Source organism: Labrus mixtus, chromosome 1 (assembly GCF_963584025.1).
Source record: "Labrus mixtus chromosome 1, fLabMix1.1, whole genome shotgun sequence".
Classification (NCBI taxonomy): domain Eukaryota; kingdom Metazoa; phylum Chordata; class Actinopteri; order Labriformes; family Labridae; genus Labrus; species Labrus mixtus.
This window is the reverse complement of record NC_083612.1, coordinates 19186808-19258896: the sequence shown is the minus strand read 5'-3', so window position 1 is coordinate 19258896 and position 72089 is coordinate 19186808. Positions and strand designations below refer to the sequence as shown.

Sequence of the window (72089 nt, the reverse complement as noted above, 5' to 3'; positions counted from 1 at the left end):
TTAAAAGCACATGCTGCAAAATACAAGATGAATTGCTAAAAGTTTTAGCTTTCAAGATCCAATCCAACCAATAAAAAGCAGACTTAATCTCGTCAAGTGAGGGTAAGAAATGAGATATTCACAAACTCAGCTTATCTGTACACTAACGTTGGAATACTCGATCGTTACAAGTTTTCTCTAAGCAGAAATACTTTTCTGCAAATTATGTATTACAGGAAAGGAATCAATTTAACCAAAGATTCTTTAAACAGAGAGATGTTACAGTTTGTTAAATTCTGACTTTGGATACATAGGCCGTCCAAAACAAGTCAACCAAAACAAAACTCATTCTCAAATTCAATTAAATGGTCTGATCTTGTGACCAGAGATATTTTTCTTTGTTAACACAATGACAATAGGATTTTTGCAGTTAACTAAACTTAATTAGGTGATTTTGTATAATAATGATGTACTTAATCTGGTTAACTTTTGCTTATTGATTAGCCTGTATAGAATAATTTTATTGACTCTATTTTCATTTTATCTAATAATTTTTCTGGTGACTACCTCGAATCATTGAACAGCCACATTATTTGTCTTCTTCTCTTTTGAGACTCTTGAATGTTTGCCCTGATGACCACTAAGTCAACACATCTGACCTGAGGCCAGATCGGGTCTCCATCTGAGCAGCGATACTGTAAGAATGACACATTGCAGCGTGTGAGCCATCCTCAGCTCACCTCCATCCATCCCTGTGTTTCCATCCTCCCAGTTTACGCTAGGAGGTGGATTTATTCTCCCAGCATAGCAACTGCTTGAGTCACTTGGGTCCCTAGTGTGTGGCCACGCCCTGGGGTCTAATTAATACAACACACTGTTCATCCATATGGCTCTGTGTGATTAAACAGATAGAGAGAGGAGGGGGGATATGGGGGAGGGGGGGGGGATAGGAGAGGATGTGGTTGGGGTGCAGGCAGGCAGGGATGCCTCCTGTATGTTTACTACATCGATGGATCAGAATATATTGCTGCATTAGCTGTTTCCCCTTGCCTGCAACAACTGTACTCTGTTAAGGGCAATGAAACAGGAGGATGACCTCGCCACAAAGAACATGATTAGATCCTCAAAATCAATATGTGACTTGTTTGAGTCACTCAAAGAGACAATTCATACCATCCTCTTTTCATGTTATTCCCTTTGAAAAAACATAATTTCCTCGAGCCCAGGAACAAGTGTTGGAACAAAGCCCTGAACCTCTTGTTAGAACTAAACAATGTTTGCAAAACCACAATCCCCAGGTGGGTTTGTGCTTCAGAACAGATTAGAGACAGATGAGGACAGCATTAATGGACAAGAACGGACCTGGGGCAACAGACAAACAGACTATGTTTACATGTAGTTAGAAAAAGTCGATTTATTGTGTTAGTCCAACCAAAACTAGACTTTTTTTTAAATGCATGTAAGTAGCAACTTTCGGTGTTGAAAAATTAAGCCAATGCGGAAGTGCAAAAATCTGCAGTTTGTAGAGTGTCTGCCGGAGGCTGGCTGCAGAAGCCCCAGAAGTTACATACACACCACACATACACATACAGCCTGGTTCAGAAAACAAAATTGTCATGATTAGTTTATGTCTCGATCAGCACACTTTGAACTGGGGGTGTATTTTTTTTATAACTCATCTGTTTTTAATTTTATGACGCATAAGACTTATTCATAACAAGGGTCGCAGCTGACCTGACTGATGTCCACTATTATTTAGTCCAACTGAAATGGTACCAAATTCGACTTTCTCAAAGACACACCTAGATTATGCTGTTGGAGATGGATTAACTCTTGCATACACACCTCAATTGGAGCCAAACTGGAGGCATTCTGCCAATGATCCACCATCCCTGCATCTGGTTTTGCCCCAGAGTTCGAACAGCACATAGCATAGCAAAAGTATCGTTGTTGTCTGCCTTTGGATATCACCATAAGCTAGAGGGATAGCATGCATTGTTTTTGAACCAAAAGTAAAGAGTAGAGCTGTATAGTTGTCAATGTTTTCCCCAGTTCGACATAAAACCATCCCTTTCCTGTTTTCTAACGGTCAACCAGAAGAAGATAGTAACTAGCTGAAAGGGGTCATTTTGCAGAATTGGACATATTTCAATCAAATGTGGAACAAAGAGTATGTTTGTGCGGAACAATGTGGGACATGTTAACCAAATGTGAAGAGGAAGCTTTGATATAAATATTATTTCCAAATAATCCTAAAAACGCAACACGTGTGTTAGTACCACATTATATCAGCATTTTAACTTCCCTTCTGGATCAGGACTTCAGAGGCAAATGCAACCATGTGAATATGAGCAATGGATAGCAGTTGTTTTAAGGTTTCTGCCACCCTCTCAGAAGGATGGAGGCAAATTGAATTTAGTTCGGGTCACTAACTGTAATAGCAGATAACATCTCTCTGACACTGTACAATAGGCACAGCTGTGCTTTGAACTAAATGCTAACATTAGACTGCTAGCAGACTCACAATGCATTTGCAAGCATGTTAAGCAGGTATATTGTTTCCCTGTTCAATATCTAAGTTTGGCATGTGAGCATGCTAACATTTGCTAATTAAATCAATTGTTTTATTCATTGAAGGCGCTGCAGGAAAAGTTATGGGATCACCAAAGCAATTACAGTCTTTCCTCTGGGGAACATTAATCTCTGAATCAGAGTTTTTATCAATCCCAAAACATTTCATTCTTAACCGCTAAAAGGAAATTGTTTGGCACATGATTAAAAGTCAGATGAGTCCCCGAATCAGTAGGATGTTCTCTGGGAAACCTGAATGTCTAGACCAAATTTCATGGCAGCCCATCCCATACTTGTCAAGACATTTCAATTAACAGACTCTAGTTGTCATCCTTTAAGTATTCTAGCAATGCAAAAAAAAAAAAATGTGTCTCTCTAGATAGACTTCAGTAGCTTTAAGACTCTCTTTAGGATTTTCTTGAGCCATTCTGCAACTCATCTTAAGTCTCAAATTGAGCACATTCTTAGGGGAATACCCATTTACATATCCAAAATATATATCAAGCAAAAAAGCATTCCAAATCTCAGCCATATATCTCATATCATGTGTGAACCATGCTTGGCTTGATAGGTTAAAAAAGTTGTCTTTTTGAAATGGGATCTTCGAAACAGCGTAAACCATCTTCCCTCCCTCTTTGCTCTGACATCCTCACACCTATTGCCATTTGTTGTCACCTATAGCATTTAGCTTCCCCCCCCCCCCCACATCTCTATCCCCTGCTCCCTTTGTCCCACCCTCCATCCTTCCTTTGTCCTGCTCCACACATCACTGCTGCCGTGCGCTCGCTTAGGGGATGTGATATCTCTGCTGCTTCCCCTCCCCCACGCGTGTCCCTCCTTCACCCCCCCCCCCCCCCCCCCCCACCCCCCTCCCCCAACCCCCCAATTTCTTTCTTGAGGGGGCTTGGGTGCGTCGTACGTGTTCAGCGTAGAGTTGTCCCTCAAACACAGAGTGTGTGCATGCATTTGAGTGATAAATGAAGAGAAACTTGAAGAACTGCTGGGGCTGTGCCATAGATAATGACTGCATATCTCTGCATATGAGCCCCTCACTCGCTGCCGTTGCAAAGGCCACCCGATTTATCTCTCAAATACATATAAATGCGTTATAAGGGCAGCTACACAGCCTGCATGCTCGGCTCCTGCAGAATGATTCCCTCGGCACACATTGCAATCACATCAGCCCTCCTTTTCTCAGAAACAGTCACTCCATTAATGCTTTCAGTGCCACGTCTCCTGTGGCCTCAGCATGTTAATGCCCACATTCTCCATCAGTCACCCTCCACCACATGACACTCCATCTTACACTGGAACCACAGGCTACAGTGTAGAAGAGGGAGAAGAGGGAGAAATTCTATTTCACCTGCACTGGTATTCTCCAAGAACACACTCAAGAGCACACTCAGAGTACGAGCATCTTATACAGCAGGAAACAGTTCTGCTCAGTTACAAGTCACTTAAAGGTCTGACATGCAAACACCTTGTACATTTTTGACATATATTTACATGACTTATTCATTTGCTTCCCATGTACACTGATGCTAGAGCGCTGCCATGCAGGTACTGGTCAAACCTTGACAAATTTTGGGGTCAAAGTTTTTTGCCCAGGGACACAGCACATGGACAACAGGAGCACTTGAATCCACATACTCTGTGATCAGTGAGGGACACACTCTACCCTTTTGTAGTTCTACATGAAGATGCTTTTTTAAACAAAACTTTAAACAGTACATGGTGTAACTGCTGATGTCCGCATTCACGTGTTATCTTCACACATGTATCATGGACCACTGGGAAACTAGAACATAAACATGACAATTTCAAGCTTTAAGCTCCAATATAACACAAATTGAAACACTTTAGCTCGCATCTAGCTATGTAATTAAGTGAAGCAGTACTTTACTTAAGTTACTCAATCAATAACTTCTGTGTTGGCAGAGCTTGGCATACATCCACTTATCTGTTAAACGTTAATTATTGGCGTTCCTTTTTTTAAATCAATTTTTACCACGGATGTTAATTTGAAAATGTTTCAAAACATTTTTCTTATTCCTGTTATCTCTTTTTTCAACTATCACATCTGTATCAGGCGGCCATGGAGGGGAGAGAAGAATCTCCTGTATATACTCAGGCTCTCATTGGCTATAGCAGCTGAGAACAGTGACTGGAAGGTCATGATTGGTCAGATGTGTTGTCGATCAAAAGGTCAGAGTGTATGAATTAGAACGGAGAAAACTGTTGATCCAGTTTAAGATTTTATTATTTGTTTTTAAATCCCTAAATGCGCTGGCGCCAGAATATGTATCCGAGTTGTTGCACCGCCATGCTCCAGTCAGAGCGATGCGGTCAACACACCAGATGCGCTTGGACGTTCCAAGGTGCAGGCTAAAAACCCGAGGTGACAGAGCTTTTGCTGTGGCTTCTCCCAATCTGTGGAACAGTCTACCTGTTAATATAAGAACTGCTCAGTCCATCGAAAACTTCAAATCTTTGCTTAAAACTCACCTCTTTGCTCTGGCTTTTAATACAATTTGAGCTTGACATTTTGAAATTTGCTTTGATGCTTTGATTGTAGCTGCTGAGATGGTTGGATCTTGGAATGGTTTACATGCTTGGAAAAACAAGAATCGTAGCTTTCATGTGATGTAGCATGAGTGATATACACAGAACAGCGGTTATTAAAATGATGGTGATTCTGAGAAAACACACTAAAAAAAGTTTCTGTTATTTGTATAAACGTATATATAACTGATATTGAATTTAACGTCTTTGTTAACAAATGAATGGTTTAACAGAGTTACAATTTTGATAAGCTGTGCCCACCTCTGTGTGTGGGCCTGATATAGTAACAGAAAAATGCAAAATCATGAAAATCTGTAGTTTTAGCCCTATTTTTTGGGTAGAGTTGCACCTAGCCCTCACTAGATGACCCTAAGGTCACATGACTTACAATAAAACTTGATGAGCTTAACAAATACAATATGAAAATGACTTTGACAAAATAAATGAAATCGAAGTAAACCAGATGTTGATGATTGCATTCAAAGGAACACAAATATCAATCAACAGAAGGAAATATCAGGTTGATAAACTTCTTGCAATACATCCAGTCTTCAACAGCGCCATCTACATAAGAGTAAAGCTTTACAATATCATAATATTATAATAGACCATTCTTCACACGTAGTACTTACTTAAAAGGCAACATTATCCAGCTATTGGTCCTGTGCTGTATTGGCTTATTTGATGCTAATGAAGTGGACTATAGGTGACAGGAATAACTGTTATTACCTAGCATTTTAAAAACACTTACCTTTTCTGGCTTCAGAAAAACAGGACGTTGTCGACCAATATGCCAATCTCAAACCTTCACAGTGACAGTAAGTACTACAATAAAGGTTGTATCAATGTGGCTTCTCCAGTGTCTAACAGACAGCGTAAATACTACATGTATCAATCTATGGAGGCAGGATACCCACCTCTAGTGACTTCTCTACCAGAGACAGTGCCTCATTTTCACTGCAGGGTGCAGCTCAGCTCAAAGTGTTATTGATAGAACTTATTGGTAACAGTATACCACTTTCAATTTTTTGAAAACAGCAACAGATTTTTGATGCAAAATCAAAACTTTCAGAGTGGCTGTTATAGCCTGCTTACACAGAACTGCTAAAAACTGCAGACTATGTAAACTTAATTTAAAATGTTTTTGATGGAATAAAGGAATAACACATTTAAGTGCACTTTCTTATTTGAATTTGTTTGGGAAAATCTGATGCATGAGTACTTTTACATGATGGTCTCACTGAGGAAAGAGTTCACACACCTCTAGCTGTGATCATCTAAAACTCACACATGCACAAACACACACATGGAAGAGGGTCTTTAAAAAAGAAACAGGAGCTGACATGACGGTTTTGATTATTTGCAACGTGAGGGGAGGGATGTCACCTGGGAAGAGTGTTACGGCTAGGAAATCTGGAAACAGTAAAAAAGAAGAGGGAAACAGGAGGGAAAAAACAAGGAACATCAGAGGTAGGCGGGTTTGAAGGTTGGCTGCTGTGACCTCTGGCCTCCCTCTCTCTTGGCTGCTCCCTTTGAGCCGTTAAAAGGCGTACGGTGTGAGAAGGCAGGAGACAGCTGCATCCCCCACTACCCCCCTACCACCCCCCCCCCCCCCCCCCCCCCCCACCCCCCGTCCTCTGGGTTCTCTCTGAGAAACTGAGGTCCCCTTTCTCAACTCGTTTTAAATGCTGTGGGGTCAGGAGGAGCCGGGGCCCAGTTGAGGTGGTCCAGCCGGGGATAAAGTTTCACTGCTTTACACGGCCAGTCTGGACTGTTAAGTGTGTGTGAATGTGTGTGAGATCGTGTGTGTGAGTGAAAAAGGGAAGCAGCTTGTGGAAAACTACTCTTCTGTTGTCTCTCTAATAAAAAATAAGGAAAAAAAAACTCGCCCCTAATGATCACAAACAACCTTCCTCTGCCTCTACAGCGCTCCACTCACAGCTCATCGTACATAAATACACATGTTTATACATCACAGCGTGATACACACACATGCTCCCAGGGGAGAAAACTTTAACATGCAGCACTGAAGTCTGCTGTGGATAACATAATGAGCCTGGGGAAACAGTATGATGCTTTTAATCTGATGTTATTAATATTAAAGAATAATAATAAGAATAATATATAAAGTTTTACATGCAAACAGAAACAGAGTTCTTAACAGATATTAAAGGACATGAATTAGTTACATATAGCCAGATTATGTAGACCCCTTATATAATCTCATTTAATACTTTAATACTGCATTCACTCAGGACTAAGGGGTAAACATTTTTAACTTTCAAGCCAACAATAAAAGAAAGTGTTCAGGCAACTGGAAAAATCAAAATCAACCTGTGGTATACTGTGTGAATGTATTCAAACTTTAGAATTTTTTTGTGCAACAGATTGCATTTAAACTAGATTATTTTAAAAGCAAGGAAGAATTCAGAAGTGAGGCTGATGGCACTTCCTGCTGCTAAACACTGCTAATTCATAGTTTGATGAAATGTCTGCTCGTTACAGTCAGTTGTTTTCTTTCATTATAAATGGTTTGATGCTGTTGCTTTGACTAGTCTTTCCTTGTGAAAGAGATTTAGTATCTCATGGGAATATTCCTTGTAAAACAAATAGGTGTAGGGTTTGAAATTGTGTTTTAAAGTAATTTATTATCAAGCTCATTTTCCTCTTTCTCATATTTGGTGTGCTCCAACCTGTTTGATCACCTGACTGCTGTCTTTTGCCCTATTGAACTTCTTATATCGAAGCTGCTGCAATTCGGCAGTAAGATGGCTAAAATGTTATTCCAGCCAAAACTACAAAAAAAACTGGAAATCTCTTTTATACCTTACCCTCACCCTAAACAGAAAGAGAGAAGACCAGACACAGGGAGACAGGTGAAAGAGGAGGTTGATCCATATCGGTCTTTCTCTTTGTCTTGAAGTTCAATCAAGCATTGGGATTCACAATGATTAGAAGTCCGGCACCAGCCCTCATCGACCAGGAGCTGTGGGCCCCGTGCTCAATACTCTTTGTCTGTCCAGTGGGCCATGAGTTAATGTGCTGAACAGGAGAACAGGACAGGGAAGTCAGGAGGAAGAGGAGATGCCTTCATCCAATTGATCAGCTAAATCTCAGTGGAGCAGAGGAAGCAGACGAGCAAACACTCGTATGAGCTGTAAATTAGGATTCTCCATCCCAAAGCTCAGTCACACACACACACACACACACACACACACACACACACACACACACACACACACACACACACACACACACACACACACACACACACACACACGCACACAAAATAAAGACAGTCTGGATTTATTGTTACTAGAGCTAGTTTATTATCACTGTTATTGTTTTGCACAACAAACCCTAAAACAATACAAACCACTAAAATGGTCTATTTTGCCTTTTTACACACATACACACACACACACATACAGTACACACTGTATATGTGGATGTGTATACAGATTTATAATGGGGACACCTTGGTCTGGAGAGTGTAGAAACACAGATTTGTGGAAACATACAGAAGTGATCCCTGACAATGCTCTGAGAACGCTTTATTAAATCACCTCATATTGACCTGAATTCAAATGTGGGAGAAGACACACGGACAATAGATAGACAGATGACTTTAGATGACTTTCCAGATGTGAGCTCCCTTTAATCCATCCAAATACTGGGTGGATGTATTAACCAAACGCAGGTAACACTACACACTGTATGATACTTGATCTGTGACAATTAAACAACTAGTTTACACGTCTGGTAATGCATTCCATTTTTGGTTTCAGGTTGGCACCAAGTTTGAACCCTGCAGGATTTAGAAAAAAATAAATAGAACTGCATAGATTTAATATAATCTGTTACTCATTTTGAACAAACGGTTCCAGTAAAAGCAACTCTACTGAAGTGACAGCTTAATGGTTGACATCATTGCCCCTCTCTTACACTTTGTTGTAACTCAAGATGTGAGTTCATAAATGTAGTGCCCTGTGCCCAGCTTATGGTAGCATTTCATATTAATGCTGTTAATATATCAATCTGCATGTATATACTGTATGAATAACTTTTATGTTTGAGAGAAATACTGAAACTTTGAAACAAAAGTGTCATACACTTAAAAGCAGTTTTGCAGTTGTAGATAATAACAACTGAGTTTTACACAACCCTGTAACTAATACATCATCACCTACAAACACCTGTTCATTGCAGAGATAAGGATACGGTGTGGCAAGTTAAAATTACCATGATAGCAAGCTTGATTAAACTGAGCTCTCATTTTAAGGATATAATTAAGATAACACTAAAAACCAACAACAGCAGGCAGGAAAGGATCAAATATTCTTCCCCTGGTTTGATATGACAACACCTTGTTGGCATCAGTTTCACTTTAAGACTTCATACTGTTTGTCTGCAGGACTGAAGCTTAGACTGAGAATCATAAACTTAAATGCTGATCTGCTACTTGGTGCTCTTTACAGGAGGATTTACACAAAGATGTTTATTACTAAGAAGCTGTTATTGACTCCCATGTTTGACGCTAACGACACAGGACAAGTGTGTGTCTGTGTGTGTGTGGGGGGAGGTCAATCACCTGCATAGGGAACGGCTTCAGCAAGTGTTGACAACATCGACACAGAACAGACATTCTCCTCAAGCAGAGATGGTATGTGAGAGGGAATGGAGACAGGTTTAAAGGTAGCAGGACTGACAGGACCTCACCCTGAGCCGCGGATGGAAACATGATGAAGATGAGGTGATCATCATCAGGCATCAGCAAGGACGGGACAGAGTCAGATTGGTCAATGGGGAATAAAAGGTCACTCAACCTATATTCATCAATACACGCCATCAAAACAGGTTGACCGACAGTGTGAGACAGGACCATCAAAAGCACCAAATTGAGATCACAACATTATTCTGCCATTAGTCGGCTAAATATCACAGTGTTACCATCACAAGTCCAATAAGGAGTAACTGACACTTCTTTTTTTTTTGTTTCTCATGCAGATCTACGCTCCTCTGCCTACTGCCTTTAAACACACTGGATTCAGTCTGCTTCATTGACAGAGATATCTATAAAATATAATACTGATCTCAAACATCAAAGTACAGACACATTTCATCACCATTTGACTAAACTCAGCGTTATTTGACATTTACAGTCATCGGGCTCTCAGAGCAGAACACCACAGAGATAAATGCATCGGAAATGTAATCAATTCACAATCATATCACATGGTCATTTGGTGCGACATTGATCAATATCACATTGATTTAAAGGAAACTTATAGAACAGGCTTGTTATATCAGGCGTTGGACTTTTTGGAGAAGCCAGCAGAGTCCGAGTTCCAGTGTTTTACTCACAGACATTACGCGGTGGTACAATGCCAGTCAGCTTATCGTGTCCTGAATTGATCAGGTTACCTGTGTTCAGTTAGTGCATAAAAAGGGAGACAACTGCTCTGACACAAGTTTAGTCTCCACAGTTAAAGAGTTAAACTGGCACCGTCAAATGTACTACAAATTCTGCACATGCTCAGTCGAGGATGCCCTCTTTGTGAGAACCTGAGGAAAACAAGAAGAAGTATTCAAGTTTGTATTCTTCTTGATCTGCAGCAGCAACCATGGATTATTTTCATTCTAGATAAATCAGCCAATTTCCTTCTGGGTGAATCGACTAATCGCTCGGTTTTAAGTTTTAATCAAAAGATCAGAGAATTGGGAAAACTGTAACACTTTAAAGCTGATCATGTCTAAAGCTCAGTAACTTCTTTAAACTGCTTGTTTTGTTTGGTCTTAAACCCTCCAAATATAAGTATCATAAATAGTAAAGAAAAGCAGCACATTTTTATAATTTAGTATACTGGTTCCTAACCTAAATTCTGTTGGGATTGCATCAATTAAAGCAATTCAAATGTATTGCATTCTTTTATAGCTATGTATGACTTATTTTGTGTGAGAGTCCTAGCAGGGCTCAGCTAATTTAGTTACAACTTAGAAACAAGTCGGGGAGGGGTTAAAGGTACCACTGGTTTAGTGGCTCAAACTTCCAGATTTTTGGCATTCTTGCTAGAAAGAAAAAATATTTAATTTTCTGATGACTATACATTTTTTGGATTCAATATTTCCCTCGTAACAGTAAGATTTCCACTGTAAATGTTATTCCCATTAAGTGAATGCAGATGATCTTTCCTTTTTATTTTTTTTCTGATGTGTCATATTGACATCAATGTTTTTTTTTTACCTCCCTCGGGAACACTGAGGAGGTAGCTGAACTATCTCCTTGGAAAATCTTCCAATTGTGTTCCAAGCAGAGTGGATTTCATTTTGAGGCCAGAACTTTCCCTTATTTACTTTAATGACTAACAAAGAAGGCATCCCTGAGAGCAAACAGCAGAATTGAAAAATGATATAGAGAAGGCGAGGTGTGGCCTGTTAACAGACAGACAACAAGAGGATCAGAGAGTCCCTGAGCACATACTCTCCCTGTCCCAAGGCCAGGGATCTTGAACAAAAAAAACGGAGGCTGGCTTACTGAGAGCAGCTAAGTTTGGTGATATAGCACTTCCCAAGTCTGCAAAATATACAAGACAAAGGAAGGATCTGCTGATGGAGTTAGAGCAGCACTCAGTGAGAACAGCTTTGAGGGCTCCGTTAAATCAAACAAGCTCTTATATTATATTACATATTGATACGACAACCTGACCTATCAACGTTTAATCAAGTAAACATGATCATTACTCCACCATGTTCCCAGGGCAACAGGTTAAACAGCATGGCACTAAAACCTGACACATCCATGGATGACATGTGGGCAATATCCTGCAGGAGGAGACTGACCCAAAACTAGAGGAGGAAACAAGGACACAAGGAGGGTACAAAGGAAGACAGAGCACACCACTCTGTCTCCGTAGTGAAATTACTGAGCGAAACAGAAGTATAAAACACTGATTACTGGAGAGATGACATCACATTGGTCATTAATAAATATGCAAACAGGAGAAATTAAGATCGAGTACAAAGTACCATTATCGTTTTTCCAACACTTGAAGCATTGTATTAACACCAGAATATACAATTTAATACAAGAAATGGATGCAAGGAGGGAAATAAAATTGAACAAAGAATACAGAAGGCATAAAATTACAGCACTTAAGATGATCATTCAAATGGAAACAGAGTTTATCACATGGCTGTGGGGGCACGCGCAACTCTAATGTGTCATGTTGTAGATGGTTAACAGATCATCCTGTAGTACAGAGCCAAAACATTGATAAGTATTTCATTTTAAAACATGTTTTTAAATGTTCTATATTTTCATTATACCTGAAACTTAAGCTGCATTCAGGTTGTGTCAGAAAATGGCCAAAAAAATGGAAAACCTCCGGTGATTGAGACCAGGCATCGTGTTTGTGTTAGTGTTAGCCTCAATGCTAACCTTTCAGGTACACACAGCCAAATTAGTCAGGCTTTTTGTGTGGAGCTCTGAGTTCATCGGACACATTGTGAGCCTGTTAAGCCTGTGTGTCAATAAAGTAGACATTACTGTTAATAAGAGAAAGTTAATAACTAATAAAAAAAAATAAAAAACCTGACTTATGTTAGGAAGCATTTTGGAAACTTTACCATAAAGAAATAAAAACAAACAAAAGTGTTTTGCTATGTAGGTGTTTTGTCAGCTTGTTACTCAGTTGAGGAAGGTCAGCTCTGGATTTATAAACCAACACGTACTAGTTCAAATGATTTTGTATTTTTGGATGTTGTTGCTTTAACAAATTGTTAATATCAGTGATGTGGAGTTATAAGGAGGAGGCTTTTTCTCATAAAGCTGCTCATCAAACCAATCTGAATGATGTCACATGAATGCAGTGTGTTCAGGGCAATGAGTCTGGTTTAGGAGCCAGAAAACGCAAAATCAATAAACTAATCATGTTTATTATGTGTGTGTATCAGAGTCGTACGTGCCACCCACTTCATGTTTTTGAACACTTCTTCACAGATAACATTTTCAAAGAAGATATAAAGTCAAACACCATGGCAAATAATGCAATGAAAAGCTTGTGATATGGGGAAAAAACGTGTTGATAACCACAGATACAAAGTCACATCCACATAATGAACCGTTTTAATAGTTAGTGCACGAAATAAAGGTCCTAAAAAGTTCTCCCTCCATGTGTGTGTTTGTGTCCTGTCTCCAGCATGTGTCGTAAATTGCAGTATATACATTTCTCTCTCTCTCTCTCTATATATATATATATATAAATGTGTGTGTATATTCCTGTACTCCATATTTCATAATCTGTCTGTTTCCTTCATTAAGACCTGAGATGAAGGCCAAAAATAGGGTTGAGGTAGGTAACCATAACAATGCATCACAGCAAGTGGTGTACAGTATGTGACGGCAAAGCGCAGAGAGCCGCAGAGAGAAGCCCTGTGATCGAAGAGTCGCCCCAACGACTTTCTGTCTCCCTCAGCCAGCTCTCTGCGAGTGTGCCCGTCATCACCTAGCATTATCATAAACACGGTGTTCCTGAAGCACCTTTAACTAGTCAGTGTTGACAGGAGGGAGAAGGCTGAGCAGCAATTGTGGTTTTGGGAAGAGAGTAACAATAGTCAAGCATTATCAGCAACTGTCATGTCTCCTGGGCACAGATGTCAGAAGGCTAAAACTTTAAAAAGGAGGCAAGTAATGTGACGAGAAAAAACAAAACAAATAAACAAAACAAGACCACTTCAGTAACAAATATTCAGAATAAGTCTGAAATACACTGCTGCCACTTTAAATACAAAGAATAGCCGATCATTATGGAAATATGCTTATTTTATTTTCTCTCTAGTTGAAAGTTTGAGAAGATCGATATTATAAGAGAATATAAGTAACCAGGCAACCACCAGAGAATCAAGCTGACTGTAAGCTGTGTGTAAGTTTAACCCCTGTACAACAGTGAGTTTTCTATTTTGATACTCAGAAGTATAAAGTATATAAATCAATAATTTGTTTCATTTTTGTTACTGTTACCATTTCCTCCTTTTCCAGTCTTCAGGCAAAGCTAAGCTATCTGTTTGCATATTTATATTTTTTAACATACAAACATGTGAGCGGTACTAATCAATTAGCTTAGCTTAGCATTAGGCTTCATGAAAAGGATGCAGCTAGTCTGGCTCTATCTTTTGCTTAAAAATCAGCGTAGCAGCTCCTCTTATAGCGCTCATGATCAACAGGTTATATCTGCACTCAAACCGTGATGCTTATATAATTATGTCATATGGTTAATGCAAAGTAGAGGATAAACACCTACCGGCTTTAAGTGAACAAGAAAACCATTAAGAATATTTCCAAAAAGGTCAGACTGTTCCTTTAAATCATCACACCAACAATAGGAGAATATGGTGATGAGATTTGTGCTTCATTTTCATCTTGTTTTACAAACATCATATATATGAAACAGTCATTCAATCCATTAAACATATCTCACACAAACACACACAGACCTCATTCATAGCACTCATTTTAAACACACACATGATGTCTGTACGTTATATTATTTGTCCAATTAGACATTCTGCGTGATGTCTCATTTAGCAGTAAATAGTCCTGAAAATATCATTAGCAATGCAGTGTATTTCAAATGATCGTTACTCAACTGAAGCAACTACATCTAACGCCCCCCTCCTCCCCTGAAAATGTTCATTTGAGTGATATATAATGTAAAAAAAAAAAACCCATAATGGAACAGCATAATTCAAACACATTTGCAAGATACTGTAACTCATACAACAGTGTTATTAGTCTGCCAACCGGCATGAGGTACTGACGGATCTACAAACAAGGTTTCCATCAACAGAAGGAAGTTTCCCAGAAGGAGAAAAGAGGGGTATTCATTATGCAATAAACAGACAAACAACAACAACAATAACAGCGACAACATTAACTTTGTTATCTTGAGGTAGAACATTAACTTCAGCATTTGGAAGTGCTTTATGTTGGATCATCTTTTTTTGTTTGATTTTTTTGTTTTTTTTGTTTTGCTTTGACAAGCAAGAGAAAGAGGGACGATTTTTGACATCTGAGGTAGTGCGGCACCTGATCTTGTAATTCTTCAGTCCCTCCGCGTGTAAAGTAAATTTGTGAGAACCGGGAAGGTTATGTCCCTAAAAGCTTCCCGCAACACATTCATTCCGGCTGAGGTAGGTTTTTGTTGAGTCGTAAGGTTCACACAGCCAAGGCTAGTGTCTGTATGAAGGCCGAGAAATCATACAAAACGTTGATATCACTGAAACAATGTCCTGAGACTGAGAATCTATCCAATCCCTGGACGAAGGCTGAGGTCTTCCGCGAGCGAGAAGGTGGAATCATTGGTAGGTGTAAGCAGGCAGCAGGAGTCTTTGACATCCACAGAAACGTAGAGATAAGACCAATAACTTAAATCCACTTTGACATATAGGTAATAAAGATATATATATATATATATATGTGTATATATATATTTATAAACTGAAAATAAAAGCATCATTGTATAACAAGGACATTCTGGGGCTTCTATTCTGTGTGCTGCCTAACACCAGAAAATTAAACCAAATCGTACAAATAAAAAAAATAAAATATGGCCTGCTTGGCTCGAAACAGCCGTCCAATCAGAGGAGAGCTCTTTGAAACCTCAGGCCAAAAAAAAACAACAACACTCTGACATACAGTCCTAGATCCTCTAGATATTCTTAACTTACCAATAAAAAAACATCTTTTGCACAAAAGGAAAAACTACTTTGAAAGGAAAAATTGTCAACCTGAGTGAGAGTAGAGTCTATGTAGACACTGTGGACAGCGTCTTGTGAAATGGCCTTCATACGTGATTAGCCTTGGTCCTTCCGACTCGCTCCTGCTGCAGGAGGCTCCTGGAACTGCGTCTCTCGCTCCACTGCGAACTCGTCCAGTGGTATCATGGACAGCTGGGTGTCGTTCAGCGCGTAGGAGTCAGACTGAGAACACATGCGAACAATAGTCATTAAATAGAGTGCCATAGAGACTCTCTATTAGAGGCATCTTCTGCCTACACAACCACAGCTTTAATAGCGTTGTATTGTTTCTGCTGTAGCTGTTGTCTCACGAGTACTACATTTTTTGAATTGCCTAATTGTTTGAGAAATAATGAATTCATAATAAGTTAAAGTAATTTCAGTGTTGCTTTTATGTACGCTCTGGTAGGGGAAGAACACATAATTCTTCCTTAGTTCTGTGTTTTTTTTTTTAAAGTCATAAGATATTTTTAAAAGTGCAAAAACATGTAGGTCATATTTAAACATGTATTTTTGTATACTGTAAAAGACGTTCTTAGTTCCTTATTTACACTACAAATCTTTTGGTGTTTATTGTTTTTTACAGCTCCATGCATCACTTTTATCCGTCATGGTTAACATTGCACTCACCATAATAACTTCTGAGATAACAGAAGTGAGGTGGCTGCTAAAGAGAGACAGTCGGGATTGTAATTTTGCTCCCCGTAGAGAGAACAGATGCTCTCAAAACTAAACTCCCAAGTTGAAAAGAAAAAATCACTACATTGTTTTGTATAAACATTTGTGTGAAATGAATCTCTGATAACACTTGCATTTCTCTTATCTTATCTCTTATCTTCTTATATGTCACTACAAGGCCTTACCATGCATGTGTCTTGTGTGTTTGGTCGAGTGAAAAGTCTCTCCAGTTCGTTGCTGTCGACCACTTTCTTTCCCACTGAGCTGCCGTTGACCTCCATCTCTCTCCTGGCAGCTCCATTCAGCCCAGAGGCCCCCTGGGAAGAGGAAGAGGATTCCAGCACGGCGCTGTGCCCCGCCTGAGGCGTGGCCTGAACCGTCTTACACATCATTAACCTGGAGATTGCATGAACACACGTGCATAGGACACTTGTCAGCTGCATACACATTACAGTACTGACTGAAATGAACAACAATGTTGTTAGCAAGTTGTTTCAACGGCTTTAACTGACCTGCCGCGATAGCTGAAGGCAAGGAAGAGCACACAGAAGATGATGCAGGTGACTCCGATGTGAATACCGATTATGATGCCTGTTGTGGAAGTTTTGCTCTGTTCATCTTTCCCACAGTCACATGGGACATCCAACACTGAGGAGACAAAGAACACAAAGAAACAAACCCGTGTCAGGGAGATGTGTACTTGTGAGTTCCTATGACAAAGTATGTGAGAGACGTAAACTGTCAGCTCGACTTCTTCTGACACAGGATGACACACATCCTGTGTCACATCTGTGAGACACAGACATTTAATGCACTGCAGTGATGTGGGACACTGTGTAGCTTTATGTGGCTGTGTTTAGGTGTGTCAAATAGTTACCAGATTTCTCCAATGCCTCCCGAAGTGAAACAAATCGCACAGTGGCATTGCCATCTCCATGTTGGTTGTACGCAATCAGCTTTATTTCATAGACCAGGGAAGGATCTGGACAAAAGGACAGAGAGAGATATTAAGACAGTGAAACAGAAGTGATGCATGTCGGTCTGTTTTTAGAAAACTTATTCTACTGATATTCAGAAGAGTTTCACTTTTCTTTCTGAAATGAATAGAAGAAAGCTTCCTGAATGTCTTCTAAGTGCTTCTCTAAGGTGTTTAAGTCCTGGTTTATTTTTGCGCAGTTCAATGAATGAAGAGATCTGAGATGCTTGTTTACAGATTACAATATTAAACATGAGAATCAGAACCAGGTCAGTTGTATAAAAACAATTTTTTTTCTGTCACATGTTGTTGTAGTCCTCTTGTCTCACCCAGCTGAGTGATGTTGTACTGGGTGACGTTGCGGGGAAAGTCGATGGGACCAGTAAACATAGGTGTGTGGGCCCGTCTGTAAAACAGTCTGAAGCCTTGATGTTGGCCCATCTTGGAGGAAGGTTCCCATGTCGCTTGTACAACACTGCCGTTCACAACCTTGGTGTAGAGGGAAGGAGGTGCTGGAACTGCAACACAACATAGACTTATGAAGCCATAGCGGAACAACGACATAGTGTCAGAGGCACCAAACATTACAAAACCATTAATGCACAAAAAAGGTTAAGAGGACAACAAAACAAAATGATCTATCATCATTTAAATTGTACAAAATCGGACAAAATACATCTTAATGAGTGTACCACAGATTAATATTAGATGTTTTTATATTAGTTTAAAAACCATCCTGAACTGAGAAGGAATATAAAGAACCAAATGTGGTTTTATTAAAACATCATCATAATCTTTGAATACCTATAAAAGCAATAAAGATAAGTTAACTATTCCCAGGTTATCTACTGTTTATGCACAATTCTTTCACAATTTTTTATTCTTTATGCTCAAAATCTATAGTTTTTCACTCACTTAGATATGCCTCTCTATTGCACATTTCTATGCATGTTTATCATTGGTAAAATTAATCCTCTTGGGTGACAGTGTGTGTGTTTGTGCCTCCAGCTCACCTTCCCCATGAGTGCTCTCGGTTGCACTGTCCGATGGTTTGCTGGCCCCGTGGGAAGTGTAGGCCTTGACGTAGAAGGTGTAGCTGGTGGAGGGCTCCAGGTCCCTGATGATCTGCTGCAGCGTCACCTTGCTGACAGCCTCCTCATACTCCATCTCCACAGGGTCTGAAAGAGGAATGATGGAGCAACATACAAGAAGTTGGTGATAGAAAACCAGGGGGAGGGTGGGCAGAGGAAACATAAATGGGAGAAAAAACAGGAGAGAAATGAAGAGAAAGGCATTAAAAGGATGGAAAATACCATCAAGAAAGGAGACAATAAATACAAACAGTTTCTGTCATGATTTTATGGTTATTGCCAATTTTCCTGCTTTATCAGAGCAGCAATGTTAGGTAATAGCTAATCTAGTTTGGCCCTGGGAGCCTGAAAGCCTGAATTGCAGGGGTGGAGTGTAGAGATGGAAGAGGTAGAAGTGGGAGTTATAAAGGACGTGTTAAAGCATTTTATTGCTCTTAATCCAGAGACAACCAACCATAACCACGATCTACCTCCAGCCTCCCAACCCATCGGTCCATGCTTTCCTGGAACGGTAATTACAGCACACCCTATTGGTTGGCCCCCGGGGCCCTTAATTATCCATCCAATAGAACTACTGAGGAGAGCCGGCAGCTGGCTCCATGAGAATCTTACCACACAAAGAAATACACACATACATACACCTGCCAAAAGCCGTAAAAAGCACACTGCATGCACATAAACAAGCAGGCACATGAGCATGTATGATCACACAGGGAGCACCACATCCACAGATATGAACCCCAAGGCAAGAAAATCTGAAATTAAGAAGGTTTTTTTAATTATCCTTATCACTGTTGGAGTGTGGAGACACTACTGTAGCACTGATCACACTCACAGTTGTTTGATAGGAAGGTTGGTTTTAAAAATATTTGTTGACATCTGATGTCAAGTGATGCTTTTAAAATTATTTTCATACGTTGCAATTTAGACACTTGATGAGTCATATTTTTCTGGGGCCAGTTCAAAATACTAACCAACATTCAGTTTGTGACCTGAACTTGAAATGCTTTAATTGCAGTCATTTAAATAAGTACTGGCACTTATTTCATGTTAGAATATTACTGATTTATTTCTATGCAGATGTATCTCTTCTCACCTGAGGTTCTGCGGATATGAAGCACGTAGCCGATGATGTCCTGAGTGTTTTGATCGGGCTCCCTCCAGGACACCTGGATGGTTGTGGGTGAGAGGGCCTCCGCCTGCACATTACTGGGCACACCGGGCAGTCCATCAGCCCACAGTACTGTGAGGCGGGCGCTGGCCTGTGTGGAGCCGGCGCTGTTCTCAGCAATACACTGGTAGATCGCCTCATCGTCCTGGCTGATACCGTATATCGTCAGTGTGCTGTGAGAGGACGAGGAGAGGAAAGGAGGAAGAGGAGGGGCAGAGAGAGGGAAAGTAAGATGGGAAAGTAGATGTTTGACTTTCAAGACAGCGACAGGATTTGAGCCTGTAGAAATATATTTGTTATTCAAAATGTCACAAATGTAAAAATATTTACGGTTAAATGTGCCAAAGTAGGATTCTAAAGCGCTACTTTCTTCAGAGTGTGACCTTACAGTTGAAGAGTTGAACAAGAAGAAGTCGTTCACTCTTTGTGCTCCCTCTGTTAAGGCAGAGATGTATTTTAAACCGGCTGGTCAGACTTGTGTCCACTGAGGTACGACCATGTTAATTGATCTCATTGCTATAGCCCTACAGGTGGCAGATTTAACACATTATCATTAGAATCATTTGCTCACAAAATCTTGACAACCAGTTATATGAGGAAAATGTGTTTTCATTCTCATTGAAATGTGTTACACACCTACTGTGTTGCACGTTAATTAAAATGTCAAAGACGACAGTTGAAGAGATATAAATAAAACTGTGGAGTCTGTCTGACAATCAGTAAAATAGATGTATCTTAACTTGAGAAACAGCATTCAAAAGAATCTTAAATATATAATAACTCGTTTTGTTTTATATTCTGCTGAACCAAAAAAGAAAATCACTGTATACTCATAATACATTCACTACGACCAGTCTAGTATCCATCGAAAAAGGAAGATAAATGTCATTTTCTTCATCAGTAAAGTCTTTCATCGGTCCATGTGTGTACAGCACGAACTCACACACAGACACACACACACACCCTCCAACATAAAGACAATCATTTCTCTCAGTAACTTCACTCCATCATCTCTCTCTTTTACCATCTCTCGTTTTCATCGCACCTCCATCACTCTTCTCTCTGTCATCTCTCTACTGGAATCTTCCCCCTAACCTGGTCTGTCTGCTGTTATAGAAGAAACACAAGACATGCACTGTGTGTGTGTAGTCCTTTTGTATGCATGTTGAGTAGGCGTTATTAGACCAGAATACTGAATCCCCTCCTCTCGATGTGTTTGTCTTAAGGCAAAAGGAAAAATAAAACGTTTAACCATACTATGGAAATGAAGCCTTGTGGCGCGAAACATGTTTTCATGCTACTTTCACACCAAGGCCATTTCTGCTGTGTTTAGGGTATAATATGTGTAGGAGAAAAGTGGTAGCAAACACAAATAATGACTGCCTTGGGAATATGGAAAGGCTTCAGATGGAGCTTTGTCCATTTTCTCTATGTTTGAGATGGCGTAGCCTTAAGTCATGACATTTTAAGAGATCAGAAGCATTTTTTCAAGTAAAGGGTAGAAAACCATTATGGCCTCTAGTTCTGATGCCGTGCCTTTAGTTGAAACGGTCAAATTGAATGCCACAGGAGGTAAAAATATCCTGAAGGATCCTGGTAGTCTGTCAGTCTCGGTTTGTAAAAACTTGTCAAACAGATTGCCATCCTTTTTTGACTGACAGGTTGGATCCTCTGTGTATTAAATCAGAATTAATTAGAAATGCCGGGACGATCCCACGAGGAGGAACATGCAATTCATTGAAAGAACAACACATGAGCCCTTTGCGTTGTACCTGGTCTGTCACAGTCACCTTCTGGACCGGGAAAATGGAACATGAGAACAGTGGCATTTCAGCTCTCGACAGACAGCGCTGACCTCGTTGCAGTTTGTACGGATGGATTTGTTAGGACAGCGAAGATCTCCTCTGGGTCAGCGGGCAGGATGGGAAGTGAATCATTCCATTTCCTTTTCAAAATTGATGCGCCAGGATACAATTACTGTACGTTTTTCTAATCTAGGTCAGAATAGGCTGCCAGGTGGAGGAGTTATTATTCTCCCCGGTCTGTCAGGTGGATTCAATCTGGATAATTATCAGGTCAAAGAGGCCCTCTGTATTTCACCCTCTCTGAGCCAATCTCACCTCTGACCCCAGAGGTGGCAGCAGTCGGCAGCTCTCAGCTCACTACTCAACCATCACGTTTCTGACAGCCTTTCATATCAGCGATGGATGGAGTGTTTGCAGACAGACAGCCGCACCAGACGCAGCAAAGAGGCCCACAGGGACGCACTCCCCAATGCTCCCGGGGGCCTGGACGGGCCCCCTGAGTGTGTGAGAGGGAAAGGCAAGGACATTTCACAAGGCGTTGCTTGTTTCCGCAGGTACAGTAGCTTTCAAACAACATGTATGCCCAGTCACACACACACATGATCACACACACACACACACACACACACAGATATACATGCCAAGCCAGATACACGCCAACAGATCCTGCTGACATGTAGGTTACGAAATTCAACACCTGCAGTCAAACTTTCTAACTTACAGGATAAAAGTTCAAGTTGTTTCAACAGTTCAGAGTATCAGAATATTTCAAGAGAAAGAGAAGCAAATTAATATAAATTAATGAACACTGTTGATATCCATTTAAAACCTAATAATATTTGCAATATAAAAACATTTTTACTTCAACTTTTAGATGATAGTGTTTGAATCTTTTTGGATCTAACTTAATTGTTTCTCAGTTTAATTTTGGTATTTTCTTCTTGTAGTAAGCAGATACTTTCTAAATATTATTTGGCTCTGTTCTGTTGCAGCAGCTGGATATACACAGTAGACCAGATTCTTTCCTGTGCCAGGATATTTCCTAAGAGAGAGCTGGAGGATGTTTAGAGAAACTGGATTCAGGTTGAATCATATCATTAAGGTATGTATAAAGAATTTATTAAGACCAACTGGTACAAGATCTACACAAATTCAAGTAAAAAAATAAAAAATATCAGTCAGATTGCAAATGACTCCCAATAGATTTTTAAAAGACTTTTTCCATCAGTTTGTGTGGTCTCAAGTTTTATAATAAATCCATCTTCATCAATATGCAGCAACAGAGCAGGACCACCACAGATCCATTCAATGAGTGAGGAAAAGGGAGGACAGAAAGTTTGAGTAAAGAGAGAAGAAGAGGTCTGGGAGGACCATGGCCTGAATTCAGGCTGTTTGCTCGTCTCACATGAGCACCAAAGCCAAGCTATCCTGTCTTGACAGGTTGACACCATCATTTACTCATCAATTCGAGGTCATTTCACAGATTGATAGATAAGGCCGAGGGCCAGGGGAGTGGCTGCCAGCCGAGCCTTTGGGCCTGTTGTTTGGCTGCAGAGGCTGTGTTTACTCTCTGTTGTCTCTGAGCAGCGCCCCGTCAACAGACAGCAGGGCCGTTCATGATCCCACAAGAGAGAAAGGGGAAGAAAAAAAAAAACGGGGACAAAGAGAGAACAGGAGGAAGAGGTGGGGAAGGGGAGGGGAGGAGCAATAAGCTGTCTGTGTCCTGAGAGGAGGGAAGGGCCCAGGGATATGACTGATTACAGGCAGGGTCAGAGTTCAAGGCCAATGCCCAGGCCCCAGCTCGCCGTAATGGAGGCAGGAAAGGGGGGACGTGGGGCGCAGAGAGGGGCCGCAAACAAGAAAGGCAGGACTTGGTGGAGAAATGGGGAAAAAAGAGAGGAGAAGAAAAAAAAAACCCTTTGAAAGGATTTGCAACGAAATGTCCAGATTTGTGTGGTAGCCTGTTCCCTCAGATGTTGGCCATTAATTACAAGACACACCAAGGCGCTTACACACACTTCAAACATGTTGATTTCTTTACTACAACTCTAAAGGTCTACACGCACCAGGGCAAAAGGGTTTTAAGTTTTCCAAATGATTTAAAGAAATGGAGTAAATAAAAAAAAACTCATCGGATCTAGTTCTTATACCTCCATTCATCTGTAGGGTGAATGTCAATTTTAGTTATCATAGACTACAGAAACACATTTATTGCAGAACAGTTCCGTTTTAACCTTTTACAGTGTGTGGTGTTAGATCACAGGTCGTACTTGTCGGATGATTACATGTGTCAGCTTTAAAGCCTTAAGAGAGAGCCGAGTCCTTCTGCATAATTAGCAGCAGCCCTCACAGAGGCTTCAAATAGCCATGAAAGCATGTTTCACATGAGCCTGGTCAGCAGTGGCCAATAATGAACAAGGTACCAATACTGTGTGTGCGAGAGTGTGTCTGAGTCTGTGTGTGTGTGTGTGTGTGTGTGTGTGTGTGTGTGTGAGTGTGTCCGAGTGTGTGTCTGTGTGTATCAAGATCAGTTGAGATGTGTGAGAGAGAGAGAGAGCAAACAAACAGCTTCAACCACAGCACTAACGTTTGTTCATGGAAGCAGCCAATCAGCTCCTCTCTGACAGCATCTCACCCTATACAGAATTTCACTTTCACTCCTCCATGTGTGTTTTGTGTGTGTGCGTGTGTGCGTGAGAAAGAATGGGCAACACGTTTGCACGTTTTCATGTTTGATTATGCGGGTGCACAAAAAACTAATGGTGGCACGCACTACGGGGCTGTTTGTGCGCATACAGGCTCACTTGCTTTTTGATTAATGTGTGTGCATGCGTGTGTGTGTGTGTGTGAATGAAATGTACAATCGATTCCCCTTCCTTCCCTTGTCCGATTGGCTTTTGAAGGTCAACATCATGAGAGATGGCTCTGCATGTGCATGTGTGTATTTTTACACAAACAAACAAACAAACACACACACACACACACACACACACACACACACACACACACACACACACACACACACACACACAGTCATACCCACTACACACATTAATTAAAATGCCTTTTCCTCTGTATTTTGCACTCACTGTATATCCGAGCTTCCCCATCAGATAGTCTATTGTATATGTAAGAACAGCATCACTGTGCAGCCCCGAGCTGCTGAATATCATTTGCATATCATTACAGTTCTTTTGGCATGGTTTGGGGGGTAAAATGTGGCCCATGCTTTACTGTTTTCCAGTTTTCCTATTCCTTCCTTTCAATTCTACAAAATAGCTTTTTGGGCCTCAGGTAAAACTCAACTGAGTGTGACTCTCCCTTTAAAAAAAAGCAAATACAACTAAGATTTCCAAGGGTGCTATAGCTCGATGGTTGAGCATGCTTGCCTCTAAACCTAGAGGATGGTTGTTCTACATCAACCCTCTCAAATGTTCGTTAATGACATCCAAGTTTAGAAGACAATGAGTTTGGCTATAAATTGGTCCCTGCATCCCGGGTTATTAGTTGACTAAAAGCCATCAAAGATCCTAGTCTCTGTTGTGCCGTCTGTCCACCAAACCCCTCGCCTTCCTAGATTTGAAATTGTTGCATGACGTGTAGAAACAGTTTGTCAGTAATCAATTAGTGGATCCATAAGAGAAAGAACTGCAATAAATTCTCAATTGAAACTAAAACAAGAATTTTAGTTGTGCAGACTTTTTGGTCAGACAATAAACACTCATGTGGATCTTGATAAACTGTGATGTATGTTTCACACTATGTTCTGATGTGTAGACTTAAAAACGAACTGATTCATCGAAGAAATAAATAAAAAAAATCCTTAATTAAATATAGGAATAATTCCTGGTTGGATGGAACAAACCCAATTACTCCCATCAATTGTGGTGATGCTAACGAAAAAATAGAAACACTTTGTATTTGGGTAAGATAGATACTTAGGTAATTTACATTTATTTCCTATTGGAGAAGGTGATAATGAATCAGACTGTAATGTGTTTCTTTCTGCTTTCCTCACAGTGTACGTTCTTAATGTGTACATACAGCTGCTCTGTTCTTTAAATGGCTGACTGCATTTCCTGGTCAAGTAGCTGAGTTTATGGGCTAATTAGCTAATGGTAGATCTCAAGCTGAGGCCTGCCTCCTTAACCAATCACAGCGCGGGCTTTGTGATGCATGAGATCCATATTACAGCATGTCTATAGCCATCACTAATGGTGGCAAGTTGAAACGCTGTGATGCTCCCTGCTCTCTCTCTCTCTACTCATTCGTTCTTCCTGCCGACTCATCATTTTCTCTTTTGACCACCAGTTCATTTTTCTTCTCTTTTTTATTTTTTTTACATTTATGTCTGGCCTTTTTATTTATTTCTTCCCTCTCTTCTTTCCTCCTTTGTTAGTTTCCTCGCTCCATCTCCCTGACTGATATAGACTTGTGGAGGCAAGTGGGAGTGGACCAAAGTGTGTGTGAGCGATGGAGGTGTCTGCCCCCTTCACTCACTGCTACGGAGTGCAAGTATTGATTTTTTCGGTGCATATCTAATGTATTCACTTCATATTTCTCTCACTGAATAATAACAACATGCACGGGTGGTTGGCTGCCAGGGTCAACTGGAAAAATAGAACTTGCTGTGTGCAGCTAAGCTGAACAGAATTTTACTCAAGAACACATTTGCAGGATGGATGGAGTGCATTAGTTTACAAGCACCCACCAAGCAGAATTAGCAAAAGGTACTTGTGTTTTCCCTCTCTGAGTAATGCCTTTAAATACTGGGCAGGAAAACAGTAGAAAGTTATACGTGATTTGTTATGAGCTATTAATCCCAAGCCTAATTTAACAAAACAAAAATATGAAACAAACAAACGAGTTCATGGACCTAAAATTATCATTAAAAAAAACAGAGCGAAAAGAAGTTCTGAAGCAGCTCTATAAAATAGCATCCAATCCTACATAACTGTAACTCAGTACAACAGGAGGCCTTTCCAGCCTGATCTAAGTGCTGAGAATGGTAACTAACAGGGCTCATTGCGGGGTCCTCCTCCTCATGACATTCCTGGGGACTGGCATGGGAAAGCATCCAACATCTAGTCAATACACTGCTCACATACAAAGGCACAAATAAATTGAGGCTCATGTCTTGGCAGGCGTGAATTCAAGCAGCTGCCGTGTAAGCAGCAACAGAGAGGCAGAGAAATTGAGCATTTGATGAAGCCAATGATCAGATCAAGGCAGCAGTGATTATTACTGACATCCATGTTATTTCTGTGAGTCGCGTCCAACTTTGTGATGATGATGTGTAGAGAAATAGGGGCTGCAAATGTTAATAATCTTTCAAGTAATGTATTTCGATCCAGACTTTTTGCAGGGTTTTTTTTTTTTCAGAAGGAAAAAGCTCCGTCAGGGAGTCCTAAAAAATGTAAGAGCTGAACAAACAGGTGTCTTACTGCATAGAGGAAACACAGCTATTAGAATGTACAAACCTGACAGCCAAAAGTTACTTCATCATCTATTTATAAATGATCTGTACAGTGATGTCATTGCACACTGTCCTCTGATAAATAAAATAAAATGAAATGAGAAATAATGAAGTCTTGGAACAACACTTGAAGCAAATCTCCATCCTGGTTGATGTAAACCTGTAGAATATAAATTATTATAGACTTTTTAAAAAAAAACTATTTCCCCTAAAACTATTTAAAAAGTAAACCAGGTACATGATGTTTCCTGAATGAATTGTGATTCCTGATTTTGTGTGATTTGTGATTTAACCGCTTTTTTTTGATCAGTGTATAAAACAACAGGTGTATCATGAGCTGATTTCTTTGCTTAGCAACACTTTAAAGGGCATTTTTTATTAGCAATACTTCTGAAAGTGTCACGAAAAGCTGACTAAATACGAGGCAGGACTTATTATGTTTTTCTCACTCTTATTAAATTATATATATATTCTTCTTCTATGAAGACATTTTCATTAGAGTACAGGAAAAGTGTTTATTCTTTTCACCTGTTGTTGTTCCTGAGTTTGACGTGTCCCCCCGGCTCCAGAATCTGCCCGTTCTTCAGCCAGGTGAGCTGGGGCTCAGGCTCGCCCTGGGCCTGGCAGGTGAAGATGGCGGTGGTGCCGACGGGCCGAGCGAGGGACTGCGGAGCTTGAATGAACTCTGCAGGAGCTGGGGGGGGGGGGAGATACAGAACATTAGATGAGTTAGTAAACCAAAAAAATATGATTTCAGCAGGATCAGGGTGATGACAGAGTCACAGAAAGCGAAGAAGAGAAGAAAACAGAGAAAGAATAAATGGGCAGAGTGAGATTGATTATGAGACAGAGTGAGACGGAGAGACGACAAATATAACAGCCTGCAGGTAAATCCGGTTGCTGCCACTTATTAATAAGAAGTGATGTACTGTATTATATGTGGATGGTGTAATTACTGCTGCAAATCTATAGTCCAGGTTCAATTAGCAGGATTATAAGAGACACCAGATCAATGCAGATACAGAGAAACTAAAAAAAGAGAGAGAAGAGATCCATATCTGAAACTAATGTGCTTTAAAACAGCAACACATACACATGAAAATAAAGTGATGCAGTTTATAGCTTCCTTATATCCCGTCCTATCCCATGCTTCAGGCCTCCAGCTATGGTCAATTAGTGGTAATAACTTATTCATACGAAGAGCAGGTACTTCAAATTGAGGAGTAATTAAAGTAACATCCGCAGGAGTTTCATTCCTGTGTTGTTGTTTTTTATTTGAGCTGACACACAGAGAGGTGTGGTATCATCTCCACTGCACTCATTATTGTCCCAGTGGTTATCAGTGATTTGATAACCTGAATTATTTATGGCGTTATTAACTCCAGGAAAAACGTTATGGTAATTAAAATATCTCAGAGTCATCACTAGAGGGTAGGAAGCTGGAACACGAAGCGTATCATATTGCCTGTTGTAAAAAAAAAAAGCTCCTATCTTCAGTCAGTCCCAATCATTTAGCTCTCTCACTCAGTCATTACCCAGTAGGATTGAGAAACTGGATTAAAAATCAGCGCTCTAACGTGGATATTAGTTAGAGCGAGGGAGAAACCTGGGTCATAACGAGCCTAAAATAGTGGTTAAAAGTTTCGAAATTGAACAATATCTAAAATATAAAGCTGCTCATATTCTATATTTTCTTATTGGCATGAAATCCATTGAGACACTGACATGAGTCAGAGGGATGCAGCACTTTAATGTAAAAAGATAAAGTGTTGATCAATATGTCATCAAAACAGTAACCATATTATAACTACTTCTATAAAACAAAAACAAAATGCAGTGGGGCGCCGATAGCCTAGTGGTTATGACGAGCGACCCATGTACAGAGGCATTAATCCTCAGCGCAGCGGCTGTGGGTTTCAATCCAACCTCGGCCCTTTGCTGCATGTCTTCCCTACTCTCTTCTCCATTTCCTGTCTCTCTTCAGCTGAGAAAAAGCAGGAGAACATTTTGAAGCCATTCCTGACTAGGTTGAAATGAGGTAAACGTGGGATCTGTTTAAGTTCACGCTGTAGAGTAGGTACCTCATGTACAGAAGCTACAGTCCTCCTGAACGCATCACAGCAGCTTTGTCCCTTTGATCCATGTCCATCCCTTTCCCTTTTCTCTCTCCTCCCCACATTCACCGTTTGCTCCCTTAAGTTGTCCTATCGATACAGCAAAAAGGCCCACCCCCCCCCTTTTTTTTTTTTTTTACGGAATCATGAAACTTAAATATTGCAGAGTGAGTATAAGTTAAGTATTTTATGATATGCTTGTGTATTCAGCACTGACTCCTGGTGTATTCTGATCGAGTATTAGCAACAGTCACCTTGTGTTAGTCATTTTAAACACTACCAAAATGCTTAAAGCGCGGCCTGCAAAAACAGATTTGACTGACAGCCTGAGATTTTGACTTACGGTATATTTCTTATGAACTTCATCTCTTGTCAACCCCCCCTGTGTAAAAGTGTCATCAGTCTGCCACTCAATACTTCTGATTTCCCTCTTTTTGTCGGGAACCTTGAGGCACACAACTTCAAGCACGTTCTTCCTCCAGCATCATGAAACCCTAAAAACATGCAGGTCTCATGTATACAGTTTGACTGAACTATAAGGCTCAAAAAGTCCGACAAACGGCCATCAACACAGATGCTTTAGCTCAAAGTAAAGCCACAGGACTAAATATTGCTTTGATTGAAGAATTATTTTCAGCTGTGGATGAAGACTCCTCCGGTTTTACGGTAAATTACTGACAAATTACAGCCCCAATATCAGCCTCAATGTTCATCTTAATGAAGAAACATGTTTATAACCATTGTTTGCAACAACGAGTGAGCTGTACGACACAGTAAACTTCATATCTACATTAATGGTACTGAATAGCAGGATACATTTGTTGTTGGTTTGGGATCTTTGGGTTTAATTTTTCAGTTAAAAACAGCAACATTTTTAGTCATAAAATGTTCTTTGTTTATCAGATTCTTTGTTTTCTGTCCAGTGTAATAACATCCTTCTGTTTTCACTCTTGTTTTTTTTCCTTCCTCCTCCTGTCCCCATCCTAATGGACAAAATGTTGCCTGACACTTTTTCAAGGTAAGCGTTCAATTCTCCCTTTGGAGAAGCAAAGGGACCCTTAGGCACATGAATGGAGCCTGCTGACAGCTTGTGATGGTCCCTTCATTTATCTCTCTCTCTTTCTCTCTCTCTCTCATTTTCTCTGTTCTGTGGGGGCTGTCTGTAAGGTGAAGGTCAGATGGAGCTGGGGAAGATATTGATTTGCACCTGTATGGGTGTGGGTTAGATTATCAGCTACATCCATCCATCTTGCTCTTGTTTTTCCCCTTTGGCTTTTCACACTTTGACTCCTCCTCTGCTCTTTGTTCCTCTTGTCTCTCTTTTTGTTCCCCAAAGGAGCCAAAATGAAGCGAACTGATTTACTGTACAAGTTCAGTATAGTGATGTGAGATGGGTTCACAAGTACTCTTGTCTGCATTTGTTTGGAGTTGAAGTTCCTGACCGCTTTACTCCTCTTCTGAATTGAAAGCCATTGACATCCTCTCGTATTCTCGGAGGTGCCAAGTGGCTTATTAACATCACACTAATAGACCAACCATTCATATATGTGCAGCAAAGCTTTGTTTTTTCATTCATAAAAGAAAACAGGCCTAACATGCTTGTATTTGGAGTTAAGAGTACACCTTGGTTTAAAGAAATCGAAAGACATTGACACATCATTAACATCCCTGGCTTGTCTTCTTTGTTCCTGTCAGTGTGGGAGGCCTTGTCTCACACTTGTCAGTCAGATAAAATGAAATATTGATCAGGATGAATACCGTTATAGGCTGAAGCTAAGTGTGGTCCATCTGATCAATATGTGAGCGAGGCAGATGTTGGATGTTTCCTGCTTGGTGACAATTAATGCACCGAGCCGCCCGCACACCTGGCCTCAGCCCGTTGGTCAGCACTTCACATCGCTCTAACCTTCCATCGGGCAATTTCATGGTACATGCAACAATAATCATGGGGCAACTTTTTTATTGCCACTAGATTTCATGAAATAGCAAAAAACTTTTAGAGAGATCTTAGAGACGTACAGGACTTAGAGAACGTTTTCATACAAAAGCAATCCACAAAGTTGGCCTTACTGCAGGGTAAGAATCGAAGTGACAGTGCTTATTGTTTGTTTACTTTTAAATGATCCCACATCTGCTAAACTGTAGAGTTAACTAGGTGTGCTACCGGACTAACTAATAAAGTGTGCAATTATGGCTTTTACTTTTGCGCAAAATTATGCACATATACTGTATCTGATGAAGAATGACTGCTGAAGGAAAATTACGCTAACAGGCTCGATAAGCTCCTTAGGAAAGCTGGCTCCTGAGTCTCTTAGTGGAAGTGTCTGAGAGCAGTATGCTGACAAAACAACACCTCTCACCCCCCTGAATGCCACTCTGCTTTGTGTTTTACGAGAGACGGGAAAGGATGCATAACCCTCACACAAAGAAAGCAGATGAGAATAATCTCCTCCTCATTGAATGTGCTAAGCTGTAGAAGTGTTCGATTTATAGCAGTGGGCATGAAGGATGGAGCTCTGAGGTGAATATACCCTGAGCCTCGGATTTTTGAGCTTGTTACAAAAAATGATCTACAATCAGTTCCAGAGCTTATAAAATTACTAGTTCCACAATATATTACAAGAAAATCAGCAATTATTGACGTGTATAACCCCTCGGACGACTTTGAAGGATACATTTACAGAACATTATGTCATAATATATGTACATACTTGAATGGTATCAGATTTGTTTATAAATTAAGTGAATCTATTTTTTTATGTTTCCCTTGCTCCACAGTTTAGAATTTAAATCATGACACTACGATTGGTTGGTTGGACTCATGAGCTGTTTGTCTGCACTTGTTGTTGGATCACTGAATATCTTGTTCCAAAGCTTGTGGTACTCACGGCTGATCACGGCTTTATGCCTTACACATTTATTTTGTATCTGATGAACTTTTATTATTAGGCTGGTGAACCATGGACATTTAAACTGGCAATTACAAAAGAGGTTTAAGATGTTGTGGTACATTTTGGTTGGCAGAGGTCCCAAACATTAAGCCTGCCAGATTTGCACCACCCACTAGTTCAGAATTAGGGATTGAAATTGAAGTCCACCCACATGAAACAGACAAGAGACGCAGGAGCAAAACACTTGCCTGAAAGCATCTTCTAAAAGTCTATAAAGTTATCACACAGGTCCCCCCACAGAAACCACAACCTTTACCTTATCACCTGACCATAGCCGTTTGTGAGTTAATCCCCCCCCCAACACAAACATAAAACTCCTACTTAACCTTTAGATAAATAAGGGATTCTTTTTATCATCACTCACCTTGCACCACCAGACGTCCCTGAGCCGTCCTGCGAACGCGGGTGCCTGGTTTGTTAGCGGCACACACGTAGACCCCTGAGTGCTGCACACCAACATCTGAGATCATAAGGTTCCCTGTGCCGAGCACCTGGATTCCCTCCACACCGATTGGTCGGCCATCTTCACAGGGAGGGAAAAAAACACAGACAGAGTGGAAATGAGTTTACTGTATATAGTGCAACAAAAAAGACCTTGTACAGTGTGTGTGAAAATAAGACAGGGCTTGAACTGCCAGCCAGAAAGAATAATAAAACCTGGTCCCAGTTTACAGCCACAAGACGACAGAGGCTATTTCTGTCCCTCCCATAGGTCAAAGCTGCAGCTTTCACAGTGAAGTGTGTGATTCCCAGAATTGTAATGTCTGGTGAAGCAGCTGCCAGTTCAACCAAAACAAGGTGAAGAAAGATGAAGATCACTGAGGTTGTGTTTTTTTTGTGTGAGTGGGGTTTAAGCTGTAATTAGTTGTCTTCACCAGTAGCACAGTCAAATCCTACAGACTTTAATTCTCTTCATTATTAACCATCAGGTTTTTCTAATGTTTCAAATGAATTAATGTTTTAATTGTACAGGTAGCTTCTCTAATGGATGTTCTGTTAATTAAAGCTTTCACAGCTGAGCAGGGACGTTCTTCTTTATGCCTTTGTCTGGCAAAGCCGTGGAGTACATTTTTCGTTTTAATAAGAAATGTTGCAGCCGCCACTGAGGGACCAGAAACTCTAACTGCAACTTTCTAATCTCCTATCTGCACACAATCCATAGCTGCCTCCTCTCTGTACTTACATGATAAGCTTGCTCTTTCCTGTGCTCCCTATCTGCTGTCTCAACCCTCACAATGACTTCAGTTTGTCTGTGATATTAGCTACGGGGCCAAGGGGGCATTTTAATCTCATCTATGACTTCCATCTGCAGGTTGTGTAAGACCTGTACGGTCCAGATTTGATGTGTTTAAAAAGGCGGTCTGGGAGGCAGGGACATGAGCACAATGCTGGACACATGCAGAGGCAGGAGTTACAAACCACACGGCCACTAGTCAGCAGTGTATAATAAGTCTTAACCCCAAACAAAAGGAAGCAAACAAATGAAATCAATATGGGGTAAAAGGGATTCCAAACCAGACTGAAAATGAAAGCCTTCAAATAAATGACAAGGTCAATATATCCATGCACTACAATTTAAATGTAGCTAATTTGAACAGATATATTCTGAGATGCACCATTGATTAGATTTTTTTTCTTGTCTTCAAAAACAACAAAACAACTTAACTGGCAGCCAGTGCAGCCAGCGTGATATGAGCCGTACAGCGTATGTAACTAGTCTTGCGAGTCGTGTAATCTTGTGGTGATGGATTATGAAGTCGACAATATGACAAATTATTGAGATGAAATAAATCACTCCGACTACACAAGCCAAGTGGTTTCGCCGTGCGTCTGTGGTTATTATGTGTTTTATTGCTCTTTCTGCATCTTTCCATTATAACCCAACTCTCTCAATGACCAGCAACAGTCCACTGAGCTTTTGTCACGACAAAAGCAGCCTTGTTCTTTACTTGTCTTGTATTACCTCGCTTCTCTTTCTCTCTCTCTCTCTCTCTCTCCCTCTCTTGCCCCCACCATCAGTTTCTCTCTGTCAGCCGCTAATTAACTTAGTGTCAGAAAAGAAAGAGCACAAGCTAGCTGGCTGTGCTGCTGTTCGATGAATAGCAGCAAACAAACTCTGGCATTAAGGAGTGACTGATGTGAAACTATCAGATTCATTATGCAGCTTATCCAAGCCTCCCTGCTGTAATCTAATATATACAAATCCCATCGTGTTAGCATTTCATTCGAGCAATATTGTGTAAGGCAATACCCCCAATCTGATTATGCCCAACTGCTTGGGAGGGGCAGCAATTTACATTTGGGACAGCAAATCAGATTGGATAATAGGTAAAGAAAACAGATAGCAGATTGAAAAATTGGTCACGATAGACTTTGAGTGATAGTCAAGTAAGAATAAATGCACATAGAAGGAAGGGAAAACTAATCGTATCTGTCTCTGCACCTCAAAGCAATTACTCAGAGGCTCTCCGGTTCTATGGAGGAGGCTCAACTTCAGGAGGAGATAAAACATGCATTCATCAACAAACAGTAATGTTTAGCCCTTAGGCGTTGTGTTAAATCCCTTTGCTTCATGTATACACAGCAGATGCTCCACTACTGTATCAAGTGTATTCTGTGCATACAAGTATGTTACACAAAGCCGGACAGATCTAAGCTAAAACATACAAACACTGGAGGACTCAAAGAAACATTCAACCCTCACAAAACACTACCATTTACCACATGCATGAGTGCACAGTGTGAATGTACTTCAGCTCAGTGACATATCGTTCCTCAAACACACAGCAAAACACATGCACAAATAATTACACACATATATTTATATAGTTTAAATGTTTTTAACAAAGGTATTAAATCGTGGCTGAAGGAGAAACAACATTGTTCTCACATGAGCTCGTATATTTTTCTCTCTGTAACAGTATTTTATCCCTGTTGCATTCATAACTGCGATGTATTATAACTGAACTGTTTTCTTTTTCTTACCCTTTTTATCTTTATCTCTGTTGTTTCTAAAAGCCTCCCGTGGACAGGTGTTGCAAATTAGCATTTTGCTATAAACACTAAGAGCAGTGCATCTGGAACTTGCGCATGGTTAAACGTTACAGCACCAATGTTACTGTATGTCCATGTTAAATAAACAAACAAATAAATAAATATCTATGCCCCTTCTGGCCTCCTTCTCTGATATTATCTGACTCACCTAATCGGCTCCAAGAAACGATGGGCCGAGGGTATCCGGTAGCAACACACTCCAAGATGGCCGTTTGGTGAACAGTGAGGGTGAGGTTTTCTGGACCGACCAGGATCATGGGCTCTTTGTAAACAGATGACTGGTAGTCTGGGGGGGGGAAAAAAAGGAAAGAGGAGAGCATAAGATGAGAATGAGCATGATGGATGGCCTCCTTTAATTGGATTTCTCCAGAGTGCATTAGCTCGATATGCTGTATCTCCTGGATCGGAAGGAGGAACAATAGAAAATCTTGGGAATATGCTTGGAAGATAAACGGAGGAGAAAGCAGTGGTTGTTTCAAATCGATGATGAAGAGACCAAAAGGCCAGCATACAACACAAGTTAATCTACAGAGAGAAGGCTGTAGCTTCGATGTGACAGGAAAAAAAAACTGAGGCCCTTTTCACACTTGCACTCATCTTTCTGAGTTGTCTCTGTCACACATGACCATGACCCTCACAGCGGGAGATATTCCCAACGAGGTTGGGTTGGGGGTTTGGGGGATCTGGAGGTAAGACATGATGTAAAAAGGGATGCCTCAGTAGTCAAAGTGTAGTGTTTACAACATATCGTGAATAGTGTAGAAAGCAGCAGAGTCCAAAACTATGATGTCAGTTTTCGCCTTTATATCAAACGTGTAATTGGACATATTCACAATTTAAAAGAAAGAGCGGAAAAGAACATGCTGAAATAGAATGAATCAGCGCAAAGATCTTGGCACCTTGCCACGCATTTTTTTTCTGAAAATTAGCTGCTGCTTCATACATTGGCTGGGGGGTGAAAATTTGGCCATTAGCGGTAATGCATGCAGCTCGCCATGAAAATTTCATGGACATTTTCAAGAGTCTCATGCATGTGTGAAAAGGGCTTAAATCTGCTCTTAATAAGTAGACGTGAGACTCATTAAATAAACCAACCTGAAACTGTGAGGAGTGCCTCAGTGCTATGTTTCACTCCTGCACTGTTATGGGCCACACAGCAGAACTTTCCACTGTCCTCGTCACGCACGCCTGTAATCTGCAGAACACCTGTAGGCAGAAGAGTGTACCTACGACAGAAAAGAAGATATAAATATACAATAAAACCTGAAAGAGCTATAAAGTGCGGCTGTCAGTAGTACGTTTCAGACTCTGATGTGGTTTGGGCGTACCTCTCGTCCTTGGTATCCACCGGTTGACTGTCTTTTTCCCAACTGATGACGGGCTCTGGCAGACCGTGGATCTGGCACTGGAATCTGGCCACACCAGACTCCTCAGCATGCACTGACTCTGGTTGGACATGGAAGTCTGCCATGGCTGTAGAGGGAGGGAGAAAGAGGGGGGATATCAGGTCAGAACATTAAAACACAGCTACAGAGCAACAAGCCTGGCTGCTGGCTCGCATGCATATATATACCGTACATATTTAGAGAGAGAGCAAAGCATGGGGATACTCTCCTGACATGCTTATCTTATCCTTCATAATTTCTGCAAAAAGTAAAATAAAATAGCTTTCAAACTTCAACCCTTCATGTGCATGCATACATAAACATGTATTCTGCAGAGAGATGCGGGAGGAGGATTTAAAGGGCAGGCAGCTGACTGTCCCGGTTTTTTAAAAAATTGCTAAACTCACTGCAGGACTATTTTATAGGGCACAAGCATCGACTTATATCAATAAGGTGCATGCTGCTATTGTTACTGATCATAAAACTGAAAAATAAAAAAAAAGGTAATACAGTTCAGTTCAGACCTTTATTGTCCCTCGAAGGGAAATTTGATTTACAGCAGCAAATCAAACTGTTGAAGAGGAGAGGGAATAATACGGCCAGCTCAAATTTATTTTTCAACATTGTTTCTCTTCTCTACTTTGGCAGAAAAATATCTTTTCAAATCAACAATAAACACCTTGTGACTCGGACAGATACGCAGATAGTGGGTCTACTTGTTTGTGAGTGTCCACAAGCATATGGAGACTGAAACTTTACTGTCACAAACATCCAGTAACGCCTTGAACAAACTGTATACATTGACATAACTGAAGATTAGGTTGGCACCACGAATAAATAAAAAGTTTAATTATTACTGCAATGGTGTGGAATTCATCAACAATAGTTTACTTTTGAAAACTGCAATAACATTTTCTTTCCACCCACTTTTCTCCACAAGTGTTTTTTGAGAGTGTTGGGTTTTTGGTGAAAAACGATATTCCCTTGTAAGGCAGCTGGTGGTTGATTTCCACTCCAATGTAGTCAAATACATTTTTAGAGAAACTCCTTTCCTACAAATGTCTTCATAACAAACTGAAACAATTTCTTCTCCAAAGAAAGCAACATGTATCAGAACCCAAAGTCATCAGCTGGTGAAGGTTCTCTCTAAAAGCACATGTACAATACGAGGCAGACGTTTGGTATTCTTGCATTAACGTATCAATTAGTATCTGGTTCACGCAAGTTTAAAAAATGCATGCTAACAACAACAACAACAACACCACAGACATGGACATATAGAAAAACAAGCACCAGTATCCCCACAGAGAGCCTCATTCGGCTGCACTTCACATATCTACAGAACAAAGGCAGCATCAAAGTCGGAGCCTCAGACAAACTCAATTTAGAGAGAGGCCCTCTTCTCCCGCAGCTCTCCCACCTTTTTCTACACAAGTGTTCTCATTTAAATGTCAGCCCTAATTAACTCGGACGCACGAGGACTCATCTGAACACTGTTAGCATAACAAGAGGGACGGACCTCTTATTATTTCATAACCTCCTGCTCTTCCCAACCTGTCGCCTGCATTCATTCATTACTTTCAAGGCGAGTAAGTCGTATAAGCTGCCTGTATTCAGAGGGTTTATATATTCCGGAGACATGCCTGGCTGTTGTCTTTCATTCCTCCCTGTTGTTTCCCTTGTTTTTGTGGATAGTGAGTTTGATTTGTTTACTGACTCGTCTTCTGTTATACTTTTTTTTAAAACAACTGTATTTCATTGAAACGGCAACGACACTGCTAATGCACAAGAGATAAAGAGAGAGACAGTGAGAGAGATACTTAAAATAGAGTGGCAGTACATTACACCACCGCGGCTGCATCAGTGGTCTTACGCTGTGATTATTCCATTTCAGAGCTTAATGAGAAGTGTGGCATTCTCCAACACGACTTGACCTTAGATCTCTGAATGGATGTATGAAGCGCTGATGAAAATTTAAACATGCCAATTTAGTATTCTTCCAGTTTACTCCCTGAGTTCTCTGTGTGTAGAGATAACGCGTTCACTTTCCATTATTTTGTCTCAAGATAAAACCTTGACAGTTAGTCAGCCTGACAGGTTTCCGACTTTCTCCTCTTTACTGTAAGGCCACACTTAAACAGCTGTGCATTTTCATGGGGTTATTCAGCCAAAGTGATTATCACAAAGGCCCAACTGTAAGGTTATCACTTCTTTTTGAGACTCAGTGTTGACAAAAGCAATCAACAACATTTCCTGTTTGGGCTGTAATATGGAGCCCGGGGCACAGACTGGCAGAGGTTAGCGCTGAATTAAAGCCCTGAAGACACTGTCACTGGTGATGCAGAAAGGTTAGGTGCAGTGAGACAGCTAGAAATCCATCAGGACACAATACACAGAAAACAACGAGCTCGGAGTGACTAATGAGATCAAAGAAGCTGTCTTGGATAACACTCTCAAATTAAGACGTGCACAAACACACACACACATACACACTTCTGTGTACTAGGAACACTGGGGACATGGAGAAAGAAACAAAATTGCTCTTGAATGTGAAGAACAAAAGAGGACCAGTGCCCATAGGAGCTTTATGTGCATCTTTGCCAAGTAGTCATGGTGTCCGCAGAGCTGGCTGTTGTGTGTGTCTGCTGACATGTTCCCCCTGACGGGCCCCACCCTTGGCCCTCCTCATGCATAAAACATGAGCTCTCTAAGAGGCCCACACCCCTGCAAGTATCGACAAATTCATATAATCAGACACGATTGGAAAAAAAATCACAACAAAGGGAAAATAAACACAAGCGGAGAAACTTGTTAACCAGCCGTGTTTTGTGTAAAAGAAAACAGATCACCTGTACTAGGCGTTTACCTTTTATTGTATGAGAGCCTGCAGAGTCAAACTAAAAAGATAAAGCTACAGCTCATATAAATAAATGCAAAGACCTGCTTCAACAGAAACCCACAACTATATTGATCGTTCTCAAGGCTGTAGGAAAAAGACAGACAAACACGGCGCTCTCGCTTATCCCAACAGTCAGCCCCGACAGACAGGTTCCTCTATTGTTTTTCACTCTTCCTTTGCAAAGTGTTGACAGACACTTACACATAATTAAAGAATGTCCACTACAAGCATGACGCTGCTAGCCTAAATGGAGCAGGTCTAATTACTGTAACAAGGGGGAGAATGGCTAGGGTGCATGCTAAAAAGAAATCCATACACAAGTGCACATGGGGAAGATTGCTCCTTGCACATATGTTAACGGTTCCTTGGTGTCAATGACAAAAGACGAATGAGCGAGGGAGTAATATGACTGAAGGTCAATGACAGGAAATGTGAAGCGTGGTGATTTAGGTGGGAAGCTGAGCTGTAAATCAGATCCTGTCAAAACTCTGGTTATCTAATAATATACAAGAGAGTGGAATTGCCCTCCACACTGTGAGTTATAAAAAATGATAGAGCAGATAGCAACAAAAGGGGCCTAAACAAAGCAGACATTTGGATGTAGATCTATCTAAAAGTGGAATTGTAACGTTATATCTTGTATTTTCACAAAAAAAGATAATGGATGGCATATGAGGCCAAGTGTAGATGTACTTTAATGGATAATTGGTTTTTAGGGTCAATGACAAGCTCAAAGGGCAGTCCATAGGAACACATTTCCACATCATTCAACTGCACTCTTGTCACCAGACGAGTCTGGTATATTTTTCAGGCTCTTCCAAACGAGCAGCTCAGATCAATCTAATGAAGAAATGTAGATTAAATGGTGATTATTTGAATGACCCCTGGCTGATGTATTTTTTTGCCAAATGGCTCCAAAGTAATGATCCAATTTTTTTTGCTTGGTTAAACATTGTTAACACACACACACACACACACATACACACACACACACACACACACACACACACACACACACACACACACACACAAATGCACATTAGAGAATAATTAACAAGCTAATTAAGGCCAAAACGGCTGTTTTCTGTGACACTCCTATTGCAATGACCAAACCGGCCAATCTAAAGAGTCGCCATGTTTTCTACAGACTTGTGCTCACATGTTGATGAGTTTTTTCAAGCGTGGGGATGATTCATTTATGTGACAAAGGTAATGATGCCAGCAGAGGGATAGCCATCCTCAAACCTGCAGCCATTGAGAAAGGCTTCAGTGTACCCCGATGTTATAATATCATCCCCCCCCCCCCCCCCCCCCCCCATGCATCCCCGCCCTCCTTCCACTGTTCAATTTGAACCGTTTGCTTGGCTCTTCATCACACACCCCTTGGCCCACACCCACTAGTCCCCTCAAGCCTGTGACATCATTAAGCACACGTTGTTCAAGCAGTGGCGGTGATGACTGCCGTAGCCGCCCCTCCCCCCACCTCGGTAAACCAGTAAAATAGAGATGAGGCCCATAAATAATGGAGATGGTGTACGGTGCTATTCCAGCGTGGAGAGCCCACACTTCAACAGCCTTTAAATAGGCATCCCTGAAATAGCAGGCCCCTGTGCTGGGACCCTAGAGATGGCATTTTAATGCAGATGTGATATTTTATTGGCTCCCTGCCCCAGTAGCACACCCACCCTGCACCAAAAGCCTAGGCACTCCTGTGATCAATCTGCTGGTTGGTGGTGCGTGATGCTTATCACCTGCTAAAGGAAGGGCTCCATGTGCGTGGGCTGCACCCCATCTTCCTCTGACACACACTCATTCCCTGTATTTAACACTTTGGCACATCAACACCTCCCTGAATCAGTACCTGCAGACGCTTCACAGCCTCCATTCAGGCTCAGCTGGCAGACGATCAGATGCAGAGGAGCGAAGTAATGCTCAGAAAACAGACTTATTGATCATCTGTATTAAAAGATCTCTTGCCGGTACTCGTGTAATATGACTTATATAGCAGGACCTTACTCACATGATTTCCTGCTTTTTGGTCAAGCTGAACTGCTTTCCGTCTTTATTCTTACTCTGCTTTGGGATGATTTTCTTATGTTTTTGTGTACCTAGCATCAGATCGATATCAAATCTTCAGCAACAGGTATACGTGGTGTTTCAGTGCAAACATTGCCTTTAAATGTTATACGCTCAGATTCACTATTTCAGTTAAGCAAGGATGAGTCATTAACCTCTGTGTTGTCCAGCTTCTATAAAAGCAACGTACATAATATAACACAGGTAAGAGTCTACCACAGAACACATGGCTCGGTTAGGCAGAAAGTACAGCTCAGATTGATGGAAATATAATTAGTTAAGCAGGTATTTAATAAGAAATCTAGGAATGTATAAAATGAGATGACGTGTCAATTAAGCATCCAAATCACATCCTGATGGAGAGATTGATGAGTGCACCAAACTACATAGCAAAGCACCCATTAGCTGAGACATTTCCACTAATAACACAATTGTTATAACTGACAGGAAAAGTCAAAGATCACCAAAATCATTAGGATTCCTTATCTGGGACTTTTAATGTCTGTGATAAATCTAATCTTACATCCTTTCACTAGCTGATACATTTTTTAGTCCAGGACAGAAAGTTGGCCGACAGCCCGGCATTGCCTCCAGAAACAAAACACCTGCATAGTCACTAATGTGGTTTAAAAAGAATAAATATAACATCATGGTGTTCCAGATGTAGAGATGTTGACTCTGACAGTACAACATGAGTTATAGTCCTGCAATGTAATCAAATAGCAAAGCATGACCTTGTTCTCTTGCAACAAATGTCAAACAAGCGCACACAGATCAGCTAAATGTCACCTAAAGAACACATCTTTTCAGTCCACATAACAGACTCTTTCTATTCTTGACTTAACGCCTTTCCTGTACTTGGCTTTCGTGAATCTCCCCTTTTGATTTTCCTACACACAGCTATGCATGAAAGATTTCACTCCAGTGAATTTCTGGCATTATAAATGGTTTTGAGTGGACTTTAATTGCCTTTTCTGCTCGTGTGGCAGGCTTGTTTGCGTTAGGCTTCCTGCTAGTGTGATTGTCCTTAGTCTGTTGTGTTGATCGATATTGTGCAGCTTGTGTGCACTAAGTTAAATGTAATAAGATTGATGGCTGCTATTAAGGCTCCCTGCAGGAGCTGGAAGGGGCAGCAAAGCTACAACACTTATCACTTTAAAAAATGCTTTATATTTCTTCTTTGTTTAACCAAGGAAGGCAAGAAAGAGTAACCACAAAAACAAAACAAAAACACATAAACATCAAGTTTGGTAACAGAAATACTGCAACAAATGAAAGGTCCTATTTGTGCTTCAAAAGACGAGTTTGAACATATTAAAACATTTAAGCAACCTCAATCTGCTGATGCAGTAAATCTCCAGAGCTTTTTTTATTTGCTAAATGACAATAGTTCCAGATATACAATTCTGACTCTTTTTTTTTTAGCCTTTTAATATTTTTAATGTAATGTCTTCAGACTTTAGACAAAACAAGCAGACTGATTGTGTTAGCTAGCTTTTGTTAAATCTAGATAGGATTTTTAATGTTTTTTGATACTTTATGGAAACAATCAAATCATGTAAATGATCAACTAGACAAATCCATAATCAAGAGCTGCAGCCGTGGGGCGCAGGTGGCCAAGTGGTTCGGGGCGCATGTCCCATGTACGGAGGCTGTGGTCTCCGAAAGCAGGCAGCCCGGGTCCAAATCCAAACTGTGGCTGTGGCTCTTTTCCTGCATGTCATTCCCCACTCTCCCTGATTCCTGACTCTATCCATTGTCCTATCTCTACAATAAAGGCACAAAAATAAATCTTGAAAAAGAAAAAAAGAACTGAAGCCTTAATCTGGATTTTGAAATATCAAGAAAGTTCACAATATATTTAAATGTTCAAACAGAACATTTTTGAGTGACAAAATACATACACATTGTTGCCACTGGTTGCAGATAAAGAAGACAGGCTTGGTTGACTATATTGGTTACAGTCAAAGGAAACTTTCATGTACTGCCTGCCTGCCAAGTCTACAAATGCTGAGCAAACACTGAAACCAAATGTTTAGACTGTCATTTATATCGGTGTAAATGCAAGATTAGCTATCGTTGATTTGCATCAGATAATAGCAGAGTGATTAAGGAGAAGATCAAAGGTTTTTGGTTGCACAAAGAGAGTGAGATGGGAAAGGCACATTGCTTACTATTATTTTATCCTGCCCTGCTCCTCCTAACCGCTCCCCCCCCCCCACCCCCCCAGGGACAAAGCCAAGGCATTCCCTGGTGCCCTGCTCTGTGCCTCTGCCTCCGTCACACCCCTTACTCCTGCACCACCTAAAGCCCCCTCTACCACACACACCACACCCTTACCCAACGGTCCCTTTGGCCTCTGCTCCTCTCAGCCCTGCAACCCCCCAGCCCCCTGCACCACCCTGCCCTGCCCCTGTAGCCCCAAATCTGCACACTAAGCCCCCTACACTCACTTCAGCATGCAGACCCTTATTAAAGAGGGACCCATTAAAGCACAACAGATGCTGGAAATTAAGGGATTATTTAAATAATTCCCAGTTGCAGCTTTGGTTAGATTATAGACAAAAGCAGGAAGGTGGAGTGAGAGTGGGGAGGGGGGGGCATAAGAGAGGGGAGGGTTAAAATAACAGACAAACCAGGGCATTAAAGGTAGCATTTGATTTAAATGAACCAGCAGTGTTTCTCTTTGCTGGTGCCGAACTTGTTGATATTGTCCTTTTTTCCTAATTATAAAAAGTGTTTCACAAGTGTTGCATGGAGAGGCCCTAAAGCAACAAAGACAGGATTGGATGCGTGAGAATAAAAAGAGGGGGGCCTTTTGTAATACTTAAAGACTAACTCGGCATTAAACTGCATTCTCATTAAACAACTTCAATTATCTCTTAAGACGAGGAGACCCGATGGCCTGTGGAAGACGAGGAGAGTGGACAGATGTGAACGTTTTCAGAGACATTTTTTTTTAACTCCATATGCCGCCTAGCTATTGTCTGAATTTAACTTGTTCGGTTTAAGAAAATGATTCGTCTTTAAAAATAAAAAATAAAAAATAAAGCATATGCAACCTTAAAGTTTTTTTTTCACACACCAGGGATGCAACTATTGATTTGCCTGGGATTAGAATAAAAACCGTGAGATAAAGTGGATTTGAGACAGCTCAGTGAATAAGAATATACTCCCATTAATGCAGCCAGGAATCATCTACGAGGGAATTTTATTTCCTCATAATTTGCCCCCTCCTTAGTTTGTCCCTCTAAATCACCACTTTATGAAGGACGCTGCCTGTGGAATAACAACAAAAAACTAAAGTCTGATCAACATGTCTCCACTAGCCTTATAAAGACAATGTTTTCATTTTCTTTCAGAGAGTTACAACCTTAAAGCTTACTAATGCTACTGGGCGTCTGTTTGATTAAAGTTACTGGATAACTTACCTCTTTAAAGTTCTGCTTGTGCACATGTATCCTGTAGAATCAGTGGTTAAAGTTGTGGTTGAATGCTTACTAAATAATCATTCTTATATCTCGATTAAAGTACCAAGATATTTTAGCTTTCCTCGAAGAACTTTCCTTTTTACTTTGAAGTGAAGTGTACGAAGAAGAATTTATACTTTATTGATCCCGCGAGGGGAAATTCGTTTTTTTCAAGACTTAGTACTTAGTTAGACTTAGACTTAGTTTTTCAAGTACTTAGTGTATTTGAAGTGTCGTCATCCTTTAAAGTCAGTGTTTGGACTAAAAGATATCTTCTCAGAAAGTGAACTAAATGACAGTCTAAGCTCACCTGTAAGTGGGTCAGAATGTGCGATCTCTCTTGACTGCTGATTTCCTACACCTTTCTCTCCTCTTTAACAGCAGAGAGTAAATCTTTAAAGTTAATGGAATTCTTTTCTCTTGAGCATTTCAGTGAGCTTTCCTTAAGGCTCTGTGCTCAGAATCACATAACAGCTGAAGAGCAAATTCACCTCCTTTATTCACACGCACACTTTGTAGTACAACTGTGTCACCAAGACATGGCAGGACCTGACAGAGACATTTGTAATATATTTTTTTTTTTTTTTTTTTGTTCAATTCAGGAATCATGCTTGAATAAAAAAAACACCACTCTGCAAGCAGATATTGCTGAGATGAATGCACCTTAAAACAGATGCTGTCACTCTTCTTTTTCACACCTGATTGTTGCTGAGAAGAAGCTGTGCCTTCACAGTGCCATTCTCTACTTGCCCAGAGGCAACGTATCTAATTAATATCGCCAATACCTCAGCATGCAACTGCCTGCTTTAGAATTCAAATGAGATGCCTCTCCCCATCACCCGACCAGTATATATGAGCTCATATCCACATGAATTATGGGCTGTCCTTTATTCAGCCTGTTCACTGTACGCTCTCTGCACAAAAGCCGGCCGCTGCTTTATCCCCTGTCCTCGCTTGTCGTTTCTCAGTGTTGGCTAGTTTGAAATATTTCAAAACGTTTAGAGACATCTGGGGTAAAAAATAACGTTTATATTCAAATGGAAATGCCATTAAATTCTTCTTTGGCTCGTCTCCGCCTCTTGTTTTGTGCGAGCAGAAATAAGCGATGCCCGCAGACACAGCAGTGGCTCTGAATAACAACCTGGAAGGACATTTGGCATCACAATTCTCCTCAGTGTAACACTCATTACTTCCCCCTCATTAGAGGACAACTGTTGAGTAGTGAGGCCACTCTGAGGAGGCTGCAATGATTGCACTAAAAGTTGTTTTTTTCTTTGTGCTCCTGTTTCTTGATCATACTTTGCTGGTGCAAAAAAAAAAAAACAGAAGCCGGGAGAAGTTTTTCTGAGATGAATAAACCTAAATATGTGTGTTTGTTTCTTGCTGAGAGAGCAGCGTGCAGTTTTAACCCTGCATCTGACAGTGATTTGGAAGGGGGCTGGCCTGAATCAGGGGTAGATGGATGACCCCACATCTGGCACTCCCACGGGACATCTGAAAGACGCAGGGCGGGACCGGCCCATGCGCTCCACTGCGTCTCAGAGAGCAGGGCTCCCCAAATGGCTGAAGCACGGCTTTGTAAATCTCAGCCCTTCTTCTCACACACACACAAACACGCACACACGCGCACACACACACACACACACACACACACACACACACGCACACACACACTAGAGGTGCCTCTTGTAGCTGTGAGAGGGAGGTCTGCTGTGCCTCAGCTGCGTCTTTCCCAGTGGGCATTTATCGGCCTCTCAGTGTCGCTTTTAGTTTTCAAATCATCACATCACTGTTTCAAAAAATGGATCCAGTCCAAACTTCACACAAACAAACTCATGATAAGTCATCTGAAACATTACTTACAAAAACGTCCCCTAAACTAAATCTAATGTTTGTTTAATGATTTATTGGAGACCCAGAGTTCAGGTTTGATCCACAAAGATATTTCCAACATGGAGCTGATACACGATGTGATGAAAACTGAGGCAGTACATCATAAACATCATTTATCATGTTGCTGCTACATCAATCATGCTAGAAGAAAACGCTGAAGAAAAAGTTTCATCTAAAAAATGAATTTGCTTTAAACTGGCACACGTAGTGAGAACATTTTAATAACCTAAGGTCTGTAGAGTGCCAGAAAACTAAAAGTTAAGTGAGATTCATTTTCTGTGTTGTTTCAGCCATTAGCAACAAGTTTATGTGGCTAATGTCAGCAACAACAGCTTTACAAGATTAATCAGCATCCCTCTCATTCATCCTAAACTCGTACATTTCATTTTTGACCTCTGGACTTCAGGCAGGCACGTTCTGTTGAGGTGTTAAAGAGTGAGGCTAAAGACCCGCATGTTTGCTGGTGAATATGAGTCCTGTCCTGAATCTGTTTTTTTTCTTTTTCTTTTTTGAAATGATTTTAACATTTACATTTTTGCTGAGCTTTGTACAGCACTGTGATCGAAGGTGCTATATAAATACATTTTTCATCATTATTATTATCTGTGTGAAACTTCTACCAAAGCAGCTAGACACATTTGTGACGAGAATAAACGTTCGCTAATAAAACACGTAATATAATACATATATTATTGGTTTCTCACTTTCATCTTCTTCTGCAAAATCAGTGATGCAGTGTTTATAAGGTGCATGAAAGGTGTTGTCTATTCTTGTAAATGTTCAAATCATCTTTCTTAGAATATAAGTGTAATAACCTCTATATCAACCACCTGTCTCAAACCGCCCCCTCTATCTAATCCTGCCCATCATGGCCTGAACATTACAGTATTGATGGTTATTGTTACTCTATCACCCCTGACATTGAAAGTGCTGGGGTTACACTTCTACATAACAAACCTGCCTTGATCTGAGGTCTCTGAAGTATCTTCCAGCTTCCATCCATTTTAAAATGATTTTTATAACCTTTTCAAGAAGGGTGTCTGACACTATACAAGTCCAGATTTGTGATAGTGGTAAAAAAAACTGACTTTACTTCATGCATTGTGAAAAAAAAATACAACTTTTAATTAGATTTATCTCCCAGTGTCCTCAAAGCAAAAAGCCTGAGCCACATTTGAAGCTACTTTACATGTGTAGAATGTATATATATGTCCTCAAATCTTCATTTCTGAGTGCCGTTTGTGATGTCAGTGAATGTAGATAGGCATCTCTCAGTGAATGGCGCACTCCTCTGCTTATCCATATTATACAGGCCTCAACTCATTTTATTCTGCTCTCCCGTTCTGCCTTTTCTTTACTTCTGCTGCTTCTCTGTTCTGCTGCTTGGCTTCCCCACTGCCTTTCAATTTTTAATAAGAGTTGACAGGCAATTATTGTGTCGAAAATGAAAACCTTTCCATTAATGTAACAAGAACTGGCTTAAACCTCGCACAAATAATTTGGAGTAATATCCCCACCACCTACCGCACACAAGATAAGAGAGATTACATGTGAATGGAGGCCCAGAATTTGTAAACAATAAATGAAAAAATAAAAATACTGTTGTTCCAAACATATGAAACACACTGTAGAGGGAGTGCCTGTAGTCGTAAAGCAGCAGAGTGAACATAGGTTATCCATTAAGAAGTTTGTTTGTGTGTGCAGGGCGCTGATGGAAACAGGCTCGTTCATTTCTGAGAAATGATCCATGTTACTTGGTTACCAGCCCTGGGACACAGTGTCACTTTTACACTCAGCTTAACACGCGGACACACTTATTCATGCTTGATGGCTTATCCGCAGCAACAAGGTGGACAGACATGTATGTGCTTACCGACATGCACAAAGATGAGTTTTCTCCGTCTCATCCACGCACACAGACACACGTTCTATCACTCACACACCCCTCCCTGCTCCGTCAGCTCAACTGACAGCAGTAATGAGTTTCTTCTCTGTGTAAGCCAACTGGCACCCACTCAAGGGAATTTTTCAGGCTGAATTGCAGCCATTAATCACAATCCCAGGCAACACGGTGCCATCATCCCGTGTGTGGCAAACAGAGATGCGCTCGTAGGGGGTCGACGACACAAAAAACATAGCAGAGGAGGAGCTTGAAATTGTGACACAACAGAAGGACTGGACTGATGACTGAGGGAAGAATGAGAAAGCCCAATGAGATATGTATCAAAGCTTCATGAACAGAATATTTAGTTAACGGTTAATCATCTCCTCCTTGTTGAGGGGAAGTCTGGCACTCTCTCCTCACACTGGGCTAAATGGGGGATCCAGACAGCAAGTATCAAAAGCACAGATGCTCTATTCTGTAAATATGATCTAAATTACTGGGAGGGGAAATGCTGCAACATCAATCATGACCAACAAGATAGGAGGGGGCATTTTCCGCCAACCCCTGCACGCCTTCAGGAACTCACAGACACACATTCATGTACATGTACTACTACAGACAGAGGAAATGTAGTCTGTGCTGAGGACTTTAAATTACATGCATAAGATTTAGCTAAGAGAGAAGCAGTGGAATACAATCTAAAAAAAAAAAATACAGCCCTTTACAATCTGGGAGAATGTAATAACAATAACAAAGAGAGAAGCAGCAGATAATGCATGAAGTGCCGCCTTGTATTGTGACGTTATCGTTTTGTCCCCACCACATTCTCTTGTTGAGACAGCTGGAAATTTAAAAAGTCAGCCTCCTGTTCTTTTCTTTTCCTCCCTCCATTCAGGCTGCCAGCTGACTGCGGTCACCAGGGATATTACTGCCCCTCGCTGATCTGAGGAGCCCAGCCCCCCACTTGTGTCCAAAACCGGCTAATCCCGATGAATTTATGCTAATATGCAATCAGTAACCCGGAGATCTTATTGTGCGCACATGTGCGACTCCTCTGCCACGCCCACTGCATGATGGAGTCTGGTTCAAACCAATTCACAAGGAGAAAATAACCACAGAAGAAGAGGAGTGGGGAAGGAGGACGAGGGAAGGCAAGTGCAAGCCCTGTCATAACCACTTAGTGTTACAAGACAGTGGGTGAGAAATGAAAGCCCTTTGTCTCTGCCTCTACCTATAGGGAGTGCAAACAAAAGACTGCGCAGATACTGTATTTGTTTCGATGGCATGTCTCTTCTATCAGATAATGAAATACCATTTGCAGAAACAAAGAGCAGCTCTGGATTTACATAAATTGAAAACAAAAGTGTCAATGTGAAAAACAATCCAAATGGCTGGAGCTTGTGAACAATGGAATAAAATAAGGTCGTTGTGTAGTTATTCCTTACTGTACATCTGATTCAAATGAAATCAGATTATAACTGACTAATTGTAATTCTAGGCAACTCACTCTTTGGTTCTTTGTTGGATGAAATCGTTTAGACCCCCACATGGCTTCAACTGAAATGATTTTAAAAATGTATGTATTTTCTCAATTAATCTGTTATTAAAAGATGTCCCGTAGAGTGACAAATGAAGACTGCTTGTTTTGTTTACCTTTTTGTGTGTGTCCTGTTATTTCATTTAAAGAGGCAGCACATCCACAAATTGGAACCAGGAACTGGTTAGCAATAGTTTCATAATATATGTTATAATACCATAATAAAAATAAGAATACTGCTATAAGTGTCTATTCTAGTCAGCTCTATTTTTCTTTCCAGCATTAACTGACATTGACAACAAAGACTTTCAAGATAATATATTCTCAATGTTGCAAACAGAAAGTGTTTTTCTAACTACATGTTGACCAGTCGTTTCAAATCAGTCCCTCACCCACACATCAATGTTTCTGTCCTCTGCTGTTAGATATGATGTAATGTAATGTCCCTAAAACACAAAGGGTAAAAGCCTGTAGTGGTGGCTCCCTGACTGTCATGCTCTGTAGTGAATGGGAGGAGTACTACTATAAGCTGTCAGACATAAGCACATATCACAGGCTCCCCCAACCTGCCATCAGCCAGCTAACCCTCTAAAACTGTCTTCCCACTCACAAATAATGCCTATGCTGGCAAATGGAAAGGGCTATTACACTACTAGCATCGTGTTTCATCTTTTCACGCTGAGGCAATGAAATGGTCCGCCTTACAACTCACTAACACATGACATGAACCCACTTCTATGGAGAGAAAAAAAAACCGGAGATACATTCATAAATATGATTAAAGGCTGCAGTTGGACAGATGATACAAATTCTTTATGTGGTTATAAAATAAACACATCTCATCCCTTGAGCGGCTACTGAAAGGAGGCCAGTCGAAGCATCTCTTACGATGGATCCTAAAATTGCAAGTACATCACTTCAGTTGGGAATTAAATTAAATGTTACAATTGTGCTTTCAGGGAGAAAAAAAGGGCCTGAGGAATATGTGTGCTGTTTTGTTTCTTTTACTGGCAGCATGTCTAGATATGTACAGTCACTGACCATAAGCCTGTGCCAGAGTACGCTCATGTCCATGTCAGTGCATCTATTTGATGTTAAGCGTAGGTAATGTGCATGTTACACTGAGAAATTATGAGTGTGGGGTCATGGGAGCAGTTTTCCGGCATGTTCTAACGGCAGAGGCGTGCTTCTTCGAGCCAACGAGTCCGCCGCCGATGCTTTGCGTCCTGATGCCTGTCGAAAGCTGCCCTTGAAACAAAGCTGGCGGGGTCAGGAGGTCACGGCACAGCATCGGAATGGAATGTTCCTTCCTGGTTCAAGGTCCAGTCTCCAGAGCTGGAGGGGCCCAGAGATCATTCGAGACCACCGACACATGCTTCGTCTATTTCACTCCCCACCTCTCTCCACTTTCATCTACCCCTGCCTGCTGCACTGATGACAGTTTATTTGGCTGTGGCCTACTTGCTCTGCCACTTTAATGACTGAATTGAATGCTGCCAAGTCACCTCACGTCCCCATCCTGATTAAATTAACTCTATTATCAGGATAACTCTTGGCATATGTTTGAAAATAAAATGATTAGAGGTATAAATGCAGATGGTATGTCAGGCTGCAACCATTCGTATTATCAGAAGATTCCCCTGACTGTATGCCCTATGAAATGTCCGAACATAGTGACAAAATATGGATTACTATTTCCCAAAGCCCACGTAGAAGTCCCCTCATGTACTGCACTGACAGACAAACAATCGAAAACCTGAAGACAATCAATACTATAACACAAAGCGAGGAAAAGCAGAAAATCTCAACTGCTGGCTTTCAAACTGAAGCTACAATAAGGCATTGGTTAAATTATAATCACTGATTCATTTAACTACAAGTTTATTTTGTTGTTTATGGTTATTGAACAACGTCTGGTTGTGACAGATGTTTTTTTTTGTGTTGTAAGCTGCTAAGAAACGATTCAAACTTCAACTGTACAAAATATAAATCATCAGAGTCCCAAAAGTAATGCTTGCTAACAAAACTACAGACTTTGCAAACAGGTTGTCAGAAGGAAATTGGTGATCCCAGAAATCTTTCATCTTATGCCAGCAGCTACCTCTTCTAATTGGTTCCTGTGGAATTCATTTTATCCCTGGTGACCAACTCCAAATACTGGAGCCTGGCAGGCTTTTAACCCTGCACACTTCAGCAGCTCTGTCTCTGTGTGACCACTACAGAGAGAAGAGAGTAAAGATTAGTTTTAACTGTCAGCCCTGACTCAAATGACTTCTTTATTTGTTTACTCTTAATTCCTCATGATTGCAAAGTTGATAACAAAGCATAACGTGATGGTATGTAAAGGTGATAAGTCCACTCTGAGGACTTGACTTCATAGATCTTGTGTGCAATCACTGAGCACAAGAAAGCTCTAAGAATGTAATTGTGTGAAGGAACTAAAATATTGACACACTTTTCCTGAAGCAAAAGTCCAGTTATCGTGCATTCTTTTAAGGGACCACTGCAGGAAACAAGTATGAAAATAAGACTAGTAGTAGAGGTGAAGAACTGCATGGTGACATAGAGCTGACTTTTATTCACTGTAGGCCTTCACAGGAAAACAGAAAAACACATGACAGAGACAAATAAATGTCCTTTCTGAGTGAGTGAAAATGTGCTTATTTTGCTCTTGTTCTAGCAGGCTGCTGACGTGCCTGTTTGTTAAGGGCAGGGTTGGAGCTGTGATGCTGTTGCAGGTTTGGGCCACCTTATTTCACTGCCAATGCCAAGGTCACTGCCACGGCCCGGGGCCATCAGACAGGGGGATGGGCCCCCACTGGGGAATGAGCAGGAGGCTGGACGTAATGGGAGGAGTTTTTTTTTTTTTTTTTTTTTTAAAGTAGGGGAGGGGTATTCTGCCCTAGTGCACACAAAAAGGTCACCGTTTCCCAGATAAACCCCCCTCTCCATCGTACAGCCCCATGACCTCTGATCCCTCTATTTCTGAGTCAATGCTGTAACAGAGGGAGGAGAAGGAGGGGGGGGGGGGATGCACAGGGGGAAACACACCCAACCCAGAGTCAACGGCGACAAAAGGGGGCCTCAGCCACAGCTAGCTGAGTCGGTCAGGAGAACAAACGCTCAGGCCATCGGCACAAAGCGAAGCCACCAGAGGCTGCACATCTCCACTGCCTCTGCCTGTTCCCAGCCACTCCACTACCCTGCATTTCACGACTAACAATAGGTGCTACTCCGCTCTGAGAGGTGCCCCAACACACAAACACACACGGAATAGAGATGGGAGAGGTGACTGAGGCCCAACGGAGAGCTGCTGTCTGCCCATCACTGACTGGCCTTTGTCTCCGACTCTTCTGCTTATCGGCCACCACAGAGAGATTTCCTGATCCCTGCTTTAACAAAATGGTAAACTGGACCGAGGGCCCCTGGGTCTATGAATGTGTGTGTGTGTGAGGGTGAACTAACATTTTAAGATAACCCTATTATGTTTAATCTCCACTATTAATAACACTAACATATGTCCACCAATGACTTCACCTCCTGTCCATCTTTGTCCTAATTACATCTTCACACATGTAGAGTTAAAAGTCTGCCAGAGGAGAAGACAGGAAGAGGGAGTTTTGGTGTTTTTATTGGTGGATGGTGCAGACCCTGTAAAGGATTTAACTGCACAATCTGGCCATAAAGGCTCTGTTAAGTGTAGTGAAGCGCGGTGACAGGGCAGCAGCGAGAGCTAGCCCAAACTCTGATGAAGCCTGGACTCATAGGAACACCAACACACACAGTCTACGCACACCAACATTTACCCGTGCTGCCACCCTTTAGAGGACCTTCTTATTGATTAAATGTATCCCCTGTTGACTGACCTTTAGCTAAAAGCAGTAGGTTTAAATCAAATGACCATTTCTGTAAATACTCTGTAGTACTAAAATTCAACCACGAAGGGAGACCAAATTGGGTTTGGAAAAATCAAAACAAGTTAAAGCAGGACTGCTGTGTAGAGATCGAAAAGCCAGACTGCTGCATTCAGGGACTGGTCTGCCCCATCAAACCTTTGGCCTGCCCTATGATCTCTTTCCTTTCACCTCTCACCTCTATTACTCAGGAATTCCTCCGGAGAGCCCTAAAAGTAGGCAGCAGGAATGCTAGGCCCCCTTTTCATTTGTTTGTTTGAGAATAGCTAGGGTGGTCCAAAGACATCCGGAGACCAGCGCAGACTTCATTACTTTGCCCAACGGACACAGCCATTGACAGATGGACAGACAAACACAGGCATGCTCAACATTGAACTTGAATTTCAACGAAGGCCTTAACTCATCCTTGTGTGGTAAAGGACATTTGTTAGTTTATGAAACTTTGAATTTCAAACACTGTAAAAATCACAACCGTTAACTTAATCTGCCCAATGAAAAATATTACAATCACATAAAAAAAACATTTTTAAACCAGAGTCAATTGTTGTCCAAAATGACCAGCTGCTTCATGTGACTGTGACATTAAAATACATTCTCTTAATGGTTATGAGCTTCATTACTAGTTGATGTGTACCTAGCTGATTGCAGCAGCTACTGGAGAAGCTGGCACAGTGGCTGGAACGAGCAACCTGTGATGAGATGGTCAGTTTGCTAATGCATTAAAGTTGTTGTAGATCAGAGCTTAATGTCTTCTTGTTATATAAAAGTATGTATTTAAGGGAAGAATATTGCATTAGATTAGATTTTTTTATGAATTTGGCCAATAATAAAGAACTTTTCCTCAATTCTAACCTTAAATTTAGCAAATAGAATGGGAATTGATAATAAAAGATAACACAAGTGCAATCAGTCATTGTTAAAGAATAGTTTTCAATCTGTTTTATTTCATATCTTAATAGCCATTTGCATAGTTCAAATAAGGTCTAACTGCAGTTTTGAATAAGGTCAACATTACTCTCCTTGAGTGAGAATAATATTTAGTACCTATCAGAAGTGGGGTCCCGCAGATCACACTCAAATACATGCCAAGGTCAGTAAAGCACTGACCGGTGCAATAATATGTAATAAAGGGGTGATTTTATTTCCTTGAGTGCACTTTTTATTGGTAATGTTGCTAATTGTGTCTTTAGTTGTGCTTTCTTTAGTTTTTGTCTCCTTACTCTTCATTTTCTTCTGTTGGTTTCATGTATCAAAATGTGTGTTTCTGGTTTAACCCACAAACATTGTATCAACATGCATATATTACACTTAAATATACAGCATCAACGTGTCTTATATGCTCTCATATGTGTTCTCTTTGTATGTGCAATGTATATATGTATACGTCAATGTACTCTACACATGAATAATGCAGATGTGTGTATTGTACTGTTTTCCTGTGTAAAAAGCACTTTGGCACAAATCTGTATGTTCTTTTAAGCGTTACATAAACAAACATATAACACGACACCATTTGTTATTATATCACTCGGGGAAAGACATAAATAGGATTAAAGCCACGTCAAACATGGAGACATTGCGCCTAAAGGAATAAACAAAATGCCTGTTTGTGCAGTTCAATATTTCCCTCACCTAGCTGTTCCACCACTCTTCAGTATTCCTTCCCCTGTTTAGAGGATTGATTGAGGAGTGATGTTATTTACACAGGCAGATATTTTTAGAGCACAAGGGTGCCCGTTGTCTGGCACATAGCAGCTCATGGCTCATATTGTGAAGCAGCTCCCCTATGAAAGAAGATTGTTATGGCTTAATGCATATGTGTGCATGGCTGTAGTCCCATCATAGCTCAAGACTAAAGCACACCACCAACCGTTGTGCTGTTGAATCCGTTTCATCAAATGTTTATTCCTGGAATTTGAAGATAATTGAGATTAAATTAGGGTAATAAAATCAAATCAAGGTTTATTCCCTTATTGTTTAATGCAAGATTATCAATACGGAAAATATTTAAAGTATTAGTTGATGTCTTGTATATTATACTTAGTTAATGTATTGTATATTATCATGACATATGTTGAATTGGTAACTACTTAATGAGTGACTTAAGAGTTTTTAATTGGCCTGAAAATCAAGCCAAAACCAAACTGCAGTTTCCCAACCACACTGACACATTCAGTAAACTAAGATAATGAGACATACTATGGGCAGTATAGGATCCACTGGGTGATTTTCCATGGCTTCAAGGTCAACGGCGTGTCATCTTCAGAAATAATAGACATCCCTGCTGCCTCTTCCCCACAGACACGCGAGTATTTGTCAATGCAAATATCCAAAGCTATCTTCAGGGACATTCAGTATTGTTATGTAAGCTCCCTGACGAAAAAAAACCAAAAACCCATGGAGGACAAACACGATGTTCATTGTCAATCAGAAGAAGAGGGAAGGCAGAGGAGGACAATGAGATCTGCAGTTGTTGTCTCTTTCCTTTGCCTGTATACAGCCAAGCAGTATACAGGAAAACTACCAGCTTTAGACCATTTTGTTGATAATCAACTGCTATTGTATGAGTAATAAAATCTCATTAACCACACAACCAGGCAAAATCTAAATAAACTGAGGTCTGAGTATTTAGTCCATAGGTATACACTAATAAACTGAGGTCAGCTCTGCCTCATCAGTACAGAAAAAAGGCCCTTCTTCTTAAATTCTTCTGACACTGGCAGACAGATGGAGGGGGGCTGACCACACAGGAGGAGGGAACACTCTGGTTTAAGATCAGCCCACATACCTGCCCAAAGGAAGGAGCAGGGCAGTCATGGTTAGTGTCCATATGTAATACTATTAAGTGATCTTTCCAAGACAGGAATATCAATGAGGTGAGACAGGAACACATTTTGCTCTGAGGTATTAAAATGGCAAGGCAAGATGACATTTGCTCAAAAATGGTGATAGATGATGATGTCACTAATGCTCCATTTCAAACAGGCAGCAGGTCTTTTTGCATGACCTAATCTTGATTGTGCAATGATTAAAGGTAAACACTAAGAGGCTTCGTGTCTAAATGCCAAAACAAGCTTCTGTGACATTTAGTTGGATAATCTTTCTGACAGAGAGATGACTTGCTTCGTGCAAATGAGCAGAAAGGAGCAGGACTTGGGTGGGGTGGGGGGCAAATCGAGGGCGGGGTTTGGCTAGCAAACAAAGGGAGCTACAAGGAGATGTGAGGATGGTGCTTCAGCATTCACCTAAGCAGGAGGCCGTGAAAGGGGTGGGGACAGGAAGGTCGGAGGGCGATGGAGGGCCGACGTGGACCCCTTCAAACACATGTGCATGCACATGTACACACACTCTTATGCAGGCTAACATGAGCCCGCCATAAATCACTCTCACGAACTGCTTTCTGAGTTTAAAGTAGATACTTATGGCAAGTCTTCCAAACGTGGTGTGGGGCAACCCCTCATCTTCTGCAACAGCTATATGCACTTAGCATAAGACACTGCCTGGTCGACGTTACACATTTTTACATTTACACCCCTGATGGGAGTTAAATTCACACAAATGAGAGGCGTGGGTATAAAGTCAGACACTTTTACAGGCATCCTCTGTCTTCTCCTATTTCATCCTTTACAGCCCCCTGGGTTCCTCTTTTTCATTAAAGTCTCATTCAGAAGCCGCCCATTATAACGGCAGCACAATTCACCATGACGATCTCAGAATTAAACAAGGTGGAAATGATCATCCTGCAGCTAAGGGCTCTAAACCGTGAGTAAGCTATTAAATAAATAACTGGAAAATGCACAATGATACTTGCACTGATTGTATTTTCCACTATTTGTGTTTTCCCTCTCCTCATGTTTGCACTGACTTTGCCTTTTCTCAGCACACTTCATATTGTGTTTGCAAATCTTTTTGAACGGCTCCCTGAGGTCAATTGCTGTCTCCCCATATGAATGGGATTGGGGGAAAAAAATAAATTATTTCCTAACAAAGCATCAACTCTTTCCAATTAATTCCAGACAAACAGACAAAAGCAAGTCATTTCAATTGATCCTAAAAGCTATTTTGTAACAGGGGGGCCTTTGTGGTGCGTTGCCTGGTGACACGGGTGTGCGGTGGGGGAGGGGTAGGAGCCCCGGCCGGGTCCACTGTACCAGGCATGTCATTCATCCGACTGATGAAAAGCTTCCTGAACGTAAGCTAATGAGGAGGTCCGAGAAAAACGACGGTAAGAGAGAGAGGGAGACAGAGAGAGAGAAACCGACCATCAAAGAGATAACATTTAAGAGGAAAAAAAAAGAGCTTCCTGGACCAACCGCCGAATTAAAGGGTCAACAGGGAGTCCGTCCAACACTAGCCCCCGACAGTGAGCTTCACAAATGGTTGTCAAGCAAATAAAAAGTGAAATATACAGAGGGAGTTAGAGTGGAGGGTAGGATGGAGGCTTTATCCACTGGGAGGGCTATAAAGAGGTTTCAGTAATCACACCACCCATTGCATCACAGTGGTGCAAGTCAGCGCTCTGTTGTAAGATGGACTATAACCCAGCAAATTAACTCCAAAACACAAAGAAAACAACAACATTAACCAACATTGAACAGGAAAAGAAACAAACACAAGTCAATGAGCTGTGCGTGGAGAGCATTTATTTGTTTAGGGCCTTTTCTCTTCATAAACAAATGAAAACACCCGATCTTGAATCATTTATACTCAGTGCACAAGTTGAGTGTGCCAGGAGAGGATGAAATGGACCAGGGATGGAAACACCTTAGGGTGCAGACACCGATATAATATACTTTTTTTTAAAGAGAAAGAACAAAGTGTTTGTCGATGGGGACACATTTTCGAACTAAACTGCAGAAATCTACAGGTAGAGGAACGTGAGATGCATGTGCACGATGAACAATGATTTTTTTTAATGAATGTACAAAAAATAAAAAAACATGCATGGCCAGAGCAAGCCAGAAACAACACAGAAAGAAGCTTGTTATGCTTCCCTAGGAACAGTTGAACTGTGTGATGTGCTATATGTGACACAACAATATCTCTAGAGACTGAAAGTCCACTATCACAGCAAACAGTGCAATGAAGGCTTATGTAAAATACTTGGAAGTATTTTTCACATGCTGCAAAATAACCAAAAATCCAAACATTATCACATCTACAGTGAAAGACCAATAACGGTTCTTTTTATGAGAAGTCTTCCAAACTACAGAAGGTATTATAGAGCACTGAATGAGGGGTGACTTGGGGACATCTACAGTGAGAAGTTTGTTACTTTACGAGTCTCTTTGAAGGCTCTCTGGAGGATTATTGCAAGTGTTGGCTTCTGCCTGTCTCGATAGAAGTGAGACTCCATAAAGGAGGGGCAGAGTGTCACTACAGCAGAGCCTGTACTCATTCAACACCTCTCCAAAAGACCGCTCAACACAACCCAAAAGGTCAGAGGTCAGGGGTCAGAATGTGACTTTCAGTAATCCTTAACATCCTCTCTAAACAATACAATTCAAGAGGGAACGCTGAAAAGAGCAAAGCCCAATCATAACGGATAAATGACATCATAAATGATTGCGAACCTGAGGGTTGAATCAGGGCAGGTTCATTCTCAGAGATTTATTCTGTATTTCCTCCATTTTCCTGATGTAATGTTTGAGGAACATGAGCGCTGGAGGATTGCATTGCACTTGCATAATACTTCATTTAGCATGCTGATACTGTAATATACCCTTGAATAAAAGATGTGAATGTGCAGAATAACACATTTAAAAGATCATTTATGAGGCACACTTCTATATTACATCACATCACCTTGAAATAATATTAGACTATTCCATCGTTTGAAACCATTACAACATATTTCACTAATTGGTGGAACAGATTAATGAGGGATAATGTGGATGGCTACGTGGATAGAGGATTGAATTGCAAATTCACTCATCAAATCTTCGTGTACATTTCTGATTCCAACGTTTATCAAAGTTTCTTTTAAATTGATAAGCCTATTTTATCACAGTATTGGATACATTGAATTATTTGCAAGCTTTGAGGCTAGTGCACCAGCTAAATTGTCCAGTTACAAAACATTGAATACATGCTCCTTATATATGCCAACTTATAAGTGGACCTCAGAGATGCTGTTGTTCTATCTAGCATCAACCCGATTCTCCTTCTGAGAGCAAGTTGACGATTTTAAGGAAATATTGACAGAAAGTGAGCAACAAGGGACAACATGTCAATGCTAACAGATATTCAAGCTGTAAATAACATTATATCAATTGCTGCAGGACAAACTGTAAGGATAATCTGTTTTTTTCTCTGCACAATGTTAAGAGGATGAACTCTTAGTTCATAAATCAACAGATATTAATTTACCTGCAGCATTCGAAACACTTTGTCAAAGTAATTATGTGAAATTTAAAAAAACATGGGGCCCACATTTGACGATATTTCCTTGACGCAGAGTAAAAAAAGGTGCTAAAAACAGTGGCAACAGACTGACCTTTTAAAAGAAAGGGTCTATTGGGAGACCTTAAAAGGTTGGATGTGTCAGACAGCGCCAGCCACTGAGCTGAAGTGACTTTTCCCTTCGGCCAGTGAGACGTCCATGCTAACCTCCCTATCCCACTGAGTGGAAAAGCTGTATTGGCCACAACAGCACAGCAGTGTGCTGTCTACATACACAGCCCAGGAATCAACAGGCTTCTGCAAGCCTTTGTCCATCGCTGTGTTACAAAATATATATGACTGAGCATTCAGAAAGTCTTAACTCAGCGCAGTGAGGAGCAGTACAGTACCACTAAAGCTGCTGCGGCAACATCGCAGCGTGTCCACAGAGGAATGTGCACATCCCCTCAGACTTTGATTTAAATAAGTGCAGACGGTGCACGAGAGAAGAGAGCAGAACAGGGAGTCACATTGTCTCACTGCGATGTGATACAAAATGTTTTAAATTAACCATGGCAACAATGCTGAGAAACTAAATGTTGAGCTTCAAATAAGGCATTTGTTGGTCAGGCCAGAGAAAGTCTTGATGCCTCTCCAGTGAGTGGGCTGCTGGGTTGCTTCGAGCTTATTGCACTCTCACAAAGCAGCTTGGAGACTCTCAGCATGAACACTTGTTAATGCTAAACTCAAAGACTTGCATTTCTAAGCAGCTCAGTAGATGAGCATCAGAAAGTTCATTACACGGAAAGAATGATATTAAAATATTAAAATGACTCGCCAGCTGGGGATATTAAGTACACAATAATACCCCAATGACTGGGACCAAACTGAAATGTGATTATTCAATTACAATGTTTATATTTGTAGGGAACACAGATAACCAGTAAGGCTCATGTCATATCTGCATGGCTCAATCTTATTCTGACACTTGGGTGTTTACATGCTGACAACATGAACAGGCCCAGACAAGCAGCTCAGATGCTATCTCAAGCATGAAATCTAAGTTAAGATGATAAAGATGGCACTGAACACAAAATATATATATAAAAAAACAAAGTCAAAACTAAAGCTAAAAACAGGATCAAAGTTTTTTGATTGTATAATTTATCTTGTGTTAAACACACACAGGTAAAAAAAATCCCTCTTTGATGTGAATATGTCGATTATTAAATAACAGCCAGTAGCCTATTACTATTCACAATTAGCATATCTTACTGTGAAGACAAGAAACGGCTTGTTTGTCTCAGTCTGATGGTAACTATTTCCATCTAACAGAATCTTTAAAACAAAACCAACTGTAGCTTGATTGTTTGTTCCACACAAACTCTGTATTTTAAAAATGGTGTATTGTGGTTTCTATAGAGGATTGATTCACTGTTGGCTGGGAATAGTGGGTAGGTCAGGGTTCTAGAAATCTTTTATCACACTGAAGTTGCCAGGTAACCAACTGAGACTCCAGGATTTAGTTACCTTTGGACAGATTCAGGCTACCTCTTTCACCTTTTTCCATTCTTCATGCTAAGCTAGGCTAACTAGGTGCACACTCAAATGATATGAGAGTGGAAATAATCTTTTCATATTTTGCAAATCTCTGCAAAAAAGCAATTAAGTTTATCGTTAAAGATTTTTGTATCTATTCCCGAGAAGTGAATGAATGTATTTACACTTTAAAATAAGAAACACTTTCGATGCCCCCACAAACAGCCCTCACAAATATTCACAATAGATTCACTATAACACGAAAGAGAAAACTTACTTGCTGCCTGAATCCGAGCTTTGCGGCTCACTACCAGCCCAAAAGAGTTCTGGGCCACACACTCGTAGTCTCCCTCGTCAGACGAGCCGTCAGATTTGGTCTTCTGAAAGTGACCAACGAGGAGTGAGCCGTTGATGAAGGTGGTGTGATGTTGATCCTGAGTTAAAAGCAGGCCGTTTTGCCTCCACTGAGTTGTAATAGGGGGGATGCCATCCACCTGGCAGTGGAGCATGAGGGGCTGCTCCTGTACAGCGATGATGTCAGCGGGCTCCAGGGTAAAGGAGAGCTCTGCTTCACACATGACACCTGAAGACACAAACACATAACATTGATTAGCAATTAGTAAAGGTTGAATTTAATTTCTCCTACACTTGTGAAAAAAAATCCTGACTCCAGGTCCACTTCCTAGCTTTTCTATCTCTTTTCTTCCTCAGATGGAGATGCAAAGTTGACATACAGCTCGATAGCTTATCACTTTGTCTCTCCCTCACTTCCTCTAAATTGTCCCCGCTGTTACTATCCATAATACTTATATAAGTATAACATGTCTTTATGAAGATAACTAGAAGTGATTATAAATCTGTTTGCCAACATGTTCACCAGAGATATTTCCCAGTATCTTGTGTTTATACACTTAGAAAAGCATTTGCCTTGCACACCGAGATTATTGGAATGTAATATGCTCCTTTAAAAAAAAAAAGTTTTTTGCACAGGAGATGGCAAACATCTATGTCACACGCAAACATCTATGTCACACGCAAACATCTATGTCACACGCAAACATCTATGTCAAACTCTGACTATGTTGACACTACCTTCTTTTTTCTCTTTTTTTGGGCAATTCAGCAGTACATTTGTATAGGTGGACAGTTCCAGAGCTCGGAAGCCCTTACAACAAACTGCACAATTATACAATCAGCAACGTTTGGTACAGCAAAACTGCAATAAGAGTTCTGTTAAACATGAGGCAAATGCAAAAAGTGTAAAATGTGTTTTTTTTGTTCTTTCTATTTGCTCTCATTAGCACTCCAGATCAGAAGATAATTCTGTAAAACACAACTCATGTTGTGTACTGTTCTCTGCACTGATCATTTGCCCACAACGCCGTTCATTTTTTTCCAGTTGTTTTCTGGCCTATTATTGATGCTGCTTTTACTCATCATCCATTCTTTCCTGATTTGCATAATTACTATCCAGGTTCATGAAGGAGTACAGCAACAGTTGTCTGTATAATTATTTTCATATAAATCCTTACATTTAATCTTTTATGAAGAATGCTCCTTAAAACCATATCAGCAGCACAGCAGGCCTTACAGCTGATGAATGAAAAGCCTTGACTGAGCGTCCTCCAGGCTACAGTCACAAGGGAATTCATGGGCTATAGATTGAATCGGCCACAACATGTATACTCATGTATTATATACACACACATGCATGGCCTTGTATGTAACTTAGTCGGTGTGATGACTGTTTTCTTTTTCACAGTGTGATACTAAAAGCTTAAGATAAGTCATATTAGTTTGTAGTGATGCTTCCCACTTTTTAATGCTGTGAGGAGATATGATGTTGTGTATTTGTGGTTTCTGGAGGTAAAGAGGGGGGAATGGGAGAACAATAAATAAAGGATGTAAACAGCCTGACCTGACTTGGTACTATAAAAGAGGAGCTTAGCGGGCTCTCTTGGTATCACGTTTCAGCTGCTGATGGACTAAAGCACTACCAGTCTCTCTGCCCCAGGCCCTGGAATCTGGTACGAGTGGGGCTATGGGAGGGCAGCAGAGGGAGAGAGGGGGGCCAAAGCACAAGGGTCAACACAGAGAACCCTCCTGCTTCATCCCTGGAATTCCAGCCGAGGAATACTTCCCCTTAGGTGCAGACAAGGAATTCTTTGACACACTCCAGCATGAAGATCACATATGGAGTATAATGTGAAGAAACACTTCCTGTTCCTCTCTTTTTGGCTCTGTACTCTTTCTTCATGTGCCCCCCCCCCCCTTTTTTTTTCACTCAACAAGCTCGGTAAGTAAATGGCCATGGGACCAGAGAGACATCAGTGCTACCACTTGTGAAAAACAAGGGGGTGGTGTGGAGAAATATTTAACCCTTAGCTGGCAGGTGGTGATCCCGCTGCCTGGGCTGCTGCTCTCCAAAATGATACTGCCCCACAGAGCTCTGTCTCATCGGGTCCAAAGAAGACCACGTTTTAACACAGGATGCAGCAAGCAGCCATAAAATAGCACACGAGGAGCATGCAGCCATGTAAGCAGTGAGTCGCACTTTACATTTTTCTCAATATAGTGCTAATTATCAGAGTGAAGTGGGTGTTATATACACTGAGCAACATGCTTCTTGAGGATGTAAAAGACATGGAAGCCCTAACCCTCAACCTTCCGCCCAGTAGATTGACAGAAATATATTTGAGTTTATTTTTTAAAACTAGAAGATAAATGACGTTAGTAAATGTTATTAAGGTTTGCAGCAAACAGGATGATAACAACCTGTGTTCAGTGTGTTACATTGGCATTGATTTGGAGCTGATTAAGCAGCTACATTGATGTTGTATACTTCCTCATGACTTCAATTAAACAGTCTTTTCTTCCATTAGCTACAACAATGTAAGCTTCCTGGGCTTTGGCTTCCTAATGAATAAAGGATGTTGCTAGAGTGACTGGCTAATGCAATCCTGACCTCTGGGTGGGTACAAGGTTACAAACAGGTAAGAAGAAAATATGTTCAAGAGAACACTGAATGCATGTATGCAGGGCTGAATGTCATTTATGCAAAGCTGTTAGTAACATGTAGTGTTTGCTGGGAATAATGAGAATGGTAGGTGGGCTTAAGTGTTTATTGGATGTGTCCTGTTGTCTTAATATTTTTTTTTTTTTAGCCCATATCCTCTTACCTCCAGGAGGATTGTCTATTGCCAGGCAGTTGTTGTAAATAAATAATTTGTTCTTGAGGACCCTCATTGAAAAATGATTACAACACCGGAAAGAATCCAAGGAGACAAAGGTAACAAGAGGACAAAAGAAACGGCTTACGACAGGGTTTTGCACTTTGTGTGCTTTAAGTTAAGGGTCATCAGCATCCAGAGTGTGCACAGAGAGGAGAGTGCAGCTGGTGGCAGAAAACACGCCTATCCACAAAAACACATGTTCACAGACATGAATCTATACAGGCGTGGATTTTCACGGTGCGATAGGGAGACACACACACACACACACACACACACACTGAGAGACACGCACGGACACACATCCTAATGCCATTTCCATGCAGACGAAAGAGACACTAGCAAGTAGGATTACCGGTTGAGACCAGAGACAAGTGTTGGCTAAGTGTGGCTCATGCTCTGGCTTACCACTGACAGATAAGTGTGGCTGGCTGGCTGGCACAAAGGTTTACTGCTGCCACAGTAAAGGAAGGATCACACAACACAGCTACTGACAGACAGATGTGGTTAGCAGACTGACGCAGCAACAGTGATGGAGCTCAGGACACACCACAGATCTCTTACTGGAAACATTATGAGAGACACAACTGTGTAGCATCATATCAAATCATAGCTCTATGAAGAGAAAATGGAATTGACAGACTTAGTGTTTCCAGAGGGCTGTTTAAATAATTATATATTTAGTTAATAGAATAGTTCAGAGTTTTACGAGTGTTTTATATTTCAAAAGACTTCACTCATTAACATCCATCTGTTGGAGCTAATCAGCCGTACGCTCTTTTCTCTTTATTTTTGTTAACCACAACAACACTGGACAAGAAATGTGGATTTATCCTCCATTCATGTCACTAAAGTAAAAAATGACACTCTCATAAGCAAGAAAATGATGACTGCCACAGACGAGTAGTGAAATATGAAAATATATACTTATTAACAGATCAGATTTGCATTTAGATGTGTGCGTGGATGAATCATTAGACACTCACCACCAGTATATATTAAATACGTAACCACAGAACAGGTCTGTGGTTGTAAGAGTTATCTCTTCTTACATTGTGTGTAGGGGGAAAAAAAGCAATATTTATTCTATTTCCAAGGGGGGGGATGTACCTCCTATAGGCTTGGGTGTTATAAATTATGAATCAATAGTCTTGCTTTCTACAGTATACACTCGAGCATGTTGTTTTTAGTACAGGTGTTCACTTGTTATAATATTAACAGCAGCAGCTCAGTGATGATTACACAAGAAGGGCAGTAATATAGGCTACAATCGTCAAATGAAAGTCAAGAATGCTGAGAAATAGTCCAGGTGTTTACATAATAACAGATGGAAGGCAGCTGTTGCACACTTCACCTTTCTCGACCATTTTATCCACTTCCTGTACAACTTTCACTCATTCAGGGATTCTAAAAAAAAAAATGCAGTGCAGTGGGTAGAGTCGGAAATCAGGGAGAGACAGAGTGAGGAATGTCATGCGGGAAAGGAGCCACAGGTCGGATTCTAACCCGGGGTGGCCCGCTTGGAGGACTACAACCTCCGTACATGGGGCGCGTGCACTAACCAGCGCCCCACATGCAGGGATTCTGACTGGATATTGATACGTTTCTCTTTTCTTGAACAAAACAACCCTCACTCATTTCACATTCAAAACAAACCATCCTTTTAATCATTGTATCATGAGAGCTTCTGAAGGATCTTCAGCATTTAAACAGAGCGGAGTTTGAGCTCTTGAACACATACGAGATCTAATGTAGATATTCTTCTGCTTATTGCTTTCTCCATCTTTATCAGTTCCGCTTATAAAGTCATAAAAAGCACCTCCATCTTAACAGAATCTAATCTCTGAGGCAGACAATCACTTGAAAGTGCTTCATTTCTTTAATGTGACGGGTAGATTGGAACTACATCCATCACTGAGCTGTGTTTCTGAAGTTTTTGTTCCCACTCCCCTGACTGAACATGTTATGAACCACTGTGTACAAGTCTATATGATTCCAGTGGGGGCCTTTGTCGGCCCCTGTGTGGTATGCATTGCAAATACTCAATACTCTCTCCGCTCTTTGAATTAGGGGGGCCTCACATAGAGAGAGAAACTGTCTATCATGGTGAACAAAGGGCCAAAAAAAGGGAAAATTTGAAAAGGAGGAGAGAGACAGTCTTGACATTTAATCTGGACAAATATTCTCCCCAGCAGGCAATAACCACAGTCTTTTAATCTATCCCCAGAGCAATAACCACTGTCAGCCAGCCACGGGACAATGTGATGTAAGGACTGACTATGCAAGAACGCCATCTATTTAAACGTCCCCTGATGTGAAATAAAACTCAATTTCCAACAAAAGTGAAGCACTTTTAAAAGTTATTGAGGATTTAAGATAATTGCATTTTTTCAAATCACTTTTAAGACATGCAGGCAAGGCAACAGTGAAATGCAGTAAGAAATCCTGTGAGCCATGAAAACTACATCATCTGGTTTCCGACGTAGGCTATACAGCATTTTGTCCTCTCTCTCCTCACTGCTCACTTGTAATATTGAGACCATGTGGTTAACAATAACATGGAGAGAGTGGCTCTGCCTCTGCACAGCACACCAGCAATTTATGAGATACCTGATTACAAAAAACAGAGACAAGCAAACCAAACCTTATAACAGAACAGGTAAGTAGTTAAGTGTTTTCTGCACAATTCACAGCTTTGTTTTAACGCACAGAATTGTGACTTTCTAAACGAATCGAATAGAAAAACTTTGTCGAACAGCCTTTTACACTCTTCTCGTCATGCACCTATGAAAATAAAGTTTAAAAAAAACCAAACTCTGCTGCCTCCATTCGCACGTGGCTACCGTGTATTATTATGGTGCTGCCTACAAATCCAAGAGCCCATTAACTACATTTAGACATGTTGTGCACATAAAGTGTTTATCAAACAACGCCAAAAGTCTACTGACACACTCCAACTTCTGCTGAGCGCATAAACTCTAACTTTTAACGCATGACTCATATTGATAATGTGTAACTGAGTAAACTCCAGTAACATCATCTGCGGTGCACTGGGCTCCCGCTCTGGTCTTCACGTTGGCATTTACAGCCTAAACATTAACGGACACAGCGAAGGGGGCCAAGTTCAGGGTTAGTGGTCAGCGGTGCAGTCCTCGCTGCTTGCAGCATGCATGCACCAGGCTCTCCAAAGAGTAGCACACACTACCAAGCACACTGTCCTCTACAAAGCTCTCACACCCTGCACCACGACTCTCTCTCCTCCTGTAACGAGATAATGCCACTTACCGATTAAAGCATTCAGGAGTATCCCCAAAAAGCACGGCACAAGGCGGCGGCGCCTTGTGGATGCCATTTAAACAATTAAAGAAAAAAAAAAAATATTCCAGCACTTGCAGAAAACCACGTGAGACGAGAAGACGGGGTTTTTTTGGAAAAAAAAAAAAAACGAAAACACGCAGAGAGATATCCAGCTCCAGTTACTACATGTTCCGACCTACTGTGCTACAGTTTGGTGGCTCGCTGGGGTCGAACAAGCTTTCGCCATTTTAACCATCTATCAGGAATCTGTCAGCATCCCGCTCTCTCTCACTCTCTCTCTCTTTCCTCCACACTGACTCTGCCGTATCCCAAACACTGCCTCTCTCTCCCCCTCAACCCCCCCCCCCCCCCCCCCCCCCCCCGCTTTCCCCCTCCTCTCACACTCTCTCTCTCTTTCTCACTCACATACACTCACGCACACACATATACACACGTGCACACACATATACACACGTACACACACCCACACATATACACACGGACACACACCCACTATCCACACATGCACACAGGCTGAATCTGCTCTCGGAACAAAAGAGCCGACTTCATGTCAATAAACAGCTACTAGTAGTAGTAGTAGTAGTAGACTATTCCTATAGGGGAGTCGTTTCAGTATTACTAGTCTACTAAGAATACGGAGCCATAACCATAACGAAACACACAAGTGATATAAATTGCGATAAAAACAAAATTATGACGTAGCCTAATAACAGGTTTATGTTGATGATTATTATATTTCGAATATGTCAACAAATTGTGTTCACAAAATGCATAGTTTCTTGTAGGCCGATATCGTTCGCAATGTAGGCCTTTGTATTTATAAGGGGAAATGTTCTTTTTTTTGGTTGCACATTTAGGCTATGATATAAGATGACAAAAACCCAGTCACAAACCATTATGTTCACACTGTACACATGACGTTTGTACGTGTATTTTCAACTATCCTAACAGGTTCAGTTTCATAAGTACAGTGCTTTAAAGACAAAACCGAAAATATGAATGGGAAGTGTTAAATATAAAGCTAACAGTTCGCCCTATGTGAACCTAATATGATAAATAAACAAGGAGCACCTCTAACACTCAATTATAACAAAGCAGTGGGTCTTTAGCTGTACTTGAGCTCGCCCTAGTGGACCGAATGTGTACTGCGGATCTCATCTTCTGAACAAAAACAACAATTCTTCTGTTGTATTGTCCAATATTCATTCCAGTACAGCAAACGATTCTACCCTACTTTTGTTCGGGGAAACCTGTTTAGCTACACAAGTACACAGCTGCCTGGCTTTCAACGAACAATTAAATACAAATGTTTCCCCCACCTCAATAATAAGGTCTAAATAAGACATTTATTCGAATTAGGACTGCTGGTGAAGATGATATAGGACTATCTGGTTGATAATTCACCCAATGTTGGACTATATCATTCGATAGTCTTCATAAAATATAAACAACAAAAAAATACTCCACTCCCAGTTTCCATAATGCAAGGAGATGTCTTTGTATGTCTTGTCTTGCCTGACAGACAGTCCAAACCCAAATATTTCATTTTACAATCAAAGAAGAGCAAAATGTCTGTTCCTTTTTGGATTTAAATTATTTGAGTATTAATTCTTTATATAGCCATAAGAACATTTTACGGGTGCTGTTTTTGTAACTATTTTAAGATTTAGAAAAAAACAACAGCAACAACAACCTCAAGTGTAAGGTGTTGTGATACAGCCTAAACAAAAGACACGTCTGTAACTCCTTTCCAACGACGCTGTGCTCGTTTATTGTACTCTAGCGCCCCCTTAAGGGGAAAACGTGTACTTCAGGTGTAAAGTCAAATGAACCTCTGTGTAATTTTCTAACTCTTGTCAAAGTTGGAAAACTTCCTCTGGTTCTTCAAGTCAGCTAACTGGCATGCCAGAACTAAAAGCCTCAGAGGAGCCATACAAACCTTAGCTGATCTAAAACTAAGATCTAATATATAGCAAATATTTATTAGTCTATATCATCAATAGTCTGCAATGCAAGATGCATTAGTGTTTGTTAGGTGGGGGTTATTTCTGTAGTAGATGGACAATGATGTAATCGTGAAACAGACTGTGGATCATCTTAGATTTATTCAGCCATGGTCAGACAATATAGAAACACAACACACATGGCTGACAAAGTGCAGACCATCGCTGACCCATGCTGACCAAGATCTCACAATCATTGGCAAAGTGGCAAAGTCTTCATCTTCACAGTGTTGCTTATTATTTATTATTTATTTATTTTATTTTATTTTACCTTTATTTATTCTCAAGAAATCATTGAGGGCAAGCCCTTATTTACGATGACGTCGAGAGTACAATTAAAACGAATAAGAGACAAAAAAAAAGACAAAAAAACAACGAAGACAAAATGCATAGATTATAAGACCAGAAGAATAAGCAGTAAGCAGGTAACTACAGTTAATAACATTTACACTCATGAGTACAGTGAGCTGTGATCAAGTTTTTAAATTGACCCATGGTAACCATTGTATTGAGTTTTAATGTGTTTTGTATTGTGTTCCAGGTGTGTGCAGCACAAAAGGTGAAGGATGTTTTCCCAAAGTTCGTTTTTACATGTGGAACCGTTAACATCAGCCAGTCACTTGATCAAGTCTGATACTGATTATCAGCCCAAATTAATAAAGAAGTGATGTATGCTGGTAGATTACCCGCAAGTGATTTATAAATAAATAGCAGCCAATGCCATTCACGTCTAACTGTTAGTGAAGGCCAACCAACTTTATCGTACAGGATGCAATGATTTGTCACCAGTGATAAATCTGAGGGCGGAGTGATAAACTGTGTCTAATGATTTTAGGGTGGAGGCAGAAGCATGTCTATAAATGACATCCCCGTAGTCCAGAACAGATAGGAAGATGGCTTCAATTATTCGCTTTCTACTCACTAAGGGGAAGTTCACTTTGTTTCTGTACAAGTATCCAATTTTCTGTCGTAGTTTAGTGGATAATGTAGCAATGTGAAATTTAAATGAAAGGGATTGATCCAACCAGATGCCAAGATATTTATAATGGGGTACTCTTTCAATATTGTGACCTTCCAGAGTTGTTATATGCAAGTCATTGTCTGTGGTATTTCTGGCTCGTGTAAAGAGCATGTATTTAGTTTTGTCTGCATTCAGTAATCATTTTAAATCAAGGAGTGCATTTTGTAATTTGTGAAGTGCTTCTTGTAAAGTTTCCATTGCTAAATGTGCAGTCTCAGCAAAACAATACAAAACTGTGTCGTCAGCGTGGAGATGGGCCTTACAATTTGTAAATACAGAAGCAATATTATTAATATAGATCGTGAACAGCACAGGA

At 40.8% G+C, this 72089-nt stretch overlaps 1 protein-coding gene across 1 annotated transcript; it reads right to left on the bottom strand.

Moving 5' to 3' along the window:
* Positions 1-14426: 14426 nt before the first annotated feature.
* Positions 14427-69028, bottom strand: igdcc3 (immunoglobulin superfamily, DCC subclass, member 3). The gene is made up of 14 exons (XM_061036970.1): positions 68717-69028; positions 62479-62784; positions 36551-36695; positions 36318-36448; positions 35371-35508; positions 32533-32691; positions 27632-27797; positions 19748-19995; positions 18574-18738; positions 17890-18078; positions 17462-17566; positions 17097-17232; positions 16770-16980; positions 14427-16089 (listed from the first exon to the last, which is right to left on the bottom strand). The coding sequence occupies exons 1-14, from the start codon at positions 68781-68783 to the stop codon at positions 15964-15966; spliced, it is 2292 nt and encodes a 763-aa protein (XP_060892953.1). The 5' UTR covers positions 68784-69028; the 3' UTR covers positions 14427-15963.
* Positions 69029-72089: the final 3061 nt, after the last annotated feature.

Bases quoted from the DNA above. Each gene is read 5' to 3' on its own strand.
- igdcc3 (XM_061036970.1), bottom strand. From the start codon at position 68,783: ATGGCATCCACAAGGCGCCGCCGCCTTGTGCCGTGCTTTTTGGGGATA. The intron at 35,509-36,317 runs GTTGGTTTATTT...TCCCCCCCCCAG, and splicing joins GGCACTCCTCACAGTTTCAG to ACTACCAGTCATCTGTTTAC. The intron at 17,567-17,889 runs GTGAGACAAGAG...CCTTTTGTCCAG, and splicing joins GTACAACATCACTCAGCTGG to ATCCTTCCCTGGTCTATGAA.